This window comes from Entelurus aequoreus, linkage group LG12, assembly GCF_033978785.1.
Source record: "Entelurus aequoreus isolate RoL-2023_Sb linkage group LG12, RoL_Eaeq_v1.1, whole genome shotgun sequence".
Lineage (NCBI taxonomy): Eukaryota > Metazoa > Chordata > Actinopteri > Syngnathiformes > Syngnathidae > Entelurus > Entelurus aequoreus.
In genome coordinates, this window is record NC_084742.1 from 36,039,986 (window position 1) to 36,112,074 (window position 72,089).

Below are 72,089 nucleotides of genomic sequence, written 5' to 3' on the forward strand. Positions count from 1 at the left end.
AAAATAGTGAACATACAAGACAACTTTTTTTTTAGTAGTAAGTAAGCAAACAAATGCTCCTAATTTAGCTTCTGACGTATGCAGTAACATATTGTGTCATTTTCCATTCTATTATTTTGTCAAAATTATTAAGGACAAGTGGTGGAAAATGATTTATTAATCTGCTTGTTCATTTACTGTTAATATTTGCTTACTTTCTCCTTTAACATGTTCTATCTACACTTCTGTTAAAATGTAATAATCACTTATTCTTCTGTTGTTTGGATACTTTACATTAGTTTTGGATTATACCACAAATTTGGGTATCAATCTGATACCAAGTCGTTACAAGATCATACATTGGTCATATTCAAAGTCCATGTCCCAGTCAACCAACAGAGACCGTTGGTTGACTGGGACATGCCAAATCGCAATCGGGCATACTCATACTCGTCTCGCCCTGCCAGTCCTTGCGGGATTCTTGTTCGCTCTACGCCACATTTTATGTCTGGCTTCATGCTACGCCCTAAGTTTTTTCCTATTCTTTTCCATGCTATGCGACGCTAAATTAGCCTCAATCTTCTCGTAAGTTTCGTATTGTTGCTTTGTGTATTTGGATTAAATCATCATTTTAACATAAACAGATCATACACACTAAAAAAGGATGGGTTATTTTTCATAACCCGAGTGTTGGATTAAATTTTGGAGTTATTTTTATGAAGAGCAATCCATTTTGTGGGTTATAAGGGTATTATTTTAACTCAATTTCTGGGTTTTCAAAACTATGAACCATTTTTGTGTTGTTTTTCAATGAGTAACACATTTTTGGGTAAAAGGGTTTTTTTCATTAAAAAGGTACTTTTTTCTTACAGGGGATTTTATTAAGGATTAATCTCATTAACATTATTTACAATCACACATCTTATGTACATGAAAATATTTGAGCATGCTGTATAGAGCTACTATTGACATGATCTGCTGCCCGGATCATGTTTGTTTAGTTTTTGACTCCCTCAGTTCCTGTTTTGAGCACACCTGGGTTTGTGTTTTAGTTGCCATGACTGCAGATTGTTTTCACCTGCCTCTGATTAGTGTTCGGGACGCTCACCTGCTCCTGGGCACTAATCAAAGAGCTACTTATTCCCTACTGTCTGGCTTTCTTATTTGCTTCCACGCAACAGTTACGACGGCTACTGATTTGATTCCTGAGCTAAGCTTCGTCTTTTTGTTTGCCTGTTTACATGCTAAGCTTTTCTTGTTCGCTATTCCGTTAGCGTTTTTTTGTTTGTATCCCGCATGATTTATGGACAATAAATCATTTCCTTACCTGCACCTTGCCCGTCTGCATCCTGGTAGAACGATCCACGCAGTAAAATGCAACCTTGTCGTGACAACTATGACCATACACGGTAATTCTGGTTAAAAAAAAAAAAAGTCACTCATATATTGCTTTTGACTATATTTTAATGGAACAAAAATTATTTTGATCAGTAGTTGGGAAGGAGTAAGACAAAGCAGCAGTAAAATGTATAATTCTTAACCAACTATTGGGTCAAGGAGCGCTAAATTGCACAACCCAATAGTTGGGTTTGGAATAACCCAATATTGTAGTGAGCATAACTCAGCTTTTATGTGAAATAAATTCAACTCAATAGTTGGGTTATGAATCAACCAACATTGAGTTAGCATAATTTAACTTTTGGGTTAAATAATTCGACCCAATAGCTTGGTTGGGAATAACCCAACATTTAGTTATCTTAACTCAACTTTTTGGTTAAATAATTCAACGGAAAAGTTGGGTTGAAAAAATGTACCCAAAATGTTGAGTTAAAATAACTCGGTAACACTTTAGTATGGGGAACATATTCTAAGTGACAAAGACTTAATTAAGAGTTATTTGGACACTAGGGGAAAATATAAGTAACAAAGACTTAATTTAGAGTTATTGGGTTAGGGTTAGGGTTAGAGGGTTAGGGTTAGGGTTAGTGTTGTTGTATAATTAGGCCATGCAGAATAAGGCATTACTAAGTACCTAATTACGACTAATTAAGAGCCAATATGTTATTAATTTGCATGTTAATAAGCAACTAATTAATGGTCAATATGTTCCCCATACTAAAGTGTTACCAATAACTCAAATAAGGGGTTTGTCCTTTTCTGAACGAGCAGTTTGGTTAAAATTGGGTTATTTTTTTAACCCATAATTTTTAAGTGTGTCGTCTCACTTACATCTCTGTAGGTCTGATTATCATTATCATTTTTTTAAATACGAAAATGCAACAGGAGGAGACGTTGACTCTTCCAGAGGCCCCCTTCTGACTTTCTTTCATTTGAAAGAGTGGAGAAAGCAAAGTAGACACACACATGTGTCAGTCATGTTTACTGTGCACGGTACTGTGTTGACCCGCAGCTTCCTCCCAAGTTTACCAGATAGGGTTTCAATGGTCTCGCCTTTCCCCCGCCTCGTAAACTGTGTAATGACTTTCATTTGCAGAGCCGAGACGCTAAGGATCCCGAACGGCCGCACACAATAACACACTCGCTGCTGCTCTGCACACACGCCAGCTCCAGCGTGCATTTCCAGGCCATTAATTTGGGCAGGATCACCTTCTAAAGGAAGTGGGTCGACACTGATGGTTCCGCTTTCAAACAGTGGGCCATAAAAGATTGGACTTCACATCTGCAGACATCTTGTAATACGAACAAAGGGAGTTCAACATTGCGTGTAATGTTCAAATTGCAAAAATGTACCTATTTTTAGATTCATTCTGTCATAAACGACCTTGCGAAACATCACGCCAATATGTTTCACATTTGCCATGCCCCTATTAGGAAATAGTGACTTTTTAATGGTGTTCAAACAGTAATATGCGCCACTAAAGTCTGTTTACCAGCACTAAGCGTGGGAAAAATGTATCGTGTTATCTTGAAGGAACTTCCTCTTGTCAATAATACTACCTCTGACACGCCTCTGCTGCTGGAAGGTGTGAGATGAGATGATGTATATCATCTTTAGAGAAAATTTACTGTTGTTATTTTACAGTTAATTACAATAAAATTACAACTATATGAGGTGGCGAATTGTCCAGGGTGTACCCCGCCTTCTGCCCGAATGCAGCTGAGATAAACTCCAGCACGCCCCCACGACCCCGAAAGGGACAAGCGGTAGAAAAATGGATGGATGGGAAAAGCGGTGAAAATGGATGGATGGATGCTATAACATCACAATTGTAATGTCATTGTTAATTACTTTCTCGTTTTAACAGTATATGTATGTACTGTATATATATATATATATATATATATATATATATATATATATATATATATATATATATATATATATATATACATATAGCTGAGATAGGCTCCAGCGCCCCCCGCGACCCCGAAGGGAATAAGCGGTAGAAAATGGATGGATGGAGTCTGAATTTACTTTAATTTATTGTGTCACACAGGACCACCATCACAGTATTTTACTGTGAAATAACAGTTTTTTGCTGTGTAATATATATAAGTGTATTGTAATTTTGTTGTTGTTGTAATGTTACAATACATTTTTATAACAGTATTTTACTGTCAAAAAATACTGTTAAATTTTTGGATTTTTTTTACAATCTGCTTTAGCTTAGTTCTCTTGCACTTTGTTGTGCATAGAGCCAACAATGTTGCAAGATGTCACAGGCCCTTAGATCAGTGGTGTCCAAAATGTGGCCCAGGGGCAGTATTTGCGGCCCGCTTCTATTTGTTTAATGCCCCGCGGTACAATCTAAAAATACTAATAAAAAAGACTAATAAAAGAAAACATTAAAAAAAAAATTATTTGACCAAAATGGCATACAAATATGAATACTCTATAAAAACGTATATCATCGGATAGATCCGGAGTTCATCTGGAGACTTAAGTGTTGAAAGTTTTAAATAGTAATAATATTATGAAGAAAAATGTATGACTTATTTTTGACACATTTAGGAGCGGGCCCCTTTTGGGTCCCCAAGAATTTTAATGGGATTTAAAAAAACAAAAAACCTCTCATTATTAAAAAAAAAAAAAAAACAACAACTTTAAATCAATGTTGTTATGAATTATTGACATGTTTAAGGCCCCAATTACTTCACTTAGACTTAGATTTAGACAAACTTTATTGATCCACAAGGGAAATTGTTCCACACAGTAGCTCAGTTACAAAGGTTGGAAAGGGTAAGGATGGAAAGGATGATGCAGGTATTAGGTAGACTAAATGTAGTAGCAATGTAAAATATAACATATATGTAATATTTACATATTATATATACAGTGTGTAATATATACTGATATATTATATTATTATATTTGTATATAATATATACAATATATAACAAATCCCAATTACCATATACAATATACAGTATATGTAACAGCTGCAGCAAAAAGACAAAAAGAGCATTAAACATATTTTTTTCATTTTATTTTATACTGACAGATAGACCTGCAGATGATCTCGAGATTTAAGCGTTGAATAATTAAAAGATACAATAATATATGACTGAGACCCTTCCAGGTCCCCGGGACCAAACTTGACTTATATGACTGAGACCCTGAGACCAAACTTGAGGAGAGCCCTAAAGGTAAAAAAAAATCTATATGTTGGATAGGTTTTGAAAATGCAAAATATCAAAACGGCCTCCACATGCTTTAAATGTTCAGCGTGCAGCCCGCAGTTGCCTTAGATCCTGAGCTACAATGTCAAGCCAGCGAGCGCGGCCGGGGGACGCCTCGAGGACCTCTCCGGCCGACTTGGCGGGAGTCCAAGTCTGGTTGGATGATCTGGAGGGTAAGCGGGTGACATGGTCGAACCAATGCACACTTCACATTGCTGCAAATTGAGAAGCAGGGAGTTGTTGTGTCGGGATCTCTGTGTTGGTGACATGATGGAACAATTTCACTCCCTCAACTCGCCTAGTGCTTTGATGTTGTTGTTGGCTGCTAGGGTGTTGTTCAGGGGCCATGCTTCTGCACACTGTGAACCCTGATCTTGTCTTCTTTGGAAACATCTCCATGCCAATAGTTGAACAATTTGTTTCCCATGAATTTGATTTAGTACAAGACGTGAATCAAATTAAATTCAAGTTTGATTGAGAAAAGGAGACAAATCGTTTTTGCATGAACAAAAATGTGTAAAAATAAAAGTAATGGTAACGGTGCCAGGGCCCTCCAAATAAAACCCTGCTTGGGCCTTTAATTTAGCCGGCCTATGTTCGTAAGGCCAGTCTTTGCTTTATGGCTTCCGTGTCGATGGTGCTGAGGGCTTCCAGGAGAAGATTTGGTGTAGCATTGAAGCTCCAGACGCACAAAAGGGCGTGTTCCCAGTAGGGCGGGGGTCAGCAACCCGCGGCTCTTTTGCGCCGCCGTAGTGGCTCCCTGGAGCATTTTAAAAAAAGGATTGACAATGGAAAAAGATGGGGGGAAAATATTTTTTTGTTTTAGTATGTTTTTTGGTTTAAGACAAAAATGACACAAACCTTCCCAATTGTTAGAAAGCCCACTGTTTAATATGTTTGTGTGTATTCTTCACGGATGAGAGTATTTGGTGAACATCGTTTTGTCCTACTAATTTCGGCGGTTCTTGAACTCACCATAGTGTGGACTGTGACACAACAGTTTATTTACATGTCCTTCCTTGTCTCATTTTGTCCACCAAAAGTTTTATGCTGTGCGTGAATGCACAAAGGTGAACATTGTTGATGTTATTGACTTGTTGGAGTACTAATCAGAGTTGGAGTGCTATTTAGGCTGTAGCTGTATGTACACATTGCATCATTATGCCTCGTTTGTAGGTATATTTGAGCTTATTTAATTATCCTTTACTTTTATCCTTTTTGTATATAATTTAGTTTTGCATGTCTCATAGCACATTATGCGTATGTAATATTGGCTGCATTTCAGATAGTTGTTTGTATGCCATGTTGTTCCAGACCACAGCAAACATTACCTAGCTTGCCAAAGATTGTAATAAATCTATTAAAAGAAGACAGCCTTAACTTGGACACACACATCTACATCTTTGGCCATTAAAAGCCAGTCATTTCCAGGAGTTATCTCACCTTCTGAGTAGCCTCTGATTTACTAATAGTTTCTAATGTTGTAAAAATGTGTAGAATATTACATTTCAACATTTCTGTCAAAGAAGATTTACCTCAGCCTGCGACAGTAGGCAATTATAGCTAATATAGACACTTAGGTCATTGCCTTCATTACAAGACTTATATACGGCTTTTCATTTTTTGCGGCTCCAGACAGATTACTTTTTTGTATTTTAGGTCCAATATGGGTCTTTCAACGTTTTGGGTTGCTGACCCCTGCAGTAGGGCTTACTAAATGTACCTCTAACTGTATGAATTCTAGCATCAAGGCTGGATTTTGGACAACACACATCCAAAACATCATCGTGGCACCTCTAAAACTTACCGTATTTTTCGGACTATAAGTCGCAGTTTTTTTCATAGTTTGGCCGGGGGTGCGACTTATACTCAGGAGCGACTTATGTGTGAAACTATGAACACATTACCGTAAAATATCAAATAATATTATTTAGCTCATTCACGTAAGAGACTAGACGTATAAGATTTCATCGGATTTAGTGATTAGGAGTGACAGATTGTTTGGTAAACGTATAGCATGTTCTATATGTTCTAGTTATTTGAATGACTCTCACCATAATATGTTACATTAACATACCAGGCACGTTCTCAGTTGGTTATTTATGCGTCATATAACGTACACTTATTCAGCCTGCTGTTCACTATTCTTTATTTATTTTAAATTGCCTTTCAAATGTCTATTCTTGGTGTTGGGTTTTATCAAATAAATTTCCCCCAAAAATGTGACTTATAGTCCAGTGCGACTTATATGTGTTTTTTTCCTTCTTTATTATGCATTTTTGGCCGGTGCGACTTATACTCCGGAGCGACTTATGCTGTGAAAAATACGGTACTTAAAATTGGTGGAAAAATACTCTAAAATTGGAGATTTAAGAAAAGCAAAGACACAAAAATAGAAATAAAAAATAAATACTCAGAGACAATCACTTTATTTAAGTATTACAAAGCATTCGCCTCAATAACATGTTAAAACTGTGAACATTGTAGCAACCACATCACAACCCCCCGCCCCCCATTAAAATCCTTCCCTGGAAACCGCTAGTGTTTTCCAAAACGCTTCTCCATGCCGCACCACAGGGCTGAAGGCCTCCACTCCATATTGTCTTCATTACTCTGTGCGTGGACGTGTCCTAAACCACATTCTTTAGATTCCCTGCAAACAAGTAAATAGAGAGGCGCACACATGTAAACAACACACAGTATATACGCAGGGTCATCACGTCAAGCAACAAATGCACACGTAATTTCTACAGATTCCATGTTTGTTAATGTGTTGTAGCTAATATTAAATGTAGCGCACGCACACACAAAGCGTGGAAGAGTAATTGCCTTGACGCAGTCAAAGAGGATGTCCTGTTTGCTGGCTATTGTGGAGCTGTCACTTGTGTCCCGTCAGCCTGTCCATTGTATTTTTAGAACTGGACACTGCAGCTTCACAGCGCCACCTATAGTTTCATGGTAAAACGACGCAGAGGCGCCTGCTTGTGTCCAAGGGCAACCACTGTTTCCATCACTTAGCCATCAAATGATGTAATTCAGTGGTGCGGATGTACCAAATGCAGTGGTGGCTCGGTACAGATTAATCGTCATGCGCGGAAAAATGTGAGCTGACAGAGACAAGAGAGGAGGACATAAAACAGATGTGACAGCGCTGACATTTCAACAGGAGGAAAACGTTTATGGAAAGTCAGGTTTGCTTTCACAGAGAACAAATACTTGTATTTATGAAAAAAAAAAAAATAGGTGAATCGTGCTGTCTTTTTTTCTTGATGGAGGACATGCAGTTAGTTGTTAGAAGGGTTTCCATTGTCTAAAACAGTAAAAGTACTGCATGTTTCTGGTACCCTTTTATTTGGTGGAACGGCAATAGGAAGGTACCTATAGACATTAAAGCAGTCGACTACGGCATCTTGCATTTCAGCAAGCATTTTTAGGACAGCATGTCTGTTCTTAAGCGTAGGGGCTCAGTTTTAGAGTAGCCTCTGTATATTTACTTACTATCCATTGAAAGTGAGCCAACACACAGAACACACAGCCGTTATTACCTCACAAATGTAGCAAGATAACTGTGTCTTGCTTATAGTCAAACATGATGGTGGCGGTGTCATGGTCTGGGGCTGCACGAGTGCGGAAGCTGTGGTGTGTTGGGAGGAAGCATCAATTCCAACATGTACTCTGACATTGTGAAACAGAAACTGGGTCTCGCTGCAGTTTTACAACATGAAAAGGAGCCTTGCTGTGGTGATGGAATGGCCTAGTATGACTTCCCCACACCTGAACCCAATTGAGACCTTCTTTCAATGTTTGTTTTTTTCATGTACATGTTCAAATGCACACAGCAAGGTGTAATGCAGAGCACCACAGGGGCCCAATTGAATTTGCTGTGTTTTTCTTCTATACGTTTGGACGCCTTTTTGAGGCCCTTAACATGCACAAAAAGTCCTCATATTTTGCAGGCACATCAGGTATGGCAAGAAATGTAATACTTTAGGGGTCCCGAAATATATGGTGGTATTGGGAAGGATGTGACCGCAAGCGTCATGCGCGCCGGTCGGCTCGAGTGAACCCCGCAGTGTTCAACGCTGCTCGCAGCTTTAATTGCTTTTGTTTTCTACAAGATCATTTATTAATCCGCGAGTTTATAAATAATTTGTTGAGTCTTTATTGTCCGGTCAATTAATTATTGCTATATCTTTTGTAATATGGAAATTGGTTTGGCAGTTATTTTATATGCATGTCCCCAGACCTCTGTACAATAACCAATGTACGGGCCACCAAAAGTTTGATACATTACATGTAGTTGTTGAGTATGTATTTTGATCTATACAATATCGCAACATTTGTATTTCAATTATTTATTTGTATAATGTCCACCTTCGTTCGTAATCTATAATAACTATCTTTCTGTTTTAGTATTTTCTACCATGTTTTTATATTTACGATATCCATTCTTAGGCAGAAGTAAGAAAGGTGGAGGAGTGCATGTTGTCAAACATCCACCAGTGATGTCATCATAGAGGAGTGGAAGAGAATTCCAGTAAAAAACTGGGCAGCGCTGCTGAATTTCATGTCCAAGAGTATTCAGGATGCTGGATAACCCTTGCATATTTGTTTCCCAAATTTACCATGGTAAGAGATCTTTCTCTGCTTCAAAACCTCCATGAACCACAGCTCCCAACGTGTCAGCAGCACTCGCGCGGCCCCAGTCACACCACTATGCTTGACTGTAGGACTAGACACAATTAGCATGCTCCTCACTTAGGTTGCCAACTATTTAGACCAGGGGTGGGCAATTAATTTTCACCGGGGGCCGCATAAGCAACCCGAGCACTGCTGGAGGGCCACACGACAATATTTCAATTAAATTTTGCTCAATATTATTTTTGATATACCGTAAGATAAATAATAATGATATTAATAATAATAATAATTAATAATAATAATAATAATTTAATTTAACCTAACTTAACTTTATACAAAAGCAGATTGCTTTTGATGGTCACTTTATCCTGCATTATCCAACATTTTTCCCCGTCAGATTTGGACAACCATTTGTTGTTAAAAATAGTTTTTAATCATATTTATTTTATATTGTTTTTTATATTGGTTTTATATGTAATTGTTTTTTCTTTTTATTCAGTCATTGGTGGAGCTAAGGATAATATTTAAATTTTGTTTTTAATATTGTTGTGCAGCACTTTGGAAACATTTTGTTGTTTAAATGTGCTATATAAATAAAGTGGATTGGATTGTCACACCTGCCAGCTTGTCCCATTTCAGTCCTAACATGTCCAAACACGCATTTACCTATGTGAACAAGTCATTACCTGTGGTTGTGTCTTTAATTGACTGCATGGCTGCCAGCTACTCCGTGATTTGAAAGTCTGCAGTTATCCCACGTAAGAAGAAGAGCAGCTGGGCGGTGTCACGTACATCACAGCTCTCATCCAAAGCCAGCGAAAAACAGTCCATGTCTCCGGGCATACAGCGCAACAAAGTCCAATAAGCACTCCTTAATAAACTCTCCATCAGAAAACGCCTTACTTTTTTTGGCGCTTTTGTGAGAAATGACGAAACTTGTCCTGACGGCTGCATCTCTGGGGGTGTGAAATATGGCAAAAAGTCCTTGTTGGGTTTGCAGTTTTACCATCAACGCATCGGCCTCCCTTGCGCGAGCTTCATCAGACAGATTCCGGTATTTTCCCTCGTGTTTCATCGTGTAGTGGCGATTAAAATGATATTCTTTAAACACAGCAAGCTGTGTACCACAAATTAAGCACACGGCTTTACCTTTCATTTATGTAAAGAAATACTTGGCAGTCCATGTCTTGTTGGAAACACCATTCGTCATCAACTTTTCTTTTTTTAGCGTCTCATCACTTGTCTCTATGCACCTTCACTCACAGGTTCCCCCCGGACATACGGTCATAAATAACACATTTCAAAATAAAAGCAGCACAGTTGTATTGCACGCACGACATAGATGTTTTTTAAACTTTATTTTGTAATTTGTGATTGCGCCGTTCAATTCACTCACAATCGCACACGCGCATACGTCCACACGGAAGTAATACAAATAACGCTTTTCAAAACAAAAGCAGCACCGTTGTATTGCACACTCGACATAGATACTTTTTGAAATTGATTTTGTAATTTATGATTGGCCTCACGCGGGCCGGACAGGGATGCGCAAAGGGCCGGATGCGGCCCGCGGGCCGTAGAATGCCCAGGTCTGCTGTAGTGCAATTCCTTGAGGAGATGATGCAAATGTTGCTAAAATGTGAAGGGTACGCTCACTTTTGTGAGGTACCGTATGATACATTTTTTTACAGACCTTTGATGGTCTTGATGACCTGGTCCAGGTGTTTGCTGTCGTTGCGGTCGGGTCGGCAGCTCGGGCTGATCTCCAGTGAGTAGTCTGGCACGTACTCTGTGAAAAACTGAAACACACAGAACTCAGTTAGGAAACTTAATAGCGCTCAGTGGTATAATTTTTATAGGACCATGTTTTTTTGGTTTAAAAAGACAAAGACGACCCTCCTTTGTGTGTGTGGAGAACATCCTTTATATCTGTGCCATCAGCTGATAGCTTTGTGAGTCCTATCTTCAGCCTCACACACACGCACACCTAGATTAATGTATTCCCATGAACCCGCTGGTCCTGTGGTTCATACACACACAAACGCACGCACGCATGCACGCACACGCGCACACACACGCGCACACACACACTGCTGCTGGCGCCATGTTTGTTTTGGATGGCCCGAGAAGAGCGCGCTGATGACATCAGCGAGAATTCCGCAAGGACGACAGAGAACGCAGAACGTCACATGGACATGGACTTGTGATGACGCACACGCCGCGATTTAGGACGGTCAACTCATAAATGGAAACATTTATGAGTTGATGAAGCTGTGTCTTCACTCCACACATACACTCATCTTTTGTGACATTTCAGAACATTGAGCTTGTGGCTCTGAACGGCAGCGAGAGGCGGGCCAGGAAGTGGTGGCAGACAGGAAAAGAGAGGAAATGGGAAGTAAAGAGGCGGGACGCCTGCCTGCTTCCTTTCCATAAGCATCCTGCCTTTCCTGTACTTGCTGCTTCTTGTGTTGTTTGCTCATCATCGTCATCATCATCATCATGACTGCTCAACCTCGTTATTTTTCCATTTTTATTATTGCATATGCTAATAATTATCATATTTTATTGTTTCTGTCCATCCATCCCATCAATTTTCTACTGTATATGTCAAAATATACCCACACCAGTTACCTATTTAAACCTTGTGCAATCTAAGATTGACTAAACACACTGACTCTTAGGATCCAAAAGCCTGACTTTCTGTTTAGCTTTTATTGCCAATGTCATGATAACAATGGGCCCAATTCCAGCTAGTATTTCCTCCGTGCACACCAGTCTGCCTCCGTGCTTCACTTCAAGACACACAACACTTGTTCATTCTCCGCCGACACGGTGTGTTCACAGACCATAGGAAAAATGGCCATCATAACACACTAAACATACACATTAACACAAGCAGGTAGCTACAGTATGAATGGCTATATATTTTATTATTTGCGCACTATTGACTAATAATGCACCGAACATTTGGACGGAAAAAGACATACTTTAATCACCGGAACAGTGTTTTCAAAACCGATGTTGTAATGACGTAAGCTATACGCAGGGGTTTGTCTGGAGCGGAGGCAGCGTGTCTGCGCTGTGGATGTACTTTAATATATTCGAGATATACCTGCACACAGTTATCTTCACAATTTCAGATGACAGTGGCGGCTTTTAATGAGAAAGAGGCTCCTAGCAACGCAAAGTCCGGCTCGCTTTTCGCCACGGACATGGCACCACAGTATCTAAACAGTCTCTCTCCAATAACACCAAAAATAGATGCTAGATTTGTTGCCAGTAAATCTCCAAAAAAAAAAAATCTCAACAAAGTACAATAAGCAGCAACAATTTGAAAATAGAAAAAAATTATATTATGTAAGGCTGGATGGCTGAAATATTGTGTAAATTATTTTATAACATTTTCTGGTCAAGTCCTCCATTACTGAATGATTAGCAGGCTCAATATTACATGTTATTAATTAATAGAGAAGGTTAAAACACTGCCATGCAGCATAATGAAGACCAAACTTGTACAACATGTAATGTACAGAATATCAAAAGCATTTATTCAGGTAGAAATATCCCAGATTACATCTGGGATAGCCCCCTCCCCCCAAAAATTATATGTCTGGCCACACACGGTAAACTGCGTCTTTGCGGACACAGGCTAAACTGTAGGGGATCTCGGAGCAGCAGTGGGCCCCAGAGGCGAGGCGTGCAGGCCCACCAGTGTGTGGACACGCCCTGGCGTCTGCCAACCACTTCCCCATCTATGGGTTAAATAGATATAAGACCTCAACGGTGGAAGTGGCGGAGGATGACACTGCATGTCACAACGGCACTGAAGGCGGATGAAGGCTGCAACAGAGGGTGGTCTCTAGTCGTCATGGATCCATGCCACTGGATCAAGGCCCCTCTCTGCCAAGGACCGTGTGGTGGCTGCAGGCGCATCAGTCTTCCCACGCTAAAAGACGTCACGCGCAGGCGTCCTCCCGAATGGGAACCCATCCATTTTACATCCCGGATACTTCAAAGTCCTTTGGCGACCGGGAAGTGGTAACGGGGGCAGGACAGTGAAGTCTGGCAGTCCCTAGCCACAACCTGGCACACAGGCGCTGGGTGTTAGATTCAGTCGTTAAGCTCATGGACTGAGGCAGAAGAGCTTCTCGGCAGCTGCACCCATGACTGAGCAGCCCTATTCAGGATCCACTCTGCTCACCCCAGTAGGGGAGGGGGTTAGAAAAGGTACCCTAAAAATAGCCTGCCTCGCAACATCCTGTCTGGAATACCGCATCCAGAGGGATCACCACCACGCGGTCAGAAACAAAGAAAACAAAAACTACACATTGGAGCCTGGAACGTGCGAACCCTCACGGACAACCAAGCCAGCGATCGACCTGAAAGGCGAACTGCCATCATCTCCAGAGAGCTAAGGAAGTTCCAGATCGACATCGCAGCACTCTCCGAGACCCGACTGGCCGACGAAGGGCAGCTGAAGGAAGAAAAAGGCGGATATACTTTCTTTTGGAAAGGAAAGCCTGCAAATGAGCCACGAATCCACGGTGTGGGTTTTGCTATTAAGAACTGCCTCATCAACCACCTCCATGAACTCCCTGTGGGCATCAACGAGCGCCTAATGACCTTACGCCTTATGCTTGCTAGCAGTCATATGGCCACGGTCGTTAGTACCTATGCACCAACCCTTGATGCACAGGATGAAGTTAAGGAGGCCTTTTATGCTGACCTGGACAAAGTTCTATCTGAAGTCCCCAAGGAGGACAAGTTAATCCTGCTCGGAGACTTCAACGCCAGAGTGGGAAGAAACCACCACCTATGGAGGGGTACGCTGGCGAGAGAAGGGGTCGGAAATACAAACTCTAATGGCACACTACTGCTAACTAAGTGCTCGGAGCACAACCTGGTCATCACCAACACACTTTTCCGTCAGAAAACCAAGTTCAAAACATCATGGATGCACCCTCGCTACAAACTGTGGCACCTCATTGACTACGTCATTGTCCGCTCTAAAGACCGTCGCGACGTCCTAAACACCAGAGCAATGACCACTGCAGACGACTGCTGGACCGACCACCGCCTCATTCGCTCCATCATGTCCATCCGCTTAATGCGGAAAAGACGGATGCAGAAAAGACAGTGCCGGCCTAGAATTAACATCGAGCTGTTGAGTGACACCACCTACCCACAACAGCTGCAGGAGGCCTTTGGCGCAGCGTTGCCCAAACAGTACCCAGAGGATACGGAAACACACTGGAGCACACTTTCGACTGCAAAAATATCCTTGGTCTCAAAAAGAGGAGACATCAAGACTGGTTTGATGAGAACGACACTGAGATCCAGCAACTAATTGACAACAAGCGGCAAGCTTTCATCACTTGGCAAAACGACATCCACTGCAAAGTGAAAAGAATAGCCCACGCCAAAGCGAAGGCAGCTGAAGAAAAAAAAAAAATTGTTACAGTCATACTCGACCACGAGTGACCGCCGACGATTAAAGATAAATAAATAAATGATAAATGGGTTATACTTGTATAGCGCTTTTCTACCTTCAAGGTACTCAAAGCGCTTTGACAGTAATTCCACATTCATGCATTCACACACACATTCACACACTGATGGCGGGAGCTGCCATGCAAGGCGCTAACCAGCAGCCATCAGGAGCAAGGGTGAAGTGTCTTGCCCCACATCCGGTTTGCCTGCACATATGTCTGTCTTGCGTATGTCAGAATATAATCGTTGTAATTTGAATATATGTGATTACAAAAGTTCCCCCAATGTACTTTAGTGAAGTGTTATCAAGTAGTTTTACAGCCATGACCGTTAACATCCACATGGACGCTTGAAATAACGCTTTTATTTTGAAGGTAACTGTACACATCCGGTTTTCCTGCACATGTGTCTGTCTTGCGTATGTCAGAATATAATCGTTGTAATTTGAATATATGTGATTACAAAAGTGCCACCCCTCGGATAAGCGGAAGAAGATGGATGGATGGATGGATGGATGGATCATTGTATATGCAATATTTTTTATTTTTTTTAAAGTGGCCATTTAACACCACTTTTGTCTTATCACGCTCCTAACAGATCTGTTTAAAAAGTAGTGTCGACGTATTCGTTTCATCTGGAACCAGAAGATGTTTAAAGAGGACACGATGCATAAAGTTAAAATCAGACACAACACAACGGACGTGACTAGGATGGTAGAAGGTGGGGATTGAACCCCAGTAACCAGCAACCCTCCGATTGCTGACACGGCCACTCTACCAAATTCGCCACGATGAAAATTATACCTATCTGCGATTATCGCGATTAATTCAGAGTTAACTATGAACAAACTGCGATTAATCGTGATTACATATTTTAATAATTTGACAGCCCTAGTTTTAAATAAAATATTATTTGGAGCAACATGCTTTTTGATTTGACAACTGCGAGTTGCAAGTGCATTTTAAAACAAACTGGTGGTAATAAGAGTCCCTGATGACGGTTGTATTAGCCAATCAGAAGCCTGAAAACAGGGATTTGTGGAAAAGGGACAACAACAACGAATCAAGCAACATGGGGAGTCATACAGTATGTGTGGACTTATTATGGAATATCACGCTTTAACTGAACAATAAATGAATGTGTGTATTCATCGACAGCTATAGAGAATGTTAGCACACACACACACAAACACACACACACACACACACACACATACACATGTTCTAGGAAGACCACAAAGCCAGTTTTGTCCAGCTTTGCTTGGTCATTGTTGATAAATGCTCCTCTTATTGAGCATCACGCACACACACACACACACACACACACACACGCACACACAGTACACTGTAGAAGCAATGATAAGGTTCTTCCATTATTCTCTAAATTGGAGGCCAACATTTCAAAAAGCCGCCATGAACATATGCTTGAGTGTGTGCTAGCTTTGTCATCATTGTCTGAGGCAGCTGCCCTAATGGCCGCCATCTTTTCAAGTGAGAGCCTCTAAATGAGGTCAAAGGTTACAGAGGGCCGCAGGACCATGGCAAGGAGAAACAATCGGTACCTTTATCACAGACACACACTCTCACACTGCTGTTCAGTGAGACGAGACACAAAAATGTTTGTGTATATTTTCTTTTCAAAACACATGTGTCAATTAAAACATGGGCCTGGTGTGTAAGATGTAGTAATACCTCATGGTCCGGAATATCTGAGGCAAGGGGCTTTCCCAGAACTGCTGCTGTCAGGTAGGTCCAGCAGCGAGCCGTGTTGGCGAGGTTGTAGCCCCCTGGCGGGAGGAGACAGGTAAGCCACGCCCACATTGGCAAGAATAAATGAATGTTTTAGACAGGTAAAGTTGTGTTATTATTGTCCTTGCTGCCTACAATATTTAGAGCACTTTTTTTACCTAAAAATCCTCCCCCCAAAAAACAAACAAGACAAATACATTGGTGTGCATTTTGGTGTTGAGATTAATCCCCACGAAATGTGGGATACACTTTTAGGGAACTGACCAAACATGAATGTACTTGTAAAATTTCAGCAAGATTGGTTGGAAAAACATGGCCGCCATCAAGCAAAACACCAGACGCAACTAATTACTTGTAAGTGGTTTGTTCAATGATGTTTAACATTTGTGGTTATCTGTATTGCATACTGTACATTTTGAACACTATTGGGGGTGGCACAAATGCCATTTACAGTGAGGGAAGGGAAAAGAGGCCAGTTTGTATTCCAGTAAAATGGCTTCATTGTTAGCAGCGCACACACACACACATGGACATCTCACCTCCTCCCAACAGCAGCGTCGGCAGGTGCCACTGCAGAACATATTGCAGGCAGTTAGCCACGCCCACCGGGGTCATGTTAAAAGAACACATGGGGTCGCCCGCCATGGTGTCTGCTCCAAGCTGCATCACTACCGCCTCTGGGTTGAACTGCACGTGCACTTCCGACATCACGCTGCAAAAGGGAAAAGCATCTCTTTGTTACCAACTTAATGGGCGCGACCAGAGAAGCGGCGAGGGAGTGTTCGTGCCTGGTGAAAACTTGGAAGTATCGGTCGTCCTGGATGCCGTCTTCCAGCGGGACATTGATGGCGTACCAGCGGCCCTTACCCAATCCGGTATCGGCCACATCCCCTGTACCTACACACACACACTTATGTTCAAGTGTGTCATAGTATTAAAAATCAGGAAAAACGTGTTGAGCTACCTGGGAAGAATCCCGGGGAGAACTTGTGCAGGGAGACTGTCATGACTTTAGACGTGAAGCTGAAGGCATCCTCCACACCTGCAGGAATAAGGCATCCTTAAAGTCCTTGAAGACACAATTCTAATAGTAAAGCAAAGCAAAGGCGGTGTAACACATGTTACAAAGTAGGCTGCAAACTTCTTTTTTTTATCAGTTTCATCTGCTGGATTTTGTTTAAAAAAAAAAAAACTATTCTGCACCACAATTTAATTTGGCCTTTGCACCACTATTAAGAACATTATTATATGCAGCCCTGCCAAGTCACTGACAAGGTAGCCAACAAACGCTGCACATTTAAAGGAATCAAAAGGGGCGTGGCTTTTTAAAATTGCCATTCTGCAGGTCCTTTTTGTGTAACGGCGTACCGTCTCCGTGATGCAGGTCCACGTCCACGTAAAGGACTCGCTCATATTTCTCCCGCAGCTTAAGAATCCCTAACACAATGTCATTCACGTAGCAGAAGCCCGACGCCTCATCCCTGGAGGGTAACAAAAATTGGTCAGTGGTGACAGATCAAATTAAACCATTAGTGTCCTTCTCCTGTCTTACTTCTTGGCATGGTGCCACCCTCCCGCCCAGTTGATGGCCACGTCGCTCGTCTGGTCCAGCAGGCACTGGGCAGCTGTGAGTGTAGCGCCCCCTACTGCTGCGGCATACTCAAATATGCCCTCCACCACTGGACAGTCGTAACCTGAAGGACGTTAAATGGCGGACAGAGCAGGAAAAGGTGGTGCAACGAGACGGAAGGATGAACAGGGGAGGACAAAAGGAGGAAGCGACATTTTAGGGATGACGGCTTCATTTATTTGGAACTTGCTACACGTGCCTGAAAAAGAGTTCATTTAATCCTACTCTTTATCCACATTTAAGCAATTACTTATAGTGTGTTCACTTCCTGTGTCTAACATGTTCACATACTGTATGACCATTTTGTATCAGTTGTATTAATGGTATCAATAGGGTTTTATTTGTTTCAAACATGCTACTACAAGTACTACAATATGTTTACCTTTGCACAATTCAACATGTTTGAGAAGGGGTCAGATGAAGTAGATCTTGTGTAATCATACCTCTTCTCCACATCTCAACAGTTACTGATAACTTGTTCACTTCTTGTATTTAAATGTCACCATTTTCCAATCGGGCAAAAAAAGAACAAATGATAGATGGCTTTTTATACAATTAAATAACAATACATTTCGCAGCCGAGTGTGAAGCGACTGGGATGAGAATCAGCACCTCCACGTCCGAGTCCATGGTTCTCGCCCGGAAAAGGGTGGAGTGCCATCTCCAGGTTGGGGAGGAGATCTTACCCCAAGTGGAGGAGTTCAAGTATCTCGGAGTCTTGATCACGAGTGAGGGAAGAGTGGATCGTGAGATCGACAGGCGGATCGGTGCGGCGTCTTCAGTAATGCGGACGCTGTATCGATCCGTTGTGGTGAAGAAGGAGCTGAGCCAGAAGGCAAAGCTCTCAATTTACCGGTCGATCTACGTTCCCATCCTCACCTATGGTCATGAGCTTTGGGTTATGACCGAAAGGACAAGATCACGGGTACAAGCGGCTGAAATGAGTTTCCTCCGCCGGGTGGCGGGTCTCTCCCTTAGAGATAGGGTGAGAAGCTCTGTCATCCGGGAGGAGCTCAAAGTAAAGCCGCTGCTCCTCCACATCGAGAGGAGCCAGATGAGGTGGTTCGGGCATCTGGTCAGGATGCCACCCGAACGCCTCCCGAGGGAGGTGTTTAGGGCACGTCCGACCGGTAGGAGGCCACGGGGAAGACCCAGGACACGTTGGGAAGACTATGTCTCCCGGCTGGCCTGGGAACGCCTCGGGATCCCCCGGGAGGAGCTGGACGAAGTGGCTTGGGAGAGGGAAGTCTGGGCTTCCCTGCTTAGGCTGCTGCCCCCGCGACCCAACCTCGGATAAGCGGAAGAAGATGGATGGATGAATGGAACAATACATTTGAAAATGCTGATAAAAATAAGTAAATAGCTAAAATAAATAATATCCTTAAATATTACAAAATCACTATAAATATTAATTGTGAAAATAGAAACACCAAAATAATAACTGCCTAAATAAATTACATTAAGAAATAAAAAATTATCCCTGGTCCACACAAGGGACATCACTGGTATTCGTATTTTCCCAGCAAGGTGAAGTGTTACCAGACGACGGAAGAATGTCTCCAAGCTCTTTCTCCTTAGCACTACTGCTAATCATGACCACCGCTAATCAAAGGCTGGGCTGCACGCTTGTCGAGGTGTGCACTTCACCTTTCACTGGGGTGTTTATGAGCACTCCGCGTGCTTAAAAAATTGCCCTGCATGACTGGATCACCGCTCTTGTGGCAAATATTTTGCCTTTAGTGACTGCTTGTATTTGATTACCGAGAAAATGCATGATGCAAAAAACACTTTTTGTTTTTTACTTTTAATGTATAAATTCGGCACCTCTGTATGGAAATTCTGAATATATTACCTGTTACACCTCTAGTATCTAGATGTCCCTGATACTCACTAAATATGGCCACAAAGGCACTAAGTTGGCAAAACTGATCCTTTCTCCAGTGCCTTTTAATTATTTGTAAAAAACAGATGAGTTTGAACTGGGTTAAGAAGCGGCGTTACGATGCATACCACCACCTAACAGGGCCGCCAAAAATAATCACCATTTGCTTGTAATGTTTCATAATAAACTGTCCCATACCAGCACATTGCTTGAGTTCCTTATTCAATCCACAAGTTTACACCACACATTTATGTGCTAAATGTTTTGAGTTGTATTCAGAGACACTTATGACTATTCCAGAAATCATATTTCCCACTTTTGTGAGTACTTTCTGAGTCTAAATAAAGTGGTGTTGATGAATCCCTAACAATTTACCTGCAGCACTTTGATGTTTGATACAGTGGCGCCTCCTGTTGTTAGTAAAATTAATTGCAAGTATGTTAAAAAGCAAAAATTATTTTTTTAAATATCCATTTATTTTTGTTACATTTTGGTGTCTTTCATACCATGTCTGACAGGGGCAATTGTGTACCAATGTCCAAATTAAATAATCCAAAACCAAAACACACAAAAATGCTATCAAAAGAATGCAACAGGACAATAAAAATGCTGTAATCGCATACACGCTGCAGGATCAAAAATAAATGAAATAAATAAATAAATAAATCTAACACCAAAAACTACCAGGAAATTAGCCAGGCTACTAGTAGCGCCACACCTGAGGGATATCTATCTTTAATTACATGAGCGGGATGCTCAGAAGAAAGTTGGTGGAGTGAAATATTTAATTCTTCTTTATGTCTTTGTCCAAATATTGGATGTAAAAATCAGTTGCTCTATAATACTAGGAGTAATCTATAGATTAGTTTGATCGATTAATCGAGTGATCGGATAAAACACACTTTATTGCCTCAATGCAAATTTTAGGGAAACATTTTGACATAAAAAACGATTTTTATGCTTGCCACAACCTTTATTCTTTTTTTCAAATAAATGCACATCATCAAAAATAAAAGTACTCTTTTCCCATGTGTGCATTGATACATTAAATAAAACAACATCTCCGCTGTTTGTTGCAGCACAGATAATAGCACCAACACACCACCGCGCTCATGTGCGCTCTATTACAGCGGCTGAGCAGAAACTATGTCTGCGTATTTAAAGGGGAACTGCAATTTTTGGGGAATTTTGCTTATCTTTCACAAACATTATGAAAGACGTGATGGCAGATGTATTTTTTTTAATGCTCCTAACTTGTAAATAAACGTAAATAACATTCTGCTTACAACAGAGCAAATGGGAGGTCCTCTATCCCACCCATAAAACCCAATAAATAACCTTCTGAAAACCACCAACAACATTCCTTTCACATTTTGTGACTTGAATATTAACCAAGTGTTAGTGATATTGTTATTATAAGCGCTAACGCAGACAATCTATTTCTCCATGATCACTAACTAGCGTGTGTGCCAATGTTTACATCATCGAGTGGTAAGCTGCTTCCTCGCTTCTTTTGCTCGTGGAAGTTTATTGTAGATCATATTTCATGCCTCTCACCTGGATAGTAGAAGCATGAGGACGTATTCTGACAAGTTGGTACACTTTGACAGCCAATTTAGACCCGGTAATGGCGAGAACGACACGAAAAGACGCTTAGTTCCACCCCCCTTTTCTTTGCGAGGATTATAAGTCATTTTTCATCTAAAACGAGAATAAAACACTATTCTATCCGTCTGCATCCTAATGACAGCAGACATTGTACAGTAAGTGATGTTTTATTATGTTTGTTGGCTCTCATGAAGTCTGCAGTGAGTAGTAATGATGTAGTGGGGAAAAAAAGTGAACGTCGTGATGTGTTTTTTTTTTTAAATCAATGCGTTGCGTATGCTTAAAATGATCAAAATACATAAATATTAAGTTATTACTAATGTGCCTGTTACTACATTACATGTTATACTTACAGCATGTAATGGAGGTGTTTGGATGTCTTTTAAGGGCTTTTATAGGCAGAATGGAGTGTCTTCCACAGGCTCCATCGTAAGCGGACTTTTGATTGCATTTATCTAATATTTACAATGCGTAAAAAAATAAAATATATGTGCTCTTGTCTTACATAAGGATTGTGCGTCGGGTATGCTTAAAATGATCAAAATACGTAAATATTTAAAAATATTATTAATGTGGACAGTGCCCGTTACTACATTACATATCATACTTACAGCATGTAATGGAGGTGTTTGGGTGTCTTTTAAGGGCTTTTATAGGCAGAATGGAGCGACTCCCACAGGCTCCATTGTAAGCTGACTCTTGATTGCATTTATATAATATTTACAATGCTCAAAAAAAATAAAAATATATGTGCTCTTGTCTTACATAAGGATTGTGAATGATAGGTGAAATTCCAAAAAAGTGCAGTTCCCCTTTAAAGTTCCGGGCACTCAATGTGGTCCGAATGTATTTTTTTTTCTTATTAGTTACACTCATGAAACAATTAATAGAAGTAACAGAATCTAAATTTGGGCTTTTTTTTAAACAAACTAATTGTTTTATCATTGCTGCCCTAAATACAATAAAATATTACATTGGATATCCTTCAGTTCTAGCACCCCTGGCGGCTAACTTCCTGGTAATCTACCTAACTAATATTCTGTTCTGTAAAATTGCAGCATTTCTCTACTGCAGTTTTTTTTAGGGAGTTTTGTGCGTTTTGGCATTTGCAGCATCCCCCCCCCCCCCCCCCGCCTCCCCCCTTTTTTTTTATCCTGCAGCATTTATCTCATAGTCATTCATATTGACATCCCACTGGGTTGTGAGTTTTTCCTTGCCCTTATGTGGGATCTGAACCGAGGATGTCGTTGTGGCTTGTGCAGCCCTTTGAGACACTTGTGATTTAGGGATATATAAATAAACATTGATTGATTGATTGATGTGTTTAAAGATAAAAGTACCACTGATAGTCACACACACACTAGGTGTGGTGAAATTACCCTCTGCATTTGACCCATTCCCTCATTCCACCCCCTGGGAGGTGAGGGGAGCAGTGAGCAGCAGCGGTGACCGTGTTCGGGCATCATTTTGGTGATTTAACCCCCAATTCCAACCCTTGATGCTGAGTGCCAAGCAGGAAGGTAATGGGTCCCATTTTTATAGTCTCTGGTATGACTCGGCCGGGGTTGTTGCATGTTTTAAGTTGTTTGGAGCGTTTCTCATGTCACTGTACTTTACCTTAAATGGGAACCTCACTACTGTCGTTGTAGTTATTGAAAACTGTGAAACTTGATGTCATATGAATGCATATACAGGTGATTATAGTTGACCTCCCTTACCCAGGCCATAGTCAACTGACTGTGGGTCATCATTGTCTCCATCCTGGCTGATCTTGTGAAGATGCTCCAGGTAGGAGTCTGTGTGGAACATGGCCATGTCCTCTATAGAAGCCACTTTAGGTTTTACAATGCTGGCATGGAAGGAGAACAGGTATTAGTGTTGCATCTTCACCTAAGTTGTGTCACTGTCAACAACAAACCTCATATGTTTGAGGAGTCCATAGGCTTCTATCAGTGAGTGGACCATACTCGCCTACAAAAATCGACAGAAAAAAAAACCACGATCCGTCTTCAAGACTTCAACCTGCATCCTCAAAACATGTTTATTGCAATGATGCAAAGATGATGATGAACTCACCCGGTTTGGCACTTTGGATAACGAATCACAAGTTTCAATGTATTCCTGGCTAAAAACATACGCAACATTCCGTTTGCTGTAGCTGTGGTTAACGCTGTCTCCTTCAAAACTCATTTAGGACGGATACAATGTAGAGAAAAAAAAGCACACCACACAATAATATGAATACAAGCATAAAATAAGTATGATATAAAAACACACTAAAACTCAAGCAGAATGTCTTATATGGTTTTCATTGGCGGTAGGCAAACCAGTGTTCCCATTTAGTGTTTCACCGTAAACACTCCCCCGGAAACTACAACTGACTGTTTTCGTATTACGTTATCTTATCAGAGAAAACATGTGAATAAAGGATAAATGTATTTGATTAATTTTACTAGTATTTATGATAGTGATCATTAGACTCTGACACAATCTGTAAGGACTGAGCTCAACACACAATCAAATGTTTCCGGGGTGTATGTTTTTAGAGTTGGACTAAATTTGACGAAGGTCATTCTGGGAGTTTTTGTAGTCTTTTATTCTTCTAGTTCTTGACAGTTCGAGTGGGTTTGTATGCTGTCGTCACATCTCATCCACGGTGTAATAGGGTTAGGGTACATGTATATATATATATATATATATATATATATATATATATATATATATATATATATATATATATATATATATATATATATATATATATATATATATATATATATATATATATATATATATATATATATATATATATATAAACATGACCGTCAAAATTCACATTAACGCTTGATATAACATCACATTTTGAATCACATTTTGAAGGTAAGTGTTCACATCCGGTTTGCCTGCACATATGTCTGTCTTGCGTATGTCAGAATATAATCGTTGTAATTTGAATATATGTGATTACAAAAGTGCCCCCAAAGTACTTTAGTGAAGTGTTATCAAGTAGTTTTACAGCCATGACCGTTAACATCCACATGGACGCTTGAAATAACGCTTTTATTTTGAAGGTAACTGTACACATCCGGTTTTCCTGCACATGTGTCTGTCTTGCGTATGTCAGAATATAATCGTTGTAATTTGAATATATGTGATTACAAAAGTGCCCCCAATGTACTATAGTGAAGTGTTATCATGTAGTTTTACAGCCATGACCGTTAACATCCACATGGACGCTTGAAATAACGCATTTATTTTGAAGGTAACTGTACACATCCGGTTTTCCTGCACAAGTGTCTGTCTTGCGTATGTCAGAATATAATCGTTGTAATTTGAATATATGTGATTACAAAAGTGCCCCCAATGTACTATAGTGAAGTGTTATCATGTAGTTTTACAGCCATGACCGTTAACATCCATATGGACGCTTGAAATAACGCTTTTATTTTGGAGGTAACTCTACACATCCGCTTTTCCCTGGCTTCCTGTTGTCAACTTTTGCTTACTGTTTATCACCCAGTCTACAGGACTCCCCCGTGGAAGTTCTTTTTTTTAACCACTTTAGAGGGAAGAAATGACTTTGCATCTGGGAAATTAACAATCTGGTTGACTGTTTACAAGCGTGCTTCCCACAAAGCTTGTCACCATGAGAAGCAGGAGCAACTCGGGCGTGAAATTGGACAACTATGCCCGCATAGTACATCAAACTATCCTGCAGCACCAGGTGAGTGTGGAATCAACGTAGTAGTATCATATAATAACTCAAATAACAACCACTTTCCTCTTTCCATTGCTGCAACACCTTGAAAGTGTAGTAAACAGATATTACACAATTGCCTTTTTGTGTAACTCCAGGAAATAGTTTGCACCTTCTTTAGACATAACATGCACTCACATGTGTGTTTGTAAGGTGAACCCTTGGCATTAATCATGCTGTAATAAAAGACCCTTCTTATCACAAGCGCTCCAAACAAGGATTTGCATTTGAATTGAAACATGTTGCAGTCACTGCTGAAAGAGTTGCCAAGTTTCTTGAACGCAATTAACATTCAGACAGTAAACTCCAGCATTGTACGAAACTGCAACCCCTTTGATGCAGTGAAAAAACTATGCAGATACACAATATTGCCAACATTATTTGGCCACCTGACTTGACTCGCATATGAACTTGAAGTGCCATCCCATTCCTAACCCATAGGGTTCAATATGATGTCGGTCCACCTTTTGCAGCTATTACATCTTCAACTCTTCTGTGAAGGCTGTCCACAAGGTTGCGGAATATTTGACCATTCTTCCAAAACCACATTGGGAGTTCACACACTGATGTTGGTCGAGAAGGCCTGGCTTTCAGTCTCCGTTCTAATTCATCCCAAAGGTGTTCTATCGGGTTCAGGTCAGGACTCTGTGCAGGCAAGTCAAGTTAATCCACACCAGACTCTGTCATCCGTCTTTATGGACCTTGCTTTGTGCACTGGTGCACAGTCATGTTGGAAGAGGAAGGGGCCCGCTCCAAACAGTTCCCACAAGATTGGGAGCATGGAATTGTCCAAAATGTTTTGGTATTCTGGGGCATTCAAAGTTCCTTTCACTGGAACTAAGGGGCCAAGCCTAACTCCTGAAAAACAACCCACCCATCCATCCATTTTCTGACGCTTGTCCCTCTCTGGGTCGAGGGGACCTCACACCATAATTCCTCCTCCACCAAATTTTACACTCGGCACAATGCAGTCCGAAATGTACCGTTCTCCTGGCAACTTCCAAACCCATACTCGTCCATCAGATTGCCAGATGGAAAAGCGTGATTCATCACTCCAGAGAAGGCGTCTCCACTGCTCTAGAGTCCAGTGGCGACGTGCTTTACACCACTGCATCCGACGCTTTGCATTGGACTTGGTGATGTATGGCTTAGATGCAGCTGCTCGGCCATGGAAGCCCATTCCATGAAGCTCTCTGCAGACTGTACGTGGGCTAATTGGAAGGTCACATGAAGTTTGGAGCTCTGCAGCAACTGACTGTGCAGAAAGTCGGCGACCTCTTTGCACTATGCGCTTCAGCATCCGCTGACCCCTCTCTGTCAGTTTACGTGGCCTACCACTTTGTGGCTGAGTTGCTGTTGTTCCCAAACTCTTCAATTTTCTTATAATAAGCCGACAGTTGACTTTGGAATATTTAGGAGCGAGGAAATTTCACGAGTGGATTTGTTGCACAGGTGGCATCATATGACAATTCCGCGCTGGAAATCACTGAGCTCCTGAGAGCGGCCCATTCTTTCACAAATGTTTGTAGAAACAGTCTCCATACCTAAGTGCTTGATTTTATACACCTGTGGCCGGGCCAAGTGACTAGGACATCTGATTCTGATCATTTGTATGGGTGGCCAATAACTTTTGGCAATATAGTATATCAACCAGTGGTTCTTCATTGTGGGTGGTTTGTTTGGACTGCAGACGCAGAAACTGTGGCAGCATCCAAACAGCACCGATGTAACGATGTGCAAAAAAAGTGTCAATGAAAACAGGAACAACGTAAGAAACTAAAACATAGGGCAGCCATTTCTACTTGAACGTAAACGTGGAATGTAACAAATCCGATCACTTTGTGCAGGTTATGTCTTCATTATGTGCTCAAAGATTTGAATACGGATGTCTCCCGGTCTACAGGATCCCGTCACAGGCCTCCTACCTGGCAGCAGCGACCAGCCGGACGCTTGGGTCCGAGACAATGTTTACAGCATCTTGTCCGTGTGGGCCCTCAGCCTGGCCTACAGGAAGAACGCTGACCGGGACGAAGACAAGGCCAAAGCCTACGAACTGGAGCAGGTACGTGCGTTTATGTTTAAGAATGTGTTCTTTCTAAAGAAGACTAACCTTCTCCATGATTCCCTGCAGAGTGTAGTGAAGCTAATGAGAGGAATCCTGCAGTGCGTAATGAGGCAGGTACGTCGGCTTGTCTTTTTACCTTTTTGTTGTGCAGGAAGTGGTCTTCATCAAAGCTAAAACAGCATATTTTGTCGACTCACAGCTGGATAAAGTGGAGAAGTTCAAGTACAGTCGCAGCACGTCCGACTCTCTCCATGCTAAGTACAACACCAGCACTTGCGCAACCGTGGTTGGCGACGACCAATGGGGTCACCTGCAAGTGGATGCCACCTCGCTCTTCCTGCTCTTCCTTGCCCAGATGACAGCGTCTGGTTAGGATTTCTACTGTTTTTGTTCACCACTTTGGAACAAGGCTCTGAATGTACTCTGTGTGTGTGTTAGGTCTTCATATTGTCTACACTCAGGATGAGGTGGACGTTGTGCAAAACCTTATGTTCTACATCGAGGCGGCTTACAAAGTGGCTGTAAGTGGCGAGTTTGAGCTTTTTCATACTTGAAGGCGCACTCTGTGTGTCGTATTTACTGTGTCCCACTCTCTCTGACTGCTCACAGGATTATGGAATGTGGGAAAGAGGGGACAAAACCAACCAGGGCATCACTGAGATCAACGCCAGCTCCATAGGCACTGCCAAGGTAAACAACTGTGCCGTTAGAAGGAGAGACTTTCCTTTACAGAGAGTCAAAACTGCTGATCTATAGTTCAAATATGGATTCAAGGTGTCCAGTCGCTTCATTGACCTTTAGGATGCTCTTTAAACGACCTATGTACTCAGGAGTCAGACTCAAGAGAGGACTTGCTCGCTTATTAGTGTCCCTTTTCTTTATTAGGTACAACCTTATTTAACCGCGTGGCGGTCACTGTGAGTGTTCAACTTTGCCTGGTGGCTGTCAGGCGGGATCAGGTTTCCCGTGTCTTCCAAGAATGGCTTCCTACTCCGAAATAACACACGCGCACAAACATGCTCACAAATGCACAGAGGCTAAATTAAGACATTAGGAATCAGGCTCCACGGTGGAATGTAATTACTACTCTAGCAGTTGCTGTCACTGCAGAAAGTTTGATAGGTTTGCTTTGTATTGATTCAACTTTCTTGTCTTTGCACACTGTACAGTTACAGTATTTATGGAACAAAGGTTAGTGCAAAAAGTACTATACAGTAGGGATAGGCAATATGGCCCAAAATGTATATTGCAATATATATAACAGCCTCCTGCGATAATGCTATACTGTATATAACAATATATTATTTGGTATGTAAATTGTAATAGAACCATTTCAAAATAGGCTACAAAGACTCCTAATTAGGCTGCCGATGTATGCGGTAACATGTGTCATTTCCGGTTGTATTATTTTGTCAATTATTATTTTCTACCTGATCATTTACTGTTAATATCTAATTACTTTCTGTTGGAACGTGGTTCAATCATCCCTTCTGTTAAACTGTTATACAGGGCTTTACATTAGTTTTGGGCTATACTACAAATTTGGGTATCGATTCAATACAAAGTCAGTGCAGGGGCAGTGTTGGTCATACCAATACTGATATTTAAAATTAAAAACATTTTTGAATGATTACATTTTTTAACACAACAATCATCAGACAAAACACAGAATGCTGTTGTAACAATATTAAATAAATGATTAAATTATTTTATACTATTGGCTCTGATTTAAATCTTTTGGTTTTTGCCCTTTTAAGTCCTCCTGTGTCCAGGGACTTATTTTCTAAGTTTGTAAAGAATAATAAAAACGACAAAATATTTTTTTATTAAAAAAAATATCGAACTAACAACTGTATTATCGACCGCATACTGATATTATACTTGGTATTATTACTGTCGATATTTGTATTGATCCACCCACATGTTTACATTCAAAAGTTCTAGCTTGCATTTAGTCGTTAGTTTATCCTCCTGTAGTGTAGCATTTTTAGCTACTCCTCATCCTCCAGGGATGATACTTTATAAGAAATGTTGTTTATTTTCTGCCATGGAGGCGAGGATTAGTGACTTAGAAGTGGCTTTGCACTGTGGAAGGACAGAAGGTTTCTGCTGCACAGCTTCTCCTGTCAGCACTGATAGACCTGGACTGAAGTCTGTGTGGATGTGATGCAGTCATGATGTCTCTTGTTGGCTTGAGTGTTTTTCTTCTGTTGATTGGATTATTTCTTGTTTAATAAATACAAATTTTAATGAAATTAGTTGCCAGCGAGAATGCTACATTGTGTTGAGGACACGTTTGTTTGCTTGTCATGGTCAAATTTGCAGGTCACAACTATAATTTTTCAGCCAACTGTATATGCAGTGCATCAGGAAAGTATTCAAAGTGCGTCACTGTTTCCACATTTTGTTATGTTACAGCCTTATTCCAAAATGGAATAAGTTCATTTTTGTCCTCAAAATTCTACAGATTATACCCCATAATGACAATGTGAAAAATATTTTTTTTAATTTTACAAATGCATTAGAAATAAAATAACTAAACAAAATCACATTGCTCAATGGGCAAAACATCCCAAATATAGGTTTGCCAAGCTTGTGGCATCGTATTAAAAAATACTTGAGGCTGTAATTGCTGCCAAAGGTGCATCAACAAAGTATTGAGCAAAGGTTTTGAATACTTACATACATGTGCTTTTTTTTTTCGTTTTTTACTTTTAATAACTGTGTTTTTTTTTTTTTTTTAAACAGTTTCACGTTGTCATTATGGGGTATTGGGTGTAGAATTTTGAGGACATAAATTAATTTATTCCATTTTGGAATAAGGCTGTAACGTAACAAAATGTGGAAAAAGTGACACGCTTTAAACTTGCACTGTAATTCCATCCATCCATCCATTTTCTACCGCTTGTCCCTTGCGGGGTTGCGGTGGGTGCTGGAGCCTATATTGTCTATATCGCACAAACCTACTATACAGTGTAACCTGTTTATGTGAACTTACTTGAGACAGATACATACGAAGAATGAGCGACAGAAGATCTTTTAACATATGGCAATTTTTTGACATTGTTTTTCTTCATTTGTGCATACAGTGTTCACCTCAATTATTGCGGGAGTTACGTTCCAGACCACCCTGTGGTTTATGAATTACTGCAAATTAGGGACGCTATTTAATTTATGATTTATATGAATATTGTATGTAGTTTAGGTATTTTTGAACCCTCCATAAACTGTTACTAACCTCTTACACACAGTCATAGTCACAGCGGGAGTTACGTTTCGGACCACCCTGTAATCATGTATGGTTTCTGCGAAGTAGGGATGTTATTTTTTTATGATTTATGAGAATAGTGTATGTAGTTTAGGTCTTCATAAACCCTCCACACACTGTTATTGACCTTTAACACACACTCAAAAAACGCTCTGCTCTTAAACACTTCCAATAATTAAATAGTTACCTGTTGAAAATATTGGTACCCGCGAATGGTGATGCTACTAATAAAGAATCAGCTGCAAGTGATGATGATGATGGCGGATGGCAGTGTCACGGTGGCCGCAGCCAAATGAGGAAGAAAGTTATGGAGAGTTGTTGACGCAGTCTTTTTAAGAGACACTCACAGTCATCTTTACGTGTTTATTCTCCTTTTTTATGTTGCGAATAGATTAATTTAATTTGTAATGGCAGCTTATTATAATACATTTACATAAAAAGCCTATTCACCTTACTTTGTGTTTAAAGTTGCTCTTATTACTCAAAGTGTCGGATTTACTCAGATCCAAATACCATGCGCTAAACACTGTGCAAACTGTAAAATGATGTGTACTATTAGTGAGCGTGTTGCAGGTGATCTACTAGGACTGCATTTACAATTGATACCTGGTGCAGTTCACCCTGTTGAAATGAGTTTTTTTCACCATGGTGACACTTATTTACTCCACATTCATGTTATCATGCTCCCACCTGTAGTATTTTGCTATGTTTGGAAAAATGCAGCAGGCATTTACCACTTTTTCCGGGCATTTTAGAAGCAGTCCTGCATTGCATCTACAAGGTAACCCACTCTTTTTAGCATGCTAAAGGATCGTTCTGGCAGATGTTGGCCCCAACTCAGAGGGCGCGCTGGAATATTCCAAACCCAAGAAAATGCATATCAATCCAAGTTTTTTCATATGTATTATGAAATAGCGAATGTTATTAAAAACAGCAGCAGACACCAAAATACATTAATTGAATTTGTTCCAATACTTTTATTTTTGACAGTCCATATATGCTGACAAGCATACGTAGGAAGGAGCTGCAACACAATCACCTCCATTCCCACAGCCATTTCTGCGCACATGCCAGTTTGTACGTCTTTTTTAGATGTACTAAATAAAGATGCAAAACAGCTCCTGCAGTGCAATTTTAACCTTGAAAAATTGCACTGCGTGTGCTAAATAATGTAATTAGAATTTTCTCCTCCCAGTATTGTGGGCGTATATTCTGCATATTTATGAAGACAGACACGCTCCTTAAATTACTTACTTAAAAGGGAACTGCACTTTTTTGGAAATTTTGCCCATAGTTCACAATCATTATGAAAGACAATGACTACGAATGGATTTAAAAAAAAAAAAAGCATTCTAAATATTAAATGAATGCAATCAAAAGTCTGTTTACAATGGAGCCTACGGGAGCCATTCAATTCTGCCTATAGATCCAAACACCTCCATTGAGGTTTTATAAATAAAAAAGACAATATAACATACATCCATAAACGTGGACGCATGTGAAAAAGTGCAATATATTTATCTGTACAGTAACCTTTTTATTTATTTATATATGCACCTTATTGCTTTTTTATCCTGCACTACCATGAGCTTATGTAACAAAATTGCGTTCTTATCTGTACTGTAAAGTTCAAATTTGAATGACAATAAAAAGGAAGTGTAAGTCTAATATACATGATGTAAGTATATATGTAATGTAGTAACAGGCACATTTATAATAACATTTAATATTTACATATTTTGATCATTGCAAGCATACGTGGCGCATTCATTTCAAAAACGCATCTCAACGTTTTTTGTGTTTTTTCTTCATCACTGATTACTACTCACTGCACTCTTCATGAGAGGTAAAAAACATAATAAAACAGCACTTACTGTGCAATGTTCATATATTTCCATTTAGATTAAAAATGTCTCATAATCCTGGGGGAAAAATGGGGCTTTCCGTGTTGTCCTCGCCAGTTCCAGGTCCGAAATGGCGGTCAAAGTGTTCCAACTTGTCGGATTATATTCTCAGTCATCTATTTTTCAAGTGAGAGGCATGATTTATGATCTACAATAAACTTGCAGGGAGCAAGGAAGCGAGGAGCAGCAGACCACTCTATGATGTAAACATTGGGACACCAGGAAGCGATCATGGCGCTGCTCTACATAGTTTGTCTGCGATAGCGTTTATAATAATAATATCACAAATACTTGGTTATACTTGTTATCCATAACGTCACGGTAGATGACTAGACGACGCTACAATACAGTTCGTCCGAGCGGCTTTTTTCTTTCTAACCAACTTCCGGGAGCTGGGGTTGTGTTTATGTGATTTCCATAACATGCTGCATCATTATGCATAGTAGAAACAATGTATTGGCACATCCTTATTCTTGACTACAGTAATAAAAAAAACTTTTTTATAGGTGCAAATCCTTCTACTGTTCCAAAAAAAATAAACATTTAATGGATGCATTTTGTTAGTTATTTTAGTAGAATCCATTTTTACTTGGGAGCATACTTTGCACTGAACAGGCAGTCATTGTGTGCACGTTTTGATGCTGTGTACCTAAACGGTAGTTTTGTCGTTTGTTGATAATGATACATTTACAGTATCAAACACATGTCAGCATAAACAGACCAATTTTTCATAGGATTTGCATAATTGGACGTGACATGTGCATGCATTTTTTTAATGGAAAAAGCAAAGCAAATATGTTTAGAAATAGAAAGTAACTTTATTCTGTCGCTTTTTTTTAATGCCACAAACAAGACGAAGCTGCCTTTAAAAAGAGAGACACATTCTTTGTCAGATGCTGCTTTTAAAGTGTGTTAAAGCAGAGTTACAATCTATAGTACAGAGTTAGAATGACAAGCTAAATACACATCACATTCCATTATAATGTGTTTATGAGTGGGGGCAACAGGCCACAGCACCACTATGAAAAAAATCACATGGGGCCAACAGTTGTTGTCACTACAACCCTATTTTGGGGGGCCCTGTCAGCCAGCAGTCTTGGAATTGTCCTAACTTTCCCACCCATGTGGCACTCCTGCCTTAAGGTAGCACCATCATTCTGAAAAGGTCCAAGTTTATCTATGGTGGGCCACAAAATTTTTTGCATAGGAAACGCTGCTTTTTACTAATAGGAAAAAACTTGGTCAATCAATCAATCAATGTTTACTTATATAGCCCTAAATAACGAGTGTCTCAAAGGGCTGCACAAGCCACAATGACATCCTCGGCTCAGATCCCACAACAGGGCAAGAAAAAACTCAACCCAACGAGATGACAATGAGAAACCTTGGAGGAGACCGCAGATGTGGGACCCCCCCTGGGCGACCGGTGCAATGGACGTCGAGTGGATCTAGCATAATATTGTGAGAGTCGAGTCCATAGTGGATCTAACATAGTAGTGTGAGAGTCCAGTCCATAGTGGGGCCAGCAGGAGATCATCTTGAGTGGAGACAGGTCAGCAGCGCAGAGACGTCCATAACTGATGCACAGATGAGTGGTCCACCCTGGGTCCCGACTTTGGACAGCTAGCGCGTCATCTGTGGTCACCGAATCTGTGCCCCCACTCTTCACGAAGGAGTTAATTTGACTGCTCAGTGCGACTGCTCAGTGGCCTTGTGGTTAGAGTGTCTGCCCTGAGACTGGAAAGTCGTGAGTTAAAAACTATAAAAACGGGACCGATTGCCTCCCTGCTTGGCACTCAGCATCAAAGGTTGGAATTGGGGTTTAAATCACCAAAATGATTCCCGAGTATGGCCCCCGTTGCTGCTCACGGCTCACTTCCCAGGGGGTGAAATGGAGATGGGTGAAATGCAGAGGATAATTTCACCACACCTGGTCTTTGTGTGACTATTGTTGGGACTTAAAATTTTAAGCCGGTCCGATTTAAGTGGGTTCCAAAAATGTTTCAAACATTTTATCTTTCAGGCAGCTCTGGAGGCACTAGACGACCTCAATCTTTTTGGAGCCAAAGGTGGACCCGGATCGGTGGTTCATGCTCTGGCTGACGACATCCAGCACTGCCAGGTTGCGCCCAATCATTCATTTGTGTAGAGGACAGCTCTTTTTGGCCGCTATAGTCTATTTGTTCATTGTATGGTCACATATGGGGATGTGAGTCATGTGGTGGTAAGTCAGCACCGGAAGTAGTAAAATCCGCTGTTCACCTGGTAAGTTTTGTGTTTGAACTGAGAGGGGGTGAACGGAGGATTCCTACGTTTTCTGACTGCCTAGTTTTGCTGTATATTATTGCCTTTCCACATGTAAGTGCTTCATTTATCCACATTCTTTTCTATTTAGCCTCTCGGCGACTAAGTAGCTCAGGAGATTCGCCTACAATTCAAGTCACTTTACCGTTTATCATTTTGTTTTCTTCTTTCAATATATTCATCAGTCCATCCTGACCTCCATGCTCCCAAGAGCATCCATCTCCAAAGAGGTGGATGCCGGCATCCTGGCCATCATCTCTTATCCCGCATTTGCTGTGGAGGACATGAGCATCGTCAACATGACCAAGGAAGAGATCATCTCCAAGCTGCAGGTGCCCACAGTCTAGGGTATCAGCTATGGTTTTAAGCAGTAGCCCTAAAGAGTGCCACATGATTGTCTGTGTGTCTCTTTAGGGTCGCTACGGCTGCTGCAGGTTCCTCCGAGATGGACACAAAACCCCAAAAGAGGTCAGCGACGTCACAAGGAAGGTCATGTCGAACTCTGATTTAACTGATTAGTGTTTGTACTTTTGGCCCCCTCAGGATCCCAATCGTCTGTATTACGAGTCAGCCGAGCTGAAGTTGTTTGAGAACATTGAGTGCGAGTGGCCGCTCTTCTGGACCTACCTCATCCTGGATGGCATTTTCATCAACAGTCCGGAGCAGGTAAGTCTGGAGAGTTTGTATATCAGTCAGTTTGTGTTTACACCTTCTATCCTGGTGGTCGGCCTTGTAGGTGCAGGAGTACCAGGAGGCTCTGGAGGGCATCCTGATCAAGCAGAAGGACGGAATACGACTGCTACCGGAGCTCTACAGTGTCCCACCGGATAAAGTTAGTCTTGAAACCAAGTTTGATCAAATCCTTTAGCTACTGTCTTAATTGTTTCAACACATTTCCAAACAGGTGCAGGAGGAGTACATGAATCCTCACACAGTGGAGAGGATTCCAATGGGAAAGTGTCCCCTGAAGTGGGGACAGTCTCTGTACATCCTGGGAAAGCTTCTGTCTGAGGTGATCGTGGATCTCAATTAAGACACTATTCAGGACTTTTTAATTTGACGCCACCTACTTCTTTCCCTAGGGTTTTCTTGCCCCTGGAGAGATCGACCCTCTGAATCGCCGCTTCTCCACCATCCCCAAGCCGGATGTGGTGGTACAAGGTGAGCCATGTCCTGGAGGAGGTTTTGGCACCACACATTGTGACACAATATTCCATCCTTGTAGTGTCCATTCTGGCCGAGACAGAGGAGATTAAAGAGCTGCTGTTGAAGAACGGTATCGACGTGGAGATGGTGGCTGACATCCACCCAATTCACGTGCAGCCTTCAAGGGTGCTCAGCCACATCTACGCCCGACTTGGTAACCTGCTCAAAAAAACTGTCTTGAAAAAGTATAACGACCGAACACCTGGACAGTGATGCTCGGACTTCTTCAGGTCGGAACCCGAGGCTCGGTCTGACAGGACGGCCCTACAGGAGGATCGGCGTGCTGGGAACCTCCAAGTTCTATATCATCAGGAACACCATCTTCTCATTCACGCCTCAGGTGCGTCACGTAATCAAGATTCCTGCATTGTTCCCAAAGAAATCATGTCATGCGCCATCCGATCTTTTCATAGTTCCTGGACCACCAGCAGTTCTACCTGGCTTTGGACAATAAAATGATCGTGGAGATGCTGAGGACAGACATTTCCTACCTGTCGTCCAGGTGGAGGATGACGGGAAGGCCCACTGTCACGTTCCCCATCTCGCAGACGATGCTGAGTCAGTGCACCGAGATGGTCCCTCACGTTTTGATCAGGCAGTTCTGCTTTGTTCTAAGCATTGTTCTTTGATGCGTTTCAGCCGAAGACCACACAAACCTGGACCCCGCTGTGCTGGCGACGCTGAAGAAACTACAAGACGGCTACTACGGAGGAGCGAGGTGGATTTACAGTTTTAATTTATTTTCTGGAATACAAATTTCTGTCATTCACAATTTAAGTTAATAACTTAAATTTGTTTATATGTGTGGATCATGTAGGAAAGATGAGTCATTGTGTCTATAACACTTGAGATCATGGTTGTCTTGAGTTTTAGCCTTAATGACGGTCAAACGGAATCATATGTTTTAGGGATGTGCCAAACGATCGGTATCGGCCAACTTTCGTGAAAAAGTATGGACTGTTAATCGGCCATTGCCGATTAACAGCTTTTTAATGCCAATCACAAACACTGATTCTCTCTGGCTGACAAGCGGTTAGTAGCTAATTAATTTTTTTCATAGACAGTGTGGAGTTGCTACCCTAAACTAATAATAATCACTTTTATTACGTAAAAAAATGCTTTTCTTAGTATAAAAGTATCATTATCAAGTATTATTACCACTGGAGGCCGAGGCTAAACATGTTACACACTGAGAGAAAGCCAGGAGCAAGCACAGCCTTGCTCAATACTTTGTTGATGCACCTTTTGGCAGTAATTACAGCCTTAAGTGTTTTTTAATACGATGCCACAAGCTTGGCACACCTATCTTTGGGCAGTTTCACCCATTCCTCTTTGCAGCACCTCTCAAGCTCCATCAGGTTGGATGGTAAGCGTTGTTTTTTATCCAGGATGTCTCTGTACATTGCTTCATCTTAGTCTAGTCAGGGAGGTGACCAAGAACCCGATGGTCACTCTTTCAGAGCTACAGCATTCCTCTGTGGAGAGAGGAGAACCTTCCAGAAGGACAACCATGTCTGCAGCAATCCAACAATTAGGCTTGTATGGTATAGAGGCCAGACGGAAGCCATTTCTTAGTGAAAAAGTTTGCACCTGTCAGACTCTCAATCTCCCAGGAAGTGGAAAACTAGTCAGAATAGAGGAGAAGGTGAATGCAGCAATGTACAGAGACATCTTGGATGCAAACCATCTCTTCCCATCCAATCTGATGGAGCTTGAGAGGTGCTGCAAAGAGGAATGGGCAAAACTTCCCAAAGATAGGTGTGCCACTTTGTGTCATCGTATTAAAAAACACTTAAGGCTGTAATTACTGCCAAAGGTGCATCAACAAAGTATTGAGCAAGGCTGTGAATACTTATGTACATGTTTTTTTAGTTTTAATAAATCACAACGTCTTTATGGAGTATTGTCTGTACAATGTTGAGGACAAAACCATTTTTTTCCATTTTGGAATAAATCTGTAAGATGTGGAAAAAGTGAAGCGCTGTAAGTACTTTCCGGATCCACTGTAAATGCTTAATGCATTTTAAGAACTGTAGATGGAACCACGTTGCAGCAGAAAGTAAACAGATATTAACAGTAAATTAACAAGTAGATTAATTAGAGACTACAACATGTTGGTGTGTCAGCATCGTCACAGTCAGTACACGACATGTAAGAGAACGATCCGATCGATGCAAAAATCGGTGGTGTCGATATTAAGGGTAGTATCAGTAAATGATCGATATTTTTATTTTCTCTAAATGTTTACAAATTTAGGGTATAATATCCTGGACACAGGGGGACTTTGAGGGCAAAACCCAGGGTTTAAATGAGTATTAGTTTTTACTTTATTTTAGTTACTGTGTACTATTGACTTTGTTTTGATCAAGCAATTGCATAGAATGAAAGAGAATAAGAGACTAGTTTAAATATTGTGTTGATATTGTTACACTGTCAATAGCACTCACCAAAAATACATTGAAAAATGTACAGTTAAATGGGACTTGTTATGCAACACCATATTTTCTTACCTATTGGTACCTGTTTTTTGTGTATTTGGCATCTGCATAAGTTCCAAAAATTTTAATATCAAACCATGGAAGCATAGCGGAGATATTTATAAAATATTCTTGCCTTCTGTCATACTTCCTCCAATCAAGCCATTTGGAATTTTCCCCATTTGTGACATTTTTCCCCATTGGTGACATCAGCGGATATCTCCATATATGGTTAAGTTTTACACGAGAGCTTTAGTCAAGTCCGCCCTTGTAATCCGTAGCTGTAGTCAATAAGCTCCTTCTTTCTCTCTATCCTCTTGTTGTGGGGCAGACTGGCTCGTACATGCACATGCATCCTCCGCTATTGCCATTTCTAGTACAAAGTAGCGTATAGTTTGAATCTATATCCTCTGTCAGTAGACTTGACATAGAAGTGCTAAAAACTACAACATGTCTAACGGGAAAAAAACGCAGTTGAAGTGGAGGCACATGCATCCTGAAGAAACGGCGGCTTATAGATGGTCTGTAAAACATAATCAATGTAGGCCACAAGAAATTGTTTTAAATGTAGGAATAAATCATAAAATGACCCTTTTAATACATTTGATCGGTATTGATATCGATGGATCTCACTCACGTATGATCGGAATCAGCAGCATAAAACCTTGATTGGCACATCCCTAGTATGTTTGTCTATTTTTGTTATATGTTATTATTATATTATATATTATTATATATTATTATCTTATTTTTAATATATATATATATATATATATATATATATATATATATATATATATATATATATATATATATATATATATATATATATATATATATATATATATATATATATATATCTTATATATCTTATATATATTTGTTTTTTTATCTTGCGCAAGATAAAACCCAAAAATACAGGTCTTTGGTATTTTCCAGTTTATAATCCAGTTCATCGTAGCAGTTAGAAAAATTGTTGCCATTACACTTTTCCCCTTGGCGTTCCCTCTGCAGGATTCAGACGGGGAAGCTGTCGGAGTTCTTGACCACTTCCTGTTTTGCTCACCTCAGCTTCTTGGATGGTAAGGTTTTGGGCAGCATGGGCCATGACGAGGAGTATGATGGTGATGATGGAACGGGTGACGGCGAGGGATACGTGCATGAGTTGCGCAATGACGATGGTAAGGAAACGACAGAGGATGAAGGGATTATGGGTGGCCTCTGTGTCCTTTTAACAATTTGTTTCCCTCTTTTTTATAGTTCTAATGACTTAATGACCAAATTTGATAAATTACACTTCCAGCTCCACCTTGACCCCGTGATCCTCCCTCTGCTGGCATGGCGACACCAAGAGGACTTACTTTTAATTACATCGTCATTTGCTTGGGAAGGTCTTGGCCAGACATAGTTTAGCATCTCTTTGCTGACATGAGCTGCTAAAAGAGCTAATATTGCATTGCTTTGTAGGCAGCATTTGGCTTTGAATGATGTCAAATAGGCTGTTAATGTACGGCATGTAGGGATAGGCACCAAATCTGGTACTTTTTTGGCACCGACCGAATCCCGCCGGTCCTAACGGGCACAGATTCACTTAAAATCCAATGGTTCTACATCGGTACCAATTGTGCGTAACGTCTCGTCCTGTTGCAGACTCAGCTGGCTCTAACTAGGGATGTATCGATAAACGGTAACAACGGTTAGTATTGCCGTTTTAAATTAGGTTGATCAAAAAAAAAAAACAGCATACCCCAATCTAAACTTATATAAACACATTGCTGTCTGAGCAACTAAGATGTTCATTTGTGCACATTGAACCTACAGGCTGTGCTGTCATGGCACAGAATGATCAATCGTAGACATACGAGGCACAGGTGTTTTTACTAGTGATGTGGTAATCAACACTGAAATATCGATACCACCGATACCAGATATGTATGCTGTAATATCGATTCTCGATTCAAAGTATGGATACTTTTGATACTAAAGGTATCTGAGATAATGTGTACCATTTACAGGAACACAGTGTAAAAAAGTAACTAAACTTGTAAATGAGGCAACGCTTCAATGTTGGATGCTTTAGTGGAGTTTTATTTTCATGTTCAGTATATTCACGTTAACATGTTCATGTAACTGAATTGTGAATTATTTTTTATGCTAATGGTAGTTATTTATAATAAACATATTTAATGTTTTTATTATTTCACTCATTTCCTTTTTTGCGTGGTTTGAAACACCATTTTTGTGTACTTTGTATGATCTGTTGTATTAGCTTGACTATATTGTTATTCACGCCACTACTTCAATATACCGATACGTCAGGGTTTGAAATGAATAAATAATTCTGTCTTGTATTCTTTATGCTATGGGATATGTTATTATTTGAAATACAAAACGTTTTAAATTATATGTTATTATTTGAGACACACAACTTTTTTAATTTTAGCAGAATTGGATCGGTATCACTGATACCAGCCTGACTTTTACTTGGTGTCGGATTCGGAAAGAAAATCACTGTTATCGCATATTACAAGTTTTTGCGGTGCGTTCAAGGTACACTGAAAAGAAAAGGACAACCAAAGAGTAGATCGCCCTCCAGAAATAATAATATACTGTATTTGCAATGCACTTTTCATTTAAATACATCTTAAAGTACTTAAGTACAAATCATTATTTAAAACAATAAAAGTTTAGCCATTAAAACTGATAAAATACTGAGACTAAAACACAATTAGTGAAGAATAGGTAATACAAAACATGCAAAATAGTGGGTTTTCTATCAATTTGTCTATTTTTTTGTAGTTCTTTAAAAAAATCTTAAGGATTTCAGTGTGTGTATAATCACTTTTGGAGCACATTCAATAATATTGCGATTGTAATAACGATGCTAATTTGGGTCACAAAAACAGTGATATAAAATGTTCAAATCGTTACATCCTTAACTCAAACACTTAGCCATCACTTTAGCAGCACTGAGAGCGGACTTTGCTAAACTACACAATGCCAATAAAGAAATTGCCTCAGAAATGTAATAATAAAACAAGATATAACAACTGAACAGAAGTTATCATAATCGGCTCATTTTTAAATGTTGCAATAAAAAATGTGATATTATTATTAAAAACGGTAATATTTATTAACACACACAAAAGTACCAAAAATTGGTACAATTGAATGCAGGTATCAATTCCCAGGCACCGAGAATTGGTACCGTATTGGTTCAATTGTGAAAGGTACCCATTTCTAACTGCATGGCAGATGATGGGTGAAAAAATGATTGTGACTGTATCAACAATGACCCTCCCGCAGAGGCTGATGACCTCGCCCAGTACCTGGACCACCTCTTGGCCCACTCGGCCCCCAAAAAGCCCAAACTGAAGGCAGGCGGGCTGGGGAAGTTCAAGGCCGTAGCAACTAAAACAAAAGAGATGGTGACCCTGATGAACAAAGCACAGGAACTCAACGTGCAAGGTGGGCCGAGCCCTCATCTGGATTGGGGTTCGAATCCCAACAACATCCCAAATACGCTTTTTTCTTTCCAGAAGTCAACATGTACCTGCCCAATAAGCTGTTTCGCTCCCATCAGCCATCACTCAATCTGAACCTTCCGGACTCTTCCGCACCGCCAGACACTCAGGTGGGGTTTTATTAGGTTGTGAGTACACCAACGCAAACCAGCAATCATAAATTGCTCTTTTTGTGATATTAGGTCCCAGAGGTGACTGTGACGTCACATAGTGGCGTGCCACGGGATGCCAGCGGAGCCATCAATTATGAGGCACTGGTTATGCTCCTGAAAGGCACGCAGAGTCTGCAGGACCAAGCTGACATCCTCTACATCCTCTTCAAGGACAAGTGAGATTATTTGTGAGATGAACGGATGAAGTGAGTAAGTTAAGTTAAAAACTTCAAACACAGGGGCATGGAGTGGGATACGCACTTACACGGCAAAGGCATCACGGTGCGTTCGCTGCTCACTGACCTGTATGAGAAGGCGGGTGAGCTGAAAGACTGGGGGCTGATCAGGATGACATCCGGAATGCTGAGGAAGAAGGTGGAGGAGCTGGACTCGGTGAGGAACGCAGAAAATTGAATTTTCACTAAAAACGTCTATTAAAAGTGTTGAACAGAATGCAGCAGCTGCTTTATGATTGGCTGTGATCTCCCGCCAGGCCTGCTCAGACTTGCTGGCCCACCAAAAGCACCTCACTGTGGGTCTTCCCCCTGAGCCTCGAGAGAAGACGATCACCGCTCCCATCCCTCCGGACGAACTGGCGCTGCTCATCGACGAGGCCAGCGACAACAACATCAGCGTGGCCATACTCACCCAGGTGAGCCGCGTCATCCGCCTCCCTCGGTTTTCATCGCTTTCATCCCGACTCCCACCTCCAGGAGATCATGGTGTACCTGGCCATGAGCATCAGGACACAGCCCAACCTGTTCAGTGAGATGTTTCGGCTCCGCATCGGGCTCATCATCCAGGTCATGGCTACGGAGCTCGGCCAGTCGCTGGACTGCTCTGGTAAGGACCACAGAACTTTTTCTTGTCTTTAGATTAAATGTGCTTGCCTTTAGGGGAGGAGGCCACTGAGAACCTGATGAGTCTAAGCCCTTCGGAGCTGAAGAACCTCCTCCACCACATCCTGAGTGGCAAGGAGTTTGGCGTTCAGCGCAGCGGTCTGTCCACCCGTCAAATGTTCACCTCGTTTTGTCTTGCTGGGTTGACGCCACAAGGATCCTTCGCTCTTTATTTCCTCCGTAGTGCGAGACTCGGAGGCCGGCGTCAGTCCCGCCATTTCCATCCATCACCTTGGCAACGTGGGCGCCACCAAGAGCGAGAGGGCCGGAATCAGCAAGCTCAAAAGCGACATGAAGATGGTAGGCAGCAAACTACATTGTTGGTGGTAGCATTTTAGCATCGGCATCATTTGATCTATACACAGACTTTTTGGAAAAACTGGGCTAAAATGGAAAATTACCTAGATTGGCCATTGTGCGTTTTCTCTAACTCGCCTCTTGCCAGGCTTCTGATTGGTCGAAATAGCCTCACAGTTGGGGTGAAAGCACTGTGGTCTTTTTTCTGCAGCTGGAGCACAGGATGTCTCTGACAGGGCTCAGTAAGGTGATGATGCCATGCGTGGGTGCTAATTCACCGTCTTTAATCGGGGGTGGTGGGAAGCATCGGTCAATACGAGGTTGTCGATGAAATAAATCTAATGAGTCGGCGCCTCGTCACGAGTTGTTAATTGGGAAGTTAATTTGCCATGTGGCTGTTTTTAAGAGTTGTGTGTTGTAATCAGCATGATTCATTCATGACTCTTTTCAGGTGACTTCTGCCTGATGAATGAGGAGGAGGCGTTTGATTTGAAGATGAAACTTTTGACTAAAATACGAGGTTTAATGACAGTTTGTTTTTGTTGCAGGCGGATCGTAGAGTGTCTTTGACAGACGCAGTCAAGGTGATCATTCATACGAGGACATCGAATTTCTTTCAATGTCACAATGCAGTAAATACGCACACGTATTGGGACACATTCTGCCAACAGAATATATTTTCCAAGATTTTAGAGCGTACATTTTTTTCTTCAGGCCCTCAAAACCTGGAAGCCTACGCTAATCCTAAAAGGCTCGACCAATTAGTTAGAGGTGTCCCAAGACTTGTGTCAATGTAGTGTTTGACTTACAGGTCCATTTATTATGCAAAAAAGACATATTAATGGTGTTCTAACATTAACATGTGTCCCTTGAGTCTGTTTATGAGCACAAAAATGTATCATCTCCCTCACTTGTTGGCTCCCCTTTTGAGAGACGAGCCTCTTAAAAGTTGCTATGTGATATACGACATCCATTACGTTGGACAAATGTGGAGTTACAGTTATGTATAAACAGTGGATAAAAAGTGTGCTTAGGGTTTATTAATTAAAGCATTTTACAGTGTTATTGCTTGATTTTGGCAATTGCACTTACACAAAAAAGTGTATTATGGGACTTTTAACAGGTTGAAGGGGGCGTGTCTCAATGCTGTAGCCTACGCATGAGCCCTGACTTATCACAACAGAGTAGGCGTGTTCAGGGTTACAGGCTGCGGAATCCAGACGTTTCGGCCAAGAGGAGAAGAATGCTGATTTACCCTCTGCATAACTTGGAGATTTATGGAGTATTTAATTGAGAGACATTTATTGTAGTGATTCAATATTATTTTAAAAGTAAGGGGGATAAGGGCTCCTTTAAGTTTTAAATCATTGATGCAGTCATTTATTTAGATTCAAAATGTGTTTCTTCCCTCCCAGCCGGAGCAGAGTGTGGCGTCTCCTAGCAAGGTGATACAAGCTCAGCATCAGTGTTGAATTTCAGCATCGACTCTCTGCTTGCTCCAATCACCTTCAGACACTTTTGTTTGTTGGCCTTCTATGTCCTGATTTCTCTGCAGAGGTCCTTAATTGTCTCGCTTCTGGCTGTCTTTTGCCTCCAGTTTTACCTGCCACTTGTTTCATTTTGCTTCCTGCATATTGTCCCTCTTAGAGCCTTCGATCTCATTCACTGGACATCAGCAACATCGAGTCAGGGGTAAAGTTTTTTTTTCTCGGTGTCCTACGTTGTTATGGAAACACTGTTTCAACCATGACTTGGAGGGGATTGAAAATGTTCTCAGCAGCTGATCTGCTTCTTTCCCGCCTCAGAGGTACAGACTTCCATCCATAGAGTCGCTGGACATTCCGGAGAGCGTCTCGGTGGCAAAGGACACCAGACATGGACAGTGGCTGCGCAGGAGGCGCCTGGATGGCTCGCTGAACCGAGTACCGATCGGCTTCTACCAGAAAGTCTGGAAGATTCTGCAGAAAGTGAGTTGTCACGCTCATATTTAAAGGTCGCCTCGTCTTTCAAGCATTAGATTTTAGTACTAATTCCAATAGTTGACATATTTTATTTTCACATGCATTTTACATGTATTTTTGTTATTAAATAGGAAATAATAATTAAAATCTACCATGCACATAAAATTAATAAATGTAAAGCTAATCAAACTAAAAAAATTATATAATTAAATTATTAACATTAGTAAATTAACTATTAGTTATTAATATTATTTTAATCAGGCACTTAAAAAAATATAAATACATAAAAAAGTTATTTAATTATTAGTAGTATTTGGTAAAAATGTTAGTTAATTTTATATTTAATACATGTTTTAAAATATATTCATTATAGGTCATTTGACACAATTGAAATCTAATTATGCATGTAAATATTGATAAATGTTAAAATATTACCATTTATTTTTTTGGTAGTTTGATATTCGGTAGTAGTATTGTATTACAATTTGTTAAAATATTTTTTCAATTTTTATGTGCTAATTTATGTTAATATGTTTACATAAAAAATAGGCCACAGGCCATTGAACACAATTGATTTTAATTGTCTAATAATGGATGTAAATATAGGGACATGTAAAAATGAGCTTATTTAATTTGATTATTAAAATATTTTATCATTGTATATGCAATGGTTTTTTGTTTTTTTAAGTGGCCATTTAACACCACTTTTGTCTTATCATGCTCCTAACAGATTTGTTTAAAAAGTAGTGTGGACGTATTCGTTTCATCTGGAGCCAGAAGATGTTTAAAGAGGACATGATGCATAAACTTAAAATGAGAAGTATTTATTCCCTATCGGATACAATTCTAATACAATTTGTCTGAGCGCTATCTGTCCCGAGTAGCATTCAATACGGCGACTTACACAGGGCCGTCCGGAGGCGCCCTTCCCCTCGCGCTCTTACAATACATATCACAATGTATGAATATGCAATGAGGTGGCTTCCTCCAGGCGTGGAATCTTCCTCTGCCTTCTCCTTCCTGTAATCTGACTTCATATCTGGTGTTGTCCTTCAGACCTCGGCAAAGAAGCCACGTCAACAGTAGCAAGAATGTGGACGATAAGAGTGAATGTGCTTGAACTTGGATCCAGTTTCAACTGGAACTTAGGGGATATGATGAGTTATTCTAAGCATACACATACTAAACATTTCTTAATCACTTCATCCTTCATTATCTTAATTATATCCCAACATAATATATCCCAACAGTAGATATATTTTTTATTTTATTATTCTAAAGATATTTTTTTCCATGTTATATGTAATTTTGACATGAGGCCGTTGATTACAAATGTAATCATGTACATGTGTGATCAAATAGAGATTTAAAAAAACGGCATAATACAAATGATTCAAATGATACATTTTTACTATTGTTTAACTAAATTGTCCATGTTGTCTTTCTAGTGTCACGGTCTGTCGATTGATGGCTTTGTCCTTCCTTCGTCCACCACCAGAGAGGTTTCTACTCTTTACACGTCACCATTGGGTGAATTTTTTTCAATGTGTGTTGTGATCTAAGCTTTTACTTCCTCTCTGCCTGCCGCCAGATGACCCCAGGCGAGATCAAGTTCTCCGTCCACGTGGAGACGGTGCTGAACCGTGTCCCGCAGCCCGAGTACCGCCAACTGCTGGTGGAGGCCATCTTGGTGCTCACTATGCTGGCCGACGTCGACATCCCCAGCATCGGTTCCATTATCCACGTCGAGAAGATCGTACAGCTGGCCAACGAGATGTTCTGCCAGGACCAGGTTAGAAGCCACGCCCCCTGGTCAATGTTGTCCTCACTCACCTTTTTTGATCTCTCTTTGTTTTTATCGGCCTTTCAGAAAGACCTCGGAGCAGAGGAGCACATCCTGGAACGCGATCCGTCCACCGGCGTCTACATGCTGCTGTACGACAGCGCCCCCAGCGGCCGCTTCGGGAGCATGACCTACCTCACCAAAGCGGTGGCGGCGTACGTGCAGGACTTCCTGCCTAGCGGTTCCTGCGCTGTACAGTGAGTTTAAAACATTGACTAAGTTCCTGTTAAGCATCCTAGTCTCTGTCACCTCCACCAATGTTCTTCTTTGGTCACAGCCGGTGCTAACACGTCATTGCTTAAAAGCACATGCTGGAGGATGTTCAAACACTGATTTAGTTTATTGTTTTATTTATCTTACAGTCCTCAAATGAGTGCCTAACTCATTAAAGCACTCATTTAAACTCACGTTTTAAAGATACATGAACCTTTAATAATGCTGAGTTCATCTTTAAAAATGTTTTTTTACAGTTGTATGAGAGACTTAATGGGAGCACGTTTTTGTGATATTAAAACAAATTATTTTAATTATAGAAAGTTAAGTGTAGTTTACACATATATTTGTCAAGGTTAGTTGTGAATGCAGTGAATGTTTTCATATATTTGTGGCCGAGAGTCATCAGTTTGCTGCTGTAAGAGATTGTTTATCTGGTTTATTTTGTTCAACTCGAGGCGTATTGTTGTGATTTAGCTCTACAGACGTAATAAAATTAATTATTTTGGCAAACATAAAAGACAATTTTAGCATTTCTTATCATTTGAATGTGGCTTCTCATTTTTTATTGGTCTGCGTGCACATTCTACAAAAAAGAAGAAAAAAGTGCAAGACATAGTTATGTTGATGCTAATAATCAGTACACCTAATAATAACATGCTTTGTTCTCAATAACAAAGCTGACATGCAGGCTCTTTAACTTTTACTTATGTTTGTAATAAAAATATTTTTTTAAGTATCCTTCATTTTTTCTTTGCGGAAAAAAGTTTGGACACCCTTGATAGGTAAAATGACACAAAGTGGCCACCAGATAGCGACAGTCATCAATGAAACCAACAAGCTAATCAATTGAAAGGCTGATATTTGAACACTTTCCTGTGTTTTGAATTTTTATATCATTTTCATCCATTAATTTTCTGATGTATACGTTTATAAAGTACGTTTAATGAAGCCACTTGAATCGCATTTGGGGTTCGAAGTTCAAGACGAAAATACGTTTTTGCTGAGGTAAGAAAACATCCAGGACAAGAGCAAACAGAAAAGAATAAACACAGACTCTGTGCAGCCCTGAAATGATTGATCTGTACCTTTCCCAATACATGCATGTCAATACATGTGCACATCGTTAAGCACACTCACTTACTTTTCCAAATATTTTCCAATATTTGCCCTCTAAATACATGACATTATTTAGATATTTATAATATATTTAATTGTATATTTTTTTCGCATTACTTCTATCTCTCTCAGTCATCCTCAGACGAGCTTCCATCGGAGTCTCCAATCATTCCAGTTCTCCATACACCCGGCCAGCTCCGAAGCTCCGTTACTTGATAATCATTATGTTTGTATTGTATTGTATTATTTTAATTTCATATTTCTTAACATGCAATTATTAGTTTAATTACATAATACTTGCTTTCTCAAGCATGTGCACGCTCATAAAATCAATTTAAATCTAAGCATGTATATAAATTGAAGAAAATCCACAAAAGAAATGTTTCATTTATTTATTCCAGCTGTTTTGTCCAGCACATACAGTATAGCTCCACAGTACATAGATAATTTGGCTTTTCAAAAAGTGCTTTATCTCCTTAAAGTGCACCGAATACTGAGATCGTCTCAACACGGCTTCTTTTCTAAGTCTTCCATTCATTGCTCTAAACATAATAATAACAAAACAAAAATATTGAAGTATATTGTAGCTTAAAAAAATAATGCATTGAGTACATGTGTGTTTGGTAGAATAAATAAAATATCTAGGATTGGAATGATTACCTATAAATGCTATTTTGGTTGAACAACGTGCTGCACCCGCTTTGTTGTGATTTTGGTTACCTTTTGTAACATCTGCTCCTCAACACACTTAATAAGAACAAAGTCCCACTCATTTCGATACTGTTTCTGGTGCTGGATGATGTCGCTGTCCCACTAGTATTTGACCACTTCCGAGGTGGGGCGCTGGTTGGTGGAGCAGTGTCCCGCCCTGGAGGACATATTGGGTTCATTAATTAAATTTATTCAAACACACACCTTTTTGTAACTCAACTAATGCAGTGTCGGTCAAAATCAACTGCTGTCTTTATTGTCATTTGGTTTGTTTGTTAGCAGTATGCCACGTAACCACTTGACGACTTCCTATAAAAGTCTGTCAAAGTTAAAAGAACAGGTTGAAGGAAAAAATTCTCATTCGGTGCAAATCCTGACACAGAAATGTGGAGTCTTCATCATATTTTTCATGGCAAAAGCCACCTTAATACCAAAATGGCAGACCTAACCTAAAGAATAGGTTCCTTGATGACTTTCAATCGTCCGGTATGATAACATGCTTACTGAATTGCGTGACAATAAGACGTACTGTTTGCGGGTGCTAATATTCCAACCCTCTCTGAAGGGTTAGCTTCCTGTCTCACAAGATGGAGGAAACTTACAAACAAGTCAGTCCCAAAAGTTGTACAATTTACCGTATTTTTCGGACTATAAGTCGCAGTTTTTTTCATAGTTTGGCCGGGGGTGCGACTTATACTCAGGAGCGACTTATGTGTGAAATTACTCACACATTACCGTAAAATATCAAATAATATTATTTAGCTCATTCACGTAAGAGACTAGACGTATAAGATTTCATGGGATTTAGCGATTAGGAGTGACAGATTGTTTGTTAAACGTATAGCATGTTCTATATGTTATAGTTATTTGAATGACTCTTACCATAATATGTTACGTTAACATACCAGGCACGTTCTCAGTTGGCTATTTATGCGTTATATAACTTACAATTATTCAGCCTGTTGTTCACTATTCTTTATTTATTTTAAATTGCCTTTCAAATGTCTATTCTTGGTGTTGGGTTTTATCAAATACATTTCCCCCCAAAAGGCGACTTATACTCCAGTGCGACTTATATATGTTTTTTTCCTTCTTTATTATGCATTTTCGGCCGGTGCGCCTTATACTCCGGAACGACTTATAGTCTGAAAAATACGGTACATTTCCGCCAAAGGCCAAAACTTACGAAAGATTTAATGGACTTTATTTTACAAAAAAAAAAAAAACATTACATTTTTTAATGCATTTTTCTTCACACCATATTCAAATATTAATAAAATAATTGCCCCAAGAGCCGTACAGTCTGTGATTGTGCTAAAATATTCTTGAACAAGACTCCTCTAAAGTTAAATATTGTTATGTTCTTTTAAGAGTTGGTGTTGAAATATACAGTACATATATTTTGCCATGAAAAACAACAACACGGAACGTTTGATTGTTACCTGCAGAGTCCGGTGGAGCACTCGTAGTTGTTCTGGCAATAAGCGCCAAAAGGTTTGCTGTTCATGATTCTCCACAGCGGACTCATGCGGGCTAGTCTCTTGGCCGTGTGTTCTGGACTCTGCACCGTACCTGAGCACACCTGGAACACACAAATGCAGCTCAGAACATGTGCTGCTTGGCTTGATTAGTGCAGGCTGGACTTACCTGATTGGTCAGGACCAGCAGTAGCAGGCACAGAGCGAGCCTCCTTGAGTGACTTCCTTGCTGCTGCATCTTCGGGGCCAAAGGTTTTTGTCGACACTGCACTGGGAAGCAGGCGGGGGCCGGAGGACGGATTCTGCTGTCGCGCAGGCTCTTTATAAGGACAGCCTACCAACGTGCGTGCGTGTGTGTGTGTGCGTGTTCTTGTATTTCTACCTTTCTTGAGACATCAACAAGTAAAAGTACCTTCCATATGAGGACCGGTGAAGAAGTTAGGACATAAATCATGGTCACATTACGGGAAACCATTGCATCTAATAGAGAATGTCTCATTTGCACCCCTGGTGGTGAAATCTATCAAAATTAGGGTGGTCCCAAAAAGGAGGGATTTTTCAAATTGACTGTGTGTCGCTTTTAAAAGTACTCGCCCCTCTGGTCAACATATGAAATAACAAGTGTGTGTAAAAATTTGAAGTGCTCCCCCTCTGGCCAACATATGTAATAACAAGTGTGTGTAAGAAATTGAAACGCGCCCCCTTTGGCCAAAATTAATAACAAAAATAAAATAAATATGTATATAGAGACACACTGCAATAACTTGAAGTAAATCATGAAGATAAAAAACTAATTACAAACAAAAAATTATAAAAATAAATAAATAACTAAAAGCAGTCTTTCTCACAATGTGTTGACTTCTTTCTTATAAAAATTGGGAACAATTTCTCATATTATTTCTGTTTCTGTGATATTGCAATATTTTCTTGTAAAATTATTACTTTTTTTTAATGTAAAATTATTGCTTTATAATGCAAAATGGTGACATTTGTCACATAAAATTCTGACCTTTATCACAATATTGCCAATTTTTTTTAGTTACAAAATAGTTACATATTTTTAGAAAAATTATGACTTTTGTCATTATTTTGTTCACAATTATGACTTTTGTCATAATTTTGCCAAGTAAAATTACGATTATTAATATAATATTGCCAAAATTGTAAAGTTTTGTTGTAAAATTGTGACTTTTGTCGAGTAAAATTACGACAGTTTTCATAAAATTGCCAAAAATGTAAGCTTTTTCTTGTAAAATTGTGACTGTTATTGAGTAAAATTCCAACTTTTATCATAATGTTGCACGAATGTTCAGTTTTTCTTGTAAAATTTTGACTTGCGTTGAGTAAAATTACGACTTTTATTATAACACTGCCAAGGGCCAGGGTCATATTCCTCACCTTTGTGGCCCATATGTGACTTAATGCGCTTGCAACCACTTCCCTTCACATTTCATGTATGCACACAAAAGGCCGTCGCTCTTTATTCAACTTCCAGCAAAATAAGAGCGTGGCTGTGACTCGACTCAATCACACACACACACACACGCTTACACAACCAATAAATGTGTGTTTGCGCACTTTACATAAGTATACAACTGCACGTGACCAGTGCAGCTTTATTTTTAGGGATGTTTCGATCAGGGTTTTGTGCGATCTATTACATTTCCCATCATCCATGACTGAGTACTGATACCGATCACATGTATTAACTGTAAATGTTTCACTTTATTCACAAAGAGGGCTATTGACAGTTAAACACCACCAACACAATATTTGATCAAGTTCCTTATTCTCTTTTAATAGATAATTATTTTTTTTTCAGCAAAGTCAATCGTACACAATAACTAAACAAAAGTAAGAACTACTATCTACTACTCTTTTAAATCTTATGCTTTATTTCCCACAAAGTCCTCTGCTGTAAAAAAATAATAAAAACAACAAAAATATTTTTACAAAATTAAGATATGGACGTAACCACTGTATCGATCATACACTGATACTACACTTGGTATCAACACCACCAATGTATGGATCGATTTACCCTCCCCTTACATGTTGTGTGCTAAATGTCACAATGTTGACACGCAAATAGTTTTTATATTATCTTCTCTCTAGACTATTATTAATCTACGTGTTAACGCAGTATATTTGCTGTAATGCAGGTGATTATCATTGACTTAGAGGAGCTGCTCCACGCTGTGTATGGAGACACATCATTAGTTGCTAGCCGCTTGTCAGCCGGGGGGCTAAAAATGATTAAAGCCTCAGCCAAAGCGAATCCGTATTTGTGATAGGCATTAAAAGGCATTCATGGCGATAAATACTTTTTTATGAAAATTGATCTGATACTGATCGGTAGCCAGCCGATCGATCAGCACATCCCTATTCGCCAGAGCGTATTCCAGCCGCATCCGGGCGGAAGGTCGTGTGGGGAAAAAAACGGGTGAAAATTAGGGGTCAATGGTACAATCGCGTTATATTGAACATGGCGTTATATCCAACTTTGTGTGTACATGCAAAGTGAGATATGTCAAGACTTAATGATCACGGCTAACAGTTTTTAAAAACCCACATTTTCTGAGATATTCAATTTGAGGTTTTCATAAACTGTAAACTATAATCATGAAAATGATATCAAAAGAAGGCTTGAAATATCTTGAGTTGCATGTTATGAGCCTACAGCGCATCCAGAAAGTGTTCAGAGTGCTTCACTTTTTCCATATTTTGTTATTTTACAACCTTATTCCAAAATTGAACGAATTCATTTATGTCCTCAAAATTGTACACATAATGACATTGTGAAAAGTGTTTTTTTTATTTTGAAAATTTGTTTTAAAAAAAACACATGTATATAAGTATTCACTGCCTTTGGTCAATACTTTGTTGATACACCTTTGGCTGCAATTACAGCCTCAAGTCTTTTTGAGTATGATGCAACAAGCTTGGCACACCTATCTCTGGGCAGTTTCGCCCATTCCTCTTTGCAGCACCTCTCAAGCTCCATCAGGTTGGATGGGAAGCGTTGGTTTTCAGGATGTCTCTGTACATTGCTGCATTTATCTTTCCCTTTATCCTAACTAGTCTCCCAGTTCCCGTCGCTGAAAAACATCCCCACAGCTTGATGCTGCCATCACCATGCTTCACTGTAGGGATGGTATTGACCATCACACCAGAGAATTTTGTTTCTCATGGTCTGAGAGTCTTTCAGGTGAATTTTGGCCAAACTATGAAAAAAACTGCGACTTATAGTCAGAAAAATACAGTAGCTCATTCACGTAAGAGACTAGACGTATAAGATTTCATCGGAGTCTAGATTTGAGGGTTTTGGAGGTGCTAGGGTACCAGGAGGTGCATGCGTAATCAAAAAAGGGTTGAACGAGAGTTCCCGCTAGAATCTTCATGGTACTGGGGTTCTGGGTATTTGTTCTGTTGTGTTTATGTTGTGTTACTGTGCGGATGTTCTCCCGAAATGTGTTTGTCATTCTTGTTTAGTGTGGGTTCACAGTGTGGCGCATATTTGTAACAGTGTTAAAGTTGTTTATACGGCCACCCTCAGTGTGACCTGTATGGCTGTTGACCAAGTATGCTTGCATTCACTTGTGTGTGTGAAAAGCCGTAGATATTATGTGATTGGGCCGGCACGCAAAGGCAGTGCCTTTAAGGTTTATTGGTGCTCTGTACTTCTCCCTACGTCTGTGTACCACTCCGTACAGCGGCGTTTTAAAAAGTCATACATTTTACTTATTGAACCGATACCGATAATTTCCGATATTACATTTTAAAGCATTTATCGGCCGATAATATCGGCAGTCCGATATTATCGGGCATCTCTATCTGAAATAGTTTTAAAATCTACATCAATGACACATTCTCATAACTCCTATTTGTGTTTATGCTCTGCCGCCCTGATGGTGGTGCAAGCTTTGGACTAGAACTCCTAGTTAGACCCTTTATTGGCTCACACTCGACCTTGAGCACAAATACTTCCCTGCATATTTGGACATGATGCAAACAATCTGTTTTCCAAGTCCATTCTTCAACAGGACAAGACTCGGGTCTCCATCCCAAAAAGGTGTCAAAATGTTCCCCTCTGATTCCACTGGTGATCTCTGTCAGCCTCTGAAGTCCCACAAAAAAACATGAGCAACATGGATTCCACGTTGTTGTGTTGCCTTTGTCTCACTAACCTTGCCACAACGTGAGCACTTTATCCTCCCAAATGTAAAAGTTTAGAACAGAACTATGGACTTTTTGGGGAAAAACTTGGAACACAGCTGACAGGAGGTCATTCTCTCTTGGCTGACCTTTGAAACTTGATTATGCCAAAGTAAGCAAAGGTGAACCGCCGCTTCAGGTCCGCAAGAAAAAAAAAATGTTGTGACCCATTAGAAAACTACAGAACTTGATTTACATGTAATACCTATGTGGCTGTTGCTTGGCAGAATTCATAGGGCATATCATAACAACCCAAAAAAAAGGCATTTTTTACATGCATTTAATCGAGTCCTAACTTTTGCAGTCCAGGCCTGGAGCCAATGAAATGATGCAACTTTGCTGTCTAATCAAACAGGCCAGTTGCAGACCTCATCTGACCAGCTGGCAGTCCTCATGTTCACGGAACGGGTTTACCGGGAACGTCTAGTACGGTGATGCTTCACCTCTGGCAGACTTAAAGCACACTTCCATTTTATTCTATCTTTTCAAGAGACAATACTATAGAAAGTCAACTTGGATGTACTCTAGAGTAGTCAGTGTACAGCTTGTCTGGCACCATCCACAAAAAAAAGAGTCAACACATCTATTATTGTCTCAATAGTTGGCAACATAAGTGAGTAGCAAGATCATTGTGTCAAGCTTGGAGGTGATGGTGTCATGGTCTGGGACTGCATGAGTGCTGCCAGCACTGGGCGAGCCACAGTTTATTTATCCAACACAAGTGATTCCACCTTACAAATGCGTCCGAAGTATGAATATTTGGTGCAAGCACCATTGTTATCTATAGCACTACCTTAAAAGGGACCATCCATCCATCCATTTTCTACCGCTTGTCCCTTTCGGGGTCGCGGGGGGTGCTGGAGCCTATCTCAGCTGCATTCGGGCGGTAGGCATAGTGCACACTGGACAAGTCGCCACCTCATCGCAGGGCCAACACAGATAGACAGACAACATTCACACTCACATTCACACACTAGGGCCAATTTAGTGTTGCCAATCAACCTATCCCCGGGTGCGTGTTTTTGGAGGAGGGACCTATTTCGCAAATTTTAAATCAAACCAATGAGGCATGGCGGAAATATTTATAAAACAATCTTGCCTTCCTTCATACTTCCTCCAAACGAGGCGTTTGGAATTTGCCCCATTTATGACGTTTTTTCCCATTGTGACGTCAGCGCATATCTCCATACATGGTAAAGTTTTACATTAAGAGCTTTGCGCGAGTCCGCCATTGTAGTCCGACGTTGTTTGAGTATGTCATAGTCAGTTCCACATCATACAAACCCCGTTTCCATATGAGTTAGGAAATTGTGTTAGATGTAAATATAAATGGAATACATCCATCCATCCATCTTCTTCCGCTTATCCGAGGTCGGGTCGCGGGGGAAGCAGCTTAAGCAGGGAAGCCCAGACTTTCCTCTCCCCAGCCTCTTCGTCCAGCTCCTCCCGGGGGATCCCGAGGCGTTCCCAGGCCAGCCGGGAGACATAGTCTTCCCAACGTGTCCTGGGTCTTCCCCGTGGCCTCCTACCGGTCGGACGTGCCCTAAACACCTCCCTAGGGAGGCGTTCGGGTGGCATCCTGACCAGATGCCCGAACCACCTCATCTGGCTCCTCTCGATGTGGAGGAGCAGCGGCTTTACATTGAGCTCCTCCCGGATGGCAGAGCTTCTCACCCTATCTCTAAGGGAGAGCCCCGCCACCCGGCGGAGGAAACTCATTTCGGCCGCTTGTACCCGTGATCTTGTCCTTTCGGTCATAACCCAAAGCTCATGACCATAGGTGAGGATGGGAACGTAGATCGACCGGTAAATTGAGAGCTTTGCCTTCCGGCTGAGCTCCTTCTTCACCACAACGGATCGATAAAGCGTCCGCATTACTGAAGACGCCGCACCGATCCGCCTGTCGATCTCACGATCCACTCTTCCCTCACTCGTGAACAAGACTCCGAGGTACTTGAACTCCTCCACTTGGGGCAGGGTCTCTTCCGCAACCCGGAGATGGCACTCCACCCTTTTCCGGGCGAGAACCGTGAATTCGGACTTGGAGGTGCTGATTCTCATCCCAGTCGCTTCACACACAGCTGCGAACCGATCCAGCGAGAGCTGAAGATCCTGGCCAGATGAAGCCATCAGGACCACATCATCTGCAAAAAGCAGAGACCTAATCCTGCAGCCACCAAACCGGATCCCCTCAACGCCTTGACTGCGCCTAGAAATTCTGTCCATAAACGTTATGAACAGAATCGGTGACAAAGCGCAGCCTTGGCGGAGTCCAACCCTCACTGGAAACGTGTCCGACTTACTGCCGGCAATGCGGACCAAACTCTGGCACTGATCATACAGGGAGCGGACCGCCACAATCAGACAGTCCGATACCCCATACTCTCTGAGCACTCCCCACAGGACTTCCCGAGGGACACGGTCGAATGCCTTCTCCAAGTCCACAAAACACATGTAGACTGGTTGGGCAAACTCCCATGCACTCTCAAGGACCCTGCCGAGAGTATAGAGCTGGTCCACAGTTCCACGACCAGGACGAAAACCACACTGTTCCTCCTGAATCCGAGGTTCGACTATCCGGCGTAGCCTCCTCTCCAGCACACCTGAATAGACCTTACCGGGAAGGCTGAGGAGTGTGATCCCACGATAGTTAGAACACACCCTCCGGTTCCCCTTCTTAAAGAGAGGAACCACCACCCCGGTCTGCCAATCCAGAGGTACCACCCCCGATGTCCACGCGATGCTGCAGAGTCCTGTCAACCAAGACAGCCCCACAGCATCCAGAGCCTTAAGGAACTCCGGGCGGATCTCATCCACCCCCGGGGCCTTGCCACCGAGGAGCTTTTTAACTACCTCAGCAACCTCAGCCCCAGAAATAGGAGAGCCCACCACAGATTCCCCAGGCACTGCTTCCTCATAGGAAGACGTGTTGGTGGGATTGAGGAGGTCTTCGAAGTATTCCCTCCACCGATCCACAACATCCGCAGTCGAGGTCAGCAGAACACCATCCTCACCGTACACGGTGTTGATAGTGCACTGCTTCCCCTTCCTGAGGCGGCGGATGGTGGTCCAGAATCGCTTCGAAGCCGTCCGGAAGTCGTTTTCCATGGCTTCCCCGAACTCCTCCCATGTCCGAGTTTTTGCCTCCGCGACCGCCGAAGCCGCACACCGCTTGGCCTGTCGGTACCTGTCCGCTGCCTCAGGAGTCTTTCGGAGGTGGGAATTGAAACTCTCTCTGACAGGAGACTCTGCCAGACGTTCCCAGCAAACCCTCACAATGCGTTTGGGCCTGCCAGGTCTGTCCGGCATCCTCCCCCACCATCGCAGCCAACTCACCACCAGGTGGTGATCGGTAGAAAGCTCGGCCCCTCTCTTCACCCGAGTGTCCAAAACATGAGGCCGCAAATCCGACGACACAACTACAAAGTCGATCATGGAACTGCGGCCTAGGGTGTCCTGGTGCCAAGTGCACATATGGACACCCTTATGTTTGAACATGGTGTTCGTTAATGACAATCTGTGACGGGCACAAAAGTCCAATAACAAAACACCGCTCGGGTTCAGATCCGGGCAGACATTCTTCCCAATCACGCCTCTCCAGGTTTCACTGTCGCTGCCAACATGAGCGTTGAAGTCCCCCAGTAGAATGAGGGAATCACCCGGGGGAGCACTCTCAAGTACTCCCTCGAGTGAATCCAAAAAGGGTGGGTACTCTGAGCTGCGGTTTGGCGCGTAAGCGCAAACCACAGTCAGGACCCGTTACCCCACCCGAAGGCGGAGGGAAGCTACCCTCTCGTCCACCGGGTTGAACTCCAACATGCAGGCTCTGAGCCGGGGGGCAACAAGAATTGCCACCCCAGCCCGTCGCCTCTCACTGCCGGCAATGCCAGAGTAGAAGAGAGTCCAGCCCCTCTCGAGAGAACTGGTTCCAGAGCCCTTGCTGTGCGTCGAAGTGAGTCCGACTATGTCTAGTCGGAACTTCTCCACCTCGCGCACTAGCTCAGGCTCCTTCCCCCCCAGCGAGGTGACGTTCCACGTCCCAAGAGCTAGCTTCTGTAGCCGAGGATCGGACCGCCAAGTGCCCTGCCTTCGGCTGCTGCCCAGCTCACATCGCACCCGACCTCTATGACCCCTGCTATGGAATGAAATGGAATACAATGATTTGCAAATCATTTTCAACCCATATTCAGTTGAATATGCTACAAAGACAACATATTTGATGTTCAAACTGATAAACATTTTTTGTTTTGCAAATAATCATTAACTTTAGAATTTGATGCCAGCAACACGTGACAAAGAAGTTGGGAAAGGTGGCAATAAATACTGATAAAGTTGAGGAATGCTCATCAAACACTTATTTGGAACATCCCACAGGTGAACAGGCAAATTGGGAACAGGTGGGTGCCATGATTGGGTATAAAAGTAGATTCCATGAAATGCTCAGTCATTCACAAACAAGGATGGGGCGAGGGTCACCACTTTATCAACAAATGCGTAAGCAAATTGTTGAATAGTTTAAGAAAACCTTTCTCAACCAACTATTGCACGGAATTTAGGGATTTCACCATCTACGGTCCGTAATATCATCAAAGGGTTCAGAGAATCTGGAGAAATCACTGCACGTAAGCAGCTAAGCCCGTGACCTTCGATCCCTCAGACTGTACTGCATCAACAAGCGACATCAGTGTGTAAAGGATATCACCACATGGGCTCAGGAACACTTCAGAAACCCACTGTCAGTAACTACAGTTGGTCGCTACATCTGTAAGTGCAAGTTAAAACTCTCCTATGCAAGGCGAAAACCGTTTATCAACAACACCCAGAAACGCCGTCAGCTTCGCTGGGCCTGAGCTCATCTAAGATGGACTGATACAAAGTGGAAAAGTCTTCTGTGGTCTGATGAGTCCACATTTCAAATTGTTTTTGGAAACTGTGGACGTCGTGTCCTCTGGACCAAAGAGGAAAAGAACCATCCAGATTGTTCTAGGCGCAAAGTTGAAAAGCCAGCATCTGTGATGGTATGGGGGTGTATTAGTGCCCAAGACATGGGTAACTTACACATCTGTGAAGGCGCCATTAATGCTGAAAGGTACATACAGGTTTTGGAGCAACATATGTTGCCACCCAGCAACGTTATCATGGATGCCAAGCCACAATCTGCACGTGTTACAACAGCGTGGCTTCATAATAAAAGAGTGCGGGTACTAGACTGGCTTGCCTGTAGTCCAGACCTGTCTCCCATTGAAAATGTGTGGCGCAATATGAAGCGTAAAATACCACATCAGAGACCCCAGACTGTTGAACAACTTAAGCTGTACATCAAGCAAGAATGGGAAATTATTCGACCTTAAAAGCTTCAAAAATTGGTCTCCTCAGTTCCCAAACATTTACTGAGTGTTGTTAAAAGGAAAGGCCATGTAACACAGTGGTAAAAATGCCCCTGTGCCAACGTTTTTGCAATGTGTTGCTGCCATTAAATTCTAAGTTAATGATTATTTGAATATGCTACAAAGACAACATATTTGATGTTCAAACTGATAAACATTTTTTGTTTTGCAAATAATCATTAACTTTAGAATTTGATGCCAGCAACACGTGACAAAGAAGTTGGGAAAGGTGGCAATAAATACTGATAAAGTTGAGGAATGCTCATCAAACACTTATTTGGAACATCCCACAGGTGAACAGGCAAATTGGGAACAGGTGGGTGCCATGATTGGGTATAAAAGTAGATTCCATGAAATGCTCAGTCATTCACAAACAAGGATGGGGCGAGGGTCACCACTTTATCAACAAATGCGTAAGCAAATTGTTGAATAGTTTAAGAAGCGGCATGGCGTAGTGGGTAGAGCGGCCTTGCCAGAAACCTGAGGGTTGCAGGTTCGCTCCCCGCCTCTTACCATCCAAAAAAAAAAAATCGCTGCCGTTGTGTCCTTGGGCAGGACACTTCACCCTTGCCCCCGGTGCCGCTCACACCGGAGAATGAATGATGAATGAATGAGTTGTAAAAATGAATGATGGGTTCTCACTTCTCTGTGAAGCGCTTTGAGTGTCTAGAAAAGCGCTATATAAATCTAATCCATTATTATTATTATTATTATTATTTGCAAAAAAAAATTAAGTTTCTCAGTTCAAACATTAAACATCTTGTCTTTGCAGTCCATTCAATTGAATATACGTTGAAAAGGATTTGCAAATCATTGTATTCTGTTTTTATTTACGATTTACACGACGTGCCAACTTCACTGGTTTTGGGTTTTTGTATATCCCTTTTCCTACTGCTGAAATGTGAGTGCTTTGCACGCTTTTGGGAGGTACTGTAGTTTACAAGTGTGCTATTAGAGTTGTCAATAAATAAAAGTGAGCAGCATGCGACTTTCTGTCCTGCCGTGTCTCACATGGCCAGGAAGCACACTTGCTGATGTCCACTCATAACTTACTGTATTTTGATGCAAATCTTGTATGGGGTCTCGTAATAATAATGATGCAAAATGATACGATTAGTAACAAATATTCTGATTTTTAGTGAAGTTCAACAGTCCATTAGCTTATATATCTTCAAAGTCCATGTGCGCGTGTGCACGTGTGTGTCAGCAGCCTACATGTGTAAACACCTCAGTGACCCACTAACCTGTTCAATGATCCCGTCAAAGACTGCTGGTTCATTTTCAAAGCCAGAAGTCAGTCATGTGATCAATATGTGCACTTTGAGACTTCCTCACCAGCTTCTAGTGGCATAATTGGGTCACTATTATGACAGTAAAGGTAGTTAAGATGATTTAAGTGTATTTCTTTGTGGGGTTTTTTTATATTACACTGTAAAAAAAAATTCTGTAAAAAAAATGGTCATCTACTGGCAGCTACGGCTGCCAAACGAAAACCATAAAATTAAAGTAAAACATTGTAAACCAAATAATGATCAAAAACATTATATTTACAGAAATTTTCATGTAACGTTTTGCGGAAAAATGTCGTAATTTTACAGATTTTTACTAAATTATTTAGATCAACCACCTTTAATAAAGTGACGATGCAAACAGTTCTGCAGAAAAATACCTTTATTCTACAGATTGTTAGTATGGACATACACTTTTATATAACAAGCTACATATTTAATGAAAGATAATTACTGTAATTTTACATGAATTTGAAAGTAATTTAAGAAAACAGAAAATGCTATCTATAATTAATTTGGTATTTTTCTGTAAAAGAAATAGAAATATTCATAGTTTGTCATTACTGGCATATTACTTAAAATAACAGGGGGATTGTTTATTTACAGATAATGTCTTCAATTCTACAGTTTTATAAACTATTTAAAAAAAATTGAAAAATTACAGTAGAAATTTAGAGTAAATTAACCATAAAAATAGGATTTTTTTTTACAGTGTAGATGAATAAGTGGTATAAACAGACAAACAAAAGTATAGTTGTATCTCAATAAATTTGAATATTTAGTTATTCAGAAGTTCATTTCATGACAAATGGACCTATTACAGGTTTTTGCCTTTGATTTGCTGATTAGAGCGCAAACCAATATTCAACTTTTTGAAAATGTTCTAAATTTATAATACGAATTTGTTTTTATTTTTTATTAGTGTGACTTTATAATCAAAATCCATAATTTAAATATTTCACTCTGGCTGTACTAAATCCATAGAAGAGTTTCACCTTTTGAACGGAATTACTGCAACACATGAACTTGTCAAAAATATTCAAATTTATTGAGATTTATTTTTGTTTTGTTTTGAAGCATTTCACCTTTTGAACGGAATTACTGCAACACATTAACTTGCCAAAAATATTCAAATTTATTGAGATAATGTAAATAATTCAATGTGATTATCTTGTGTGATGCTGTATTATGATGATAGTATATATTTTAAAGTATATATCTGTATCATGAATCAATTTAGGTCGACCCCGACTTAAACAAGTTGAAAAACTTATTGGGGTGTTACCATTTAGTGGTCAATTGTACGGAATATGTACTTCACTGTCCAACCTACTAATAAAAGTCTCAATCAATCAATCAATCAAGAATTGACGTCTGTGCGCGAGTTGTTGTGGAAGAGTGCTCTCTGCTGGACTGTCCGTGTAACTACACCGGGGCAGGTCATGCCACTTCATTTGGACGCGGTAGAATGGATGGACGGATGGATAGATATTTGAGTTTTTTTGTTTTTTTTTCATACAACATACAGTAATAACCATCTGGGGACATTCTATTTTCTTTATGTTCAAAGCCAAACAGGACACAAAAGTATTCATATATATATTTAAATATACATTTAAACAGGCCTCTCTGCTGGCCTAACATAACCAGAAATCATGATCATAATTAAAGATACAATTATTTTTTAACTTACTTTCCCTAAATATCACAACTTATTCATATTCTCTTCATGTCATATTATGCTCCTTCCAGTGCTGTTTTTAGTTATAGTTTTTTATCCAATCAGAATTCAGCTAGCTTATGTTGCCATGCTGTACTAAATCTGCCACACGCCTTCAGAATCAACAATGCAGGCGTCCGTGCACTGTAAGTGAACGGCCACATACAGTTGATAGATAATTGCGATAGCCAATCAGATCACGAGTTGTTGTCAGTAAGGCCTTCTAGATAGCCTCACGTTGAACGTGACATTTACGCGTCCTGTGAATGGATACTCATCGGGACCGTTAGCGGATGAATTTGAGAACACATAGAGTTGATAGACAGTTGCGTTAGCCAATCAGATCACAAGTTGTTGACAGTAGATGTTCTGTTACAACTAAAAGTTGTAAACTCTTGTTGTTAAAGTGTGGCATGCTTGTCATTTAATTAACATGGTTACATGTGTATTTGTTGCCATCATGTGGTCAGGGCAGTTAATATATATTTGAGAAGTGTGTACTTTGAATCAAACTTTATTGACCGGAAGTTGCATAAGCCAAGCAGAGACTTTTACGGTATATGTTTTAATTGCATATGCGTTTTAATTGATTTTTAAATACGCCAGAAAATTACCCGTTTTGTATACGGTTTATGTGATTCAATGCCCAGTAGGGTGTAAATGTGTCCCTGTATAGTATTTCTCCAGCAATGATCATGTGGTGACATCAATTCTGGTATTTTGAGAGGTAATCATTGAAGTCGGAGATCACTGAAGGCCTAGGTGGGAAACAAACAGCCCGCCACTGATATGTACAGTACAGGCCAAAAGTTGGGATACACCTTCTCATTCAATGTGTTTTCTTTATTTTCATGATTGTCGCTGAAGGCATTAAAACTATGAATGAACACATGTGGAGTTATGTACTTAACAAAAAAGGTGAAATAACTGAAAACATGTTTTATATTTGAGTTTCTTCAAAATAGCCACCCTTTGCTCAGATTATCGTTTTGTACACTCTTGGCATTCTCTCGATGAGCTTCAAGAGGTAGTCACCTGAAAGGGTTTTTACTTCACAGGTGTGTTTGAAGCTCATCGAAAGAATGCCAAGAGTGTGCAAAGCAGTAATCAGAGCAAAGCGTGGCTATTTTGAAGAAACTATAATATAAAACGTGTTTTCAGTTATTTCACCTTTTTTTGTTAAGTACATAACTCCACATTCACAGTTTTGATGCCTTCAGTGACAATCTACAACATAAATAGTCATGAAAATAAAGGAAACACATTGAATGAGGAGAAGGCGTGTCCAAACCTTTGGCCTGTACTGTATATATATATATATATATATATATATATATATATATATATATATATATATATATATATATATATATATATATATATATATATATATGTATATATATATATACATGTATATATATATATACATATATATATATATATATATGTATATATGTATATATATATATATATATATATATATATATATATATATATGTATATATATATATATATATATATATATAGATATATGTATATATGTATATATATATATATATATATATATATATATATATATATATATATATATATATATATATATATATATATACACACTTACATTTTTTACTTGTTTTGCTCAAATTTCTTAAACGTCAGTCCTGAAGAAAAATATCGAACAATAATTTTTTTATTTTGACCATTTTGAAGGCCTTTTGATCAGAGAATGTCATTGGTTTAAATTACTAAAATAATTCATGTTATGCAACGGTAATAATTGAAAACTGACATCATTTGATCAAAAGGTGTGTGGTATTTTTGGGGGGCTGAAGTTGAGAGATTTGAGAAAAAAAATCTAAATGTCGCTATACTTTGAAAAATTAACTGCACCCAGTGTATCATACAACTGATTTTTTTTTTTACTCTACCCCATTTTAAAGCAAAATTGTTTCTTTTGTAGACATTTTCTTCAAATATTTAACACATTACTTTACACATTTGGCAGACTCTGACAGATAATGTAAATACCTTTACTAAGTTATATTAAGTTTCTAGTTTGAGTGTTGGCGGTTGAGGAGTTTTATACCACAAAAATGTAATTCATAAATAAATAAATGGGTTATACTTGTATAGCGCTTTTCTACCTTCAAGGTACTCAAAGCGCTTTGACAGTATTTCCACATTTACCCATTCACACACTGATGGAGGGAGCTGCCATGCAAGGCGCTAACCAGCAGCCATCAGAGGCAAAGGGTGAAGTGTCTTGCCCAAGGACACAACGGACATGACTAGGAAGGTAGAAGGTGGGAATTGAACCACTCTACCAACTTCGCCACGCCGTCCCTAATTCAATTGCTCAAAACTTGGCAACACTTATCTAAAGTCCAGGAAAATTGTGAAATTTGCCCACGGGTCGGAGTCTCCTCACTCATCTTTGCATGGATCTGATCACTGACAGTCTGTAGAACAGCCTGCTCCACCTTTAGGATAAAGGAGCATGCGGAGTAAAATTACATTGTGTGAGTACTAGTGGCGGATGCTGGTCTCTCAAGGAGGGGAAGCTCAATTTCGGCCTACATCATAAAATGTGTTGGTTTATTATTTATACGCAAATTCTACCCTCCGTTCCCTTTTAAGAAAGTGATCTGTGACCCTGTCGTACCAAGAAGGCGTCTTTTCCAGGGATTTGACAAGTGTCCTCTCAATGGCCAGCAGAGCTAGGCTGCTTTAACGACCCTGGCCCATGGTGTTGCGGGTGAAAGACTTGAGCCGCTTTAAACAGGAGAAGCTCCTCTCTACACCTGCAGATGTATCTCCAATCTTTGCCACTAATGACAATCGTTTGTACACCTGTGTGCATTATAAAAGTATGTTTGTTATTCAATAAAAAAAAACATTCCAATTATCTGCCATTATGTGCAGCTTGCTACCTAGCTAGCTCGCTAGCTGGGACTGGCACAAGGCTAGTGCGACGTGTGTCCGCATGCGAGTGCTTTGAGACGGTGGAGGGGCTCAGCAGCACCCGCTGCTCGGTAGGGACAGAAACTGCAGAGTGAAAGAAGTCAGTCTCTAAACACACAAAAACAACAGGAATAGAAGCTCTATTTGTCGCTAGTGGTTTTTAACAAAGAAAATGCCGCTAAGAGGATCAGGAAAGTCTCCGGTTCAACTCAGAACAACAGAATGAATATTGAAAAATGCTCCCACGGACGTTTACAACACAATTCGCTCATTTCGCTGTCAATCAGAAAGGGAATCAGCCTTAGACAGATCATCCAATCATGCAGAAGTTGAGCGTCCGGGCCAGCCGAGGCCCGCCCACTGCCCCACAGACCCCCAGAGACGCTGAGCGTCCGATGGGCGGGACAAAGCCCAGCATTTAGCCAATGACTCGTCTCGTTTTGCTTCTTTTGTGGACGGCCAGCGTCTACACCAGGGGTCCCCAAACTTTTTGACTCGGGGGCCGCATTGGGTTAAAAAAAATTGGCCAGGGGCCAGGCTGTGTATATACATATATATATATATATGTATACATACATATATACATCGTCTTTATAATCCGTTTTGTCATTTAACATCAATTAACATTGATGTTCAACATTTATCATTGTCACGTTATCGATGGGAAAATTCATTTTTAGACAATATGATTTGCCTGAGCGGCTAGGAGACACCAAGAGTAACAAACGGTAGAAAATGGATTAGAAAGGAAAGATTAAAAAAAATTAAATTAAAAAATTTTTTTTTTTTAACTTGGGACTTCCTGTGGGCCTGATTTTGGATGCCGGGGGGCCGGATCCGGCCCACGGGCCGTAGTTTGGGGACCCCTGGTCTACACAGTTTAAAGCACCGTGAAGCTGCGGGAATGACAGAGAGTAAAGCCGCATCGTTACCAGTGATAAGAAGCTGATTCTGAACAAAAGAGCGCGTTGTAGTGCATATTTAGTCAACATGTACACACAAATAAATAATAAACGATAAATGGGTTATACTTGTATAGCGCTTTTCTACCTTCAAGGTACTCAAAGCGCTTTGACAGTATTTCCACATTCACCCATTCACACACACATTCACACACTGATGGCAGGAGCTGCCATGCAAGGCGCTAACCAGCAGCCATCAGAGGCAAAGGGTGAAGTGTCTTGCCCAAGGACACAACGGACGTGACTAGGATGGTAGAAGGCGGGGATTGAACCCCAGTAACCAGCAACCCTCCGATTGCTGGCACGGCCACTCTACCAACTTCGCCACGCCGTCCCAACACTATATATTTAATCACTTATTTTTTTACATTTTAGGGGAAGCTGAGCTTCCCTTGCAGTCTTAGAGCAATCGCCTCAGGTGAGTAATATGCATTGATGCGTGATTAATGCAATTACTTTGTACAATTAATCACATGCGTTAACTTGTTACACATGACCTAGAAATGACCCATGATAGTCTTTTGACTGCTTGCTTGCTTTCGCCATTCGCCCACCCAAGTGCTTGTGGTGTGAATATTGGTTTTGTCAGGCTGTTATGGGTTATGCAAATGCATATCATGTGTGTACGATAAACACGAAAGAACAAGATTAGGCTTTAGAAAACATGCAGGTTTATTTTATTATTAATTTTCACTCGTAATAAAAAGAATGCATTCTTGACACATGGACAATCTTGTCTGAACACCCCCTCCTCTTCCTGCTATATAAATAGTTACAAAGTGCAAAAGTGTAAGCATGACACGTCACAGGGAATTTGCGTTTTTTTTAGTTTTTTTTTTACATCCGACACTTTAAAATCCTCTTTGTAAGAAATGTGCACAAAAACCCCCCAACTTCTGGCCTCCTGTGAGTTCTTCAGCCTTGATGTGATGCAAAGATTGTTAAAAACACGACTGAAGATGAGCACACGGCTCAAGAGAGAGGACATGATGGTTGGACAGGATGAGGTTGTTTTTGGTTTTCAGCACGTTGGGAATATTTATTTGCTTGAAATAGCCATAACAAACGACCCAGCTCAGCAGTTCAAAGGCCGTCAAGGGCCTAATTTAAAGTGCTTTTACTCTGAAAGAACAACTTCCTGTCTAGCGGCATGTGCATGACTTGGCCACCATGTCCTCCAGCTCCTTGTACTCCACCTTCTTCTTGTGCACCACCAGCACGCTCATAGGCATGTACTTGTAGGGCACGCAGGACGGCGGCGGCACGTCGCCCACCCCCAGCTCGTTGATGATGGTCTGAATGATGGCGTGGTTGGGCGAGTGGTAGCCGTAGGTCAGCACGCGGGGGCAGTCGCCCTGGCAGAAGCGAGGGTTGTAGACCAGCGGCGCAATGTAGTGACCCCAGCCCAGCTCGTCGAAGGACAGGCGGAAGGAGTGCAGCTTGCAGCGGTTTTTGGGCGCGCTCACTTTGAGTTTGTACTTGGGGAGGTCAGAGATGACGGAGGCGGAGGTGGGCGTGGTCAGGGGATCTAAGAGGGGATCTTTGCTTTCTGTGGAGCGGCGATGGCGAACAAAGGGGTGCCACCTGCCTAATCGCTTCATGAGGTCATCCCCTTTTTCCCCGGACAACTCCGCCATCCAGTCCCTGCCGTCCCGCTCCTCTTCCAGGTACAAAAGCAGCGAGGGGGCTTCCAGGTGGGACTCCCCTCGCCATTTCCTCCCTCCGAGAAAACTAGCCCAGCCCCAAGAGAGGCCGTCACCCTCATCTTCAAACCGCCTGTGCTCGCTGCACCAGTACTGGGCCGTGAGGCTCACGGTGCCGCCGCCGTCCTCTTTGCCCAGGAGGACGTGATCAGTGATGTCCGTCTCTGTCCACTGCTGGTGAGGCTCCATGGTGACCAGGCTCTCCCTGCCCAGCGACTTGATCCGGACTCGGCACCGAGGCGCGACCTCCGCCCGATCTGAGTTTGGAGACGCGGGGGAAGACGAAGAGCGCAGGTGGACGAAGGAGGCTCTGATCAGCTGCTCGGAAGGAAGCGTGTCCAGGTGGTACTGGACTGTGAAGGTGTAGTGGTGGTCTGCGGGACGACAAACAAAATAAGTTAAGGCAGGGGTGTCAAACTCATTTTAGATCGGGGACCATGTGGAGAAAAATCTACCCCCAAGTGGGCCGAACTGGTGAAATCACGGCACGATAACATGACATCAAATGGACAAAGACAAGACCTTCTGGAGGAAAGTTCTTTGGTCAGATGAAACAAATATTGAGCTGTTTGGCCACAATACCCAGCAATATGTTTGGAGGAGAAAAGGTGAAGCCTTTAATCCCAGGAACACCATCCCTACCGTCAGGCATGGTGGTGGTAGTATTATGCTCTGGGCCTGTTTTGCTGCCAATGGAACTGGTGCTTTACAGAGAGTAAATGGGACAATGAAAAAGAAGGATTACCTCCAAATTCTTCAGGACAACCTAAAATCATCAGCCCGGAGGTTTGGTCTTGGGCACAGTTGGGTGTTCCAACAGGACGATGACCCCGAACACATGTCAGAAGTGGTAAAGGAATGGCTAATTCAGGCTGGAATTAAGGTTTTAGAGTGGCCTTCCCAAAGTCCTGACTTAAACGTGTGGAAAATGCTGAAGAAACAAGTCCAAAAAATGTAGCTGAACTGCACCAATTTAGTCAAGAGGAGTGGTCAAAAATTCAACCAGAGGCTTGCCACAAGCTTGTGGATGGCTACCAAAAGCGCCGTATTGCAGTGAAACTTGCCAAGGGACATGTAACCAAATATTAACATTGCTGTATGTATACTTTTGACCCAGCAGATTTGGTCACATTTTCAGTAGACTCATAATAAATTCATAAAAGAACCAAACTTCATGAATGTTTTTGTGACCAACAAGTATGTGCTTCAATCACTCCATCACAAAAAAATAAGAGTTGTAGAAATGACTGGAAACTCAAGACAGCAATGACATTATGTTCTTTACAAGTGTATGTACACTTTTGATCGTGACTGTATGTAGCGTCATCTACAAAGATACAAAGAATTGCTATTGCGACATACAGTGGACACATTTAGAACAGCAGTTTATTTCATTCAAAAATTTCAGGTTAATTTTTATACTTAGCAAACTCATCCGCAGGCCGGATTAAACATGTACGCGGGCCTGAACCGGCTCTCGGGCCGTACGTTTAACACCCCTAAATTAAGGCATCGAAAGATTTGTCCGCAACTTTATTGGACTTCCCATGTTACATTGATGCTAAATCTGGATTTGAGCTGGTTTGACTCTGCATCTCAGTGGAGACGCATAATTAGCAAGCTTGTCAACTGGTTGGCTAAAAATAAATACAATATTAGCCAGAGGGGATTTGCAATCATCATCAAAAGGCATTGATCAGCAATGGCCATCACGCACTTTTTCAAGAAATGGATCGGCACAACCATAGTTTAAATAAATATTCATATACTGTAAAATATGCTCATGTGTGTCTCAGTGTCCATTCTCCTCATAGTGTAAAGGCAGAGAGATGGTCGTTATTTCATCCATTCCACTTGTTCATGTCAAGAACAAATACCGTACCAATGAAATTCCAGTGCATGGAATTGTGTTTTTCAATCCCTACTATTTGTTTGTGTAAAGAACACTGACAAAACTAAAAATCCAGGGCAAGTTTTCCTTTGCAACATTGTTGTAGGGTTCTTGCATGTTCTCGAAGAAACGAGCAGCGAGTTACTCTGGGGCGAGAACAAGGGCAAAATGTCCAAGGGGAAGACAGTTTTTGTCTCCTGCGATTTTTACTGTCTGTGTATAAATAACTGTGTATTTCCTTCCTGTGAAGAGTGACAATATACAACCACAACATTGACAACTTTATCTACACTGGAACTAATCATTCACAATAATCGGGTTACTTTTAATGGTCGTTTAATATATAAACCTTTGTGAAGATGGGCTGTGCAACTTCTGGGCGAGTCGCGGCAGAGGTCATTATTTGCAACAATATTCGGTCGTTCCGGTCATGGGCCAGGAGAGATCCAATATATGAATTTTAAATAAACAAAACTGTTAACTATTTAAGTAAACAACATGCTGGTGGTTACTTCTATGGTCATGTTCAGAGTTCACAAATGTTTGTAAATATACCGTGCCTGAAAGATTATTGACGGAGAATGAGAAGTGTTGTGGGTGAGAGAAAGAACGTGTGTCGGAATAGCACCTGTTAGCACAAGATTTGCAATAAAAGTTAAGTGTTGTACTTTGTGACTTCTTCTGTTCGCAACAATACATTGAAATACGACACTTTCAGAAATAAATTGTAGAGTACACAATATCAGTTTTCATGCAAGTGTTTAATCAATGTTTTATTTCATACAATAATTTGTGCATTTCAAGCACATAATCTGCTCGCCTGTGTTCAGGGACCCTCCCTGGCAAAAACTGACCAATCATAGCTCTGCGCTGCGTGGCAAACCTAGGATTTTTGGGTGGTGCACGTAGGCAACGCAGGGGGAGGGGGGACGATGTAGTATACACCAGGCTTAAATTTAGTCACTGCCTCTCTCTGCCCCCGCTAAATATGTATTTATTTTATTTCTAAATGTATGTTAATTCAATGCTTTACATTTATTGTGCAAAATCCAAGTCCTTGCACATTAGTTGTTGCTGCTGGTGTTTTGTTTTTATTTTAGACACACATCTTTGGGTGGTCGTGGTTTCTTTTCTTTTTTCCAAAATGCACATATTGTACAT

General features: G+C 40.9%; 4 protein-coding genes across 11 annotated transcripts in view; 1 reads left to right on the top strand and 3 right to left on the bottom strand.

The window, feature by feature from the left end:
• Window positions 1-6,994: 6,994 nt before the first annotated feature.
• On the bottom strand, window positions 6,995-23,999 carry hdac8 (histone deacetylase 8). Its single transcript, XM_062066997.1, has 11 exons — window positions 23,699-23,999; window positions 23,541-23,593; window positions 23,341-23,471; window positions 18,055-18,196; window positions 17,871-17,983; window positions 17,467-17,544; window positions 17,291-17,399; window positions 17,042-17,214; window positions 16,446-16,540; window positions 10,955-11,060; window positions 6,995-7,273 (listed from the first exon to the last, which is right to left on the bottom strand). Exons 1-11 carry the CDS (start codon window positions 23,810-23,812, stop codon window positions 7,251-7,253), a joined length of 1,137 nt encoding a protein of 378 aa, XP_061922981.1. The 5' UTR covers window positions 23,813-23,999; the 3' UTR covers window positions 6,995-7,250.
• A 986-nt stretch (window positions 24,000-24,985) lies between these two features.
• phka1a (phosphorylase kinase, alpha 1a (muscle)) lies at window positions 24,986-48,028 on the top strand. Of its 8 annotated transcripts, XM_062065885.1 has the most exons (34): window positions 24,987-25,346; window positions 27,283-27,441; window positions 27,511-27,558; window positions 27,644-27,812; window positions 27,883-27,965; window positions 28,054-28,134; window positions 34,640-34,738; window positions 35,106-35,252; window positions 35,335-35,388; window positions 35,464-35,586; window positions 35,657-35,752; window positions 35,825-35,932; window positions 36,003-36,081; window positions 36,146-36,280; window positions 36,357-36,466; window positions 36,540-36,684; window positions 36,766-36,844; window positions 39,618-39,784; window positions 41,910-42,071; window positions 42,143-42,237; window positions 42,310-42,455; window positions 42,519-42,672; window positions 42,773-42,931; window positions 42,993-43,122; window positions 43,176-43,277; window positions 43,363-43,478; window positions 43,687-43,722; window positions 44,024-44,059; window positions 44,891-44,920; window positions 45,123-45,167; window positions 45,281-45,442; window positions 46,885-46,938; window positions 47,028-47,228; window positions 47,307-48,028. In XM_062065885.1, exons 1-34 carry the CDS (start codon window positions 25,269-25,271, stop codon window positions 47,478-47,480), a joined length of 3,762 nt encoding a protein of 1,253 aa, XP_061921869.1. In that variant the 5' UTR covers window positions 24,987-25,268; the 3' UTR covers window positions 47,481-48,028. The 8 variants fall into 8 exon arrangements, with proteins under 8 accessions (XP_061921877.1, XP_061921869.1, XP_061921870.1 ...); XM_062065893.1 differs by lacking the exon at window positions 44,891-44,920 and having other exon boundaries at window positions 24,986-25,346; window positions 43,687-43,754; window positions 43,996-44,059; XM_062065886.1 differs by lacking the exon at window positions 44,891-44,920 and having other exon boundaries at window positions 24,988-25,346.
• A 961-nt stretch (window positions 48,029-48,989) lies between these two features.
• Window positions 48,990-51,236, bottom strand: leap2 (liver-expressed antimicrobial peptide 2). Its single transcript, XM_062066998.1, has 3 exons — window positions 50,970-51,236; window positions 50,765-50,904; window positions 48,990-49,479 (listed from the first exon to the last, which is right to left on the bottom strand). The coding sequence occupies exons 1-3, from the start codon at window positions 51,036-51,038 to the stop codon at window positions 49,425-49,427; spliced, it is 264 nt and encodes an 87-aa protein (XP_061922982.1). The 5' UTR covers window positions 51,039-51,236; the 3' UTR covers window positions 48,990-49,424.
• Window positions 51,237-67,985: 16,749 nt separating this feature from the next.
• The window catches only part of bmp15 (bone morphogenetic protein 15), a 6,295-nt gene continuing 2,191 nt past the window's right edge, over window positions 67,986-72,089 (bottom strand). Inside the window, exon 2 of the mRNA XM_062066999.1 lies at window positions 67,986-69,411. Within this exon, the coding sequence (XP_061922983.1) occupies window positions 68,477-69,411 (935 nt within the window). The 3' untranslated portion in view covers window positions 67,986-68,476. The remainder of the gene's footprint in view (window positions 69,412-72,089) is intronic.

Excerpts from the sequence above, each read along its gene's own strand:
- hdac8 (XM_062066997.1), bottom strand. The coding sequence starts at position 23,812 with ATGAGTTTTGAAGGAGACAGCGTTAACCACAGCTACAGCAAACGGAAT. Across the intron at positions 17,400-17,466 it reads CTCCCCGGGATTCTTCCCAG|GTACAGGGGATGTGGCCGAT; the intron begins GTAGCTCAACAC and ends GTGTGTGTGTAG. Across the intron at positions 17,215-17,290 it reads TACTTCCAAGTTTTCACCAG|CGTGATGTCGGAAGTGCACG; the intron begins GCACGAACACTC and ends TCCCTTTTGCAG.
- phka1a (XM_062065893.1), top strand. The coding sequence starts at position 25,269 with ATGAGAAGCAGGAGCAACTCGGGCGTGAAATTGGACAACTATGCCCGC. Across the intron at positions 42,238-42,309 it reads CCGCACCGCCAGACACTCAG|GTCCCAGAGGTGACTGTGAC; the intron begins GTGGGGTTTTAT and ends TTGTGATATTAG. Across the intron at positions 43,123-43,175 it reads CCAGTCGCTGGACTGCTCTG|GGGAGGAGGCCACTGAGAAC; the intron begins GTAAGGACCACA and ends GCTTGCCTTTAG.
- leap2 (XM_062066998.1), bottom strand. The coding sequence starts at position 51,038 with ATGCAGCAGCAAGGAAGTCACTCAAGGAGGCTCGCTCTGTGCCTGCTA. Across the intron at positions 50,905-50,969 it reads TGCTGGTCCTGACCAATCAG|GTGTGCTCAGGTACGGTGCA; the intron begins GTAAGTCCAGCC and ends TGTGTGTTCCAG. Across the intron at positions 49,480-50,764 it reads TGCTCCACCGGACTCTGCAG|GGCGGGACACTGCTCCACCA; the intron begins GTAACAATCAAA and ends TATGTCCTCCAG.